This window comes from Populus nigra, chromosome 15, assembly GCF_951802175.1.
Source record: "Populus nigra chromosome 15, ddPopNigr1.1, whole genome shotgun sequence".
NCBI classification, from domain to species: domain Eukaryota; kingdom Viridiplantae; phylum Streptophyta; class Magnoliopsida; order Malpighiales; family Salicaceae; genus Populus; species Populus nigra.
Window position 1 is genome coordinate 7,664,142 of NC_084866.1, and position 72,089 is coordinate 7,736,230.

The 72,089-nt window shown below is 30.6% G+C and overlaps 4 protein-coding genes and 1 pseudogene across 6 annotated transcripts; 1 reads left to right on the forward strand and 4 right to left on the reverse strand.

The window, feature by feature from the left end:
* The first annotated feature begins 6,121 nt into the window (after positions 1-6,121).
* Positions 6,122-7,452, forward strand: LOC133673905 (cytidine deaminase 1-like). Its single transcript, XM_062094837.1, has one exon. The coding sequence runs from the start codon at positions 6,272-6,274 to the stop codon at positions 7,214-7,216; it is 945 nt and encodes a 314-aa protein (XP_061950821.1). The 5' UTR covers positions 6,122-6,271; the 3' UTR covers positions 7,217-7,452.
* An 11,609-nt stretch (positions 7,453-19,061) lies between these two features.
* On the reverse strand, positions 19,062-21,970 carry LOC133673934 (thioredoxin-like 2, chloroplastic). The gene is made up of 4 exons (XM_062094873.1): positions 21,468-21,970; positions 20,859-21,041; positions 20,024-20,188; positions 19,062-19,462 (listed from the first exon to the last, which is right to left on the reverse strand). The coding sequence occupies exons 1-4, from the start codon at positions 21,687-21,689 to the stop codon at positions 19,331-19,333; spliced, it is 702 nt and encodes a 233-aa protein (XP_061950857.1). The 5' UTR covers positions 21,690-21,970; the 3' UTR covers positions 19,062-19,330.
* A 9,368-nt stretch (positions 21,971-31,338) lies between these two features.
* On the reverse strand, positions 31,339-33,306 carry LOC133674488 (uncharacterized). The gene has a single exon (XM_062095611.1). The coding sequence runs from the start codon at positions 33,090-33,092 to the stop codon at positions 31,623-31,625; it is 1,470 nt and encodes a 489-aa protein (XP_061951595.1). The 5' UTR covers positions 33,093-33,306; the 3' UTR covers positions 31,339-31,622.
* Positions 33,307-44,858: 11,552 nt separating this feature from the next.
* On the reverse strand, positions 44,859-51,844 carry LOC133673826 (uncharacterized). Of its 3 annotated transcripts, none has more exons than XM_062094729.1 (4): positions 51,044-51,844; positions 45,588-45,668; positions 45,444-45,495; positions 44,859-45,346 (listed from the first exon to the last, which is right to left on the reverse strand). In XM_062094729.1, exons 1-4 carry the CDS (start codon positions 51,301-51,303, stop codon positions 45,257-45,259), a joined length of 483 nt encoding a protein of 160 aa, XP_061950713.1. In that variant the 5' UTR covers positions 51,304-51,844; the 3' UTR covers positions 44,859-45,256. The 3 variants fall into 3 exon arrangements, with proteins under 3 accessions (XP_061950713.1, XP_061950712.1, XP_061950714.1); XM_062094728.1 differs by having other exon boundaries at positions 45,588-45,752; positions 51,044-51,839; XM_062094730.1 differs by lacking the exon at positions 45,444-45,495 and having other exon boundaries at positions 45,588-45,752; positions 51,044-51,842.
* Positions 51,845-70,471: 18,627 nt separating this feature from the next.
* On the reverse strand, positions 70,472-70,833 carry LOC133674428 (uncharacterized; annotated as a pseudogene).
* Between the last annotated feature and the right edge of the window lie 1,256 nt (positions 70,834-72,089).

Genomic DNA, 72,089 nt, shown 5'->3' on the forward strand with positions numbered 1-72,089 from the left:
TACTAATTTTAAGTAAAATAAATTAAAAATACAAGTTGGATCAAGTTCTCAAACAGTCTCCTCGTTTATTTCATCCCAGAGATATCAAAAGATATGCAAGTAAAACCATAATAATTGCAATATACTGCATTAGGGGCTAGATGACTTGCTGTATCCAAACAAGAGTATCAAAAGGCTTTTTATCTATCACCAAAAACGATTTTGGCTTGGGACACATTCTCTACCGTAATAGGGTGGTTTTTTACTTGTAATATTGGCTATCATGTCTACGTGGATAGCATGTTTTTAAGGTAATGAAAAAAAAACTTAATTTAAATAAACACTGTGGTGTGTTTGTTTTCTATAAATTTATTTTCAGGAAATCATTTTCTAAACTTTCTTGTATTTATTTGTCATTAAAAAAATTAGTCAATGGAAAACACTTTCCTATCAAAGAAAAATTTGGCTTGATTTTCAGAAAAGTGTTTTTCTTTTATTTTAGGTGGAAAACACTTTCCAGAAGTTGTGAAAAATTTAGAAATATCATACTATCTGTTGATTATGTCAAATTGGTCTTCAAACTTTTGATTGCTATTTATTTTGTTTAAATTTTTTTTTATAATTTCATCCCTTAAAATTTGATTTAATTTGATTTTTATATTAACTTTGATCCTTATTTTTATAATTGTTATTTACTTTTCTCTTATCATTTTTTTAATTGAAATTTTTTATCTATCAAATTTGATCTTTATTCTTTCGATTGTTAATTATTTTATTTAAAATAATTTATGAAATTGTAATTATTATTATTATTTTAATTTTATCATTTTTTAATTTTTTTATCTGTTAGATTTGGTCTCTATTATTTTGGTTATTATTTATTTTATTCGAGATAATTTATGAAATTAGATTTTTTTCAATTGCATTCTTATTCAACTTTTTAATTTGTAAGATTTGTTTCTTATTATTTTAATAAACTTGAAAAAAATAAAACATTAATAAGCTATTTTCTAGCTCATTTTTCATAACATAACCAAACACTGAAAAATATTTTCCAACTTATTTTCCATGAAACTACCAAACATTGAAAAATAATTTACTTTCCCGGAATTCACTTTCGAATAAATTCATTTTCCATGAAGAAACTACTTTCTTATAAACAAACGGGACTTAGATTGCCTCCCCACTGTCATAAAATTAGCAAATGCAAATGAAAATACCAACCAAAACAATTTTGTTAGTAAATATTTCGTTTATAAATTGCAATGATATTTACTGACGGAATATGTCATCGCTTTGTCTCTCGGTATATACCGATGGAGATTGTTCGTCAGTGTATACTGAGGGAATTACACTGGATAATGAAGGAATAAAAAAGAAAAAAAATGACTTGTCATTTGACAATTAGTATTACCGATGAAATAAATTTGTTGCTAATATTTGTTGGTAAAATTTAAGTTATAACCTAATGAGCGACCACCGTCTCCCATTTCATTTCTTCTTGTTGTTCTTTTTCTCTACAAATAACAACAAACCCACTATCTTATCACAAATTAAACTACTATCACCACAAATCCAGCTACCCTAACACTTGTGTTTAGCATTGCGTTTCGGAAGCACTTTTGAAAAAAATTGAAAATTTTTTATTTTTTATTTTTGCTTCAAATTAATACTTTTTGATGTTTTTAGATCATTTTGATGTGATGATGTCAAAAATGATTTTTTCAAAATAAAAAAACATTATTTTGATACATTTATGAATGAAAAACACTTTGAAAAGTAAATTATAGTAAATTATCAATTGTTGAACATGTCTTCACCATTAAGTCAGATTATGGGCTAAATAAGATCGATTATAAAAAAATCATCAAATATGCAAGAAGCATTTTACTAAAAGAGAATAGGCTAAAATAGAACTTTTATGCTATTAAATCCATGATGAAACCTCTTGGCCTGGGATACCAGAAAAGAAAATCATATATAAGGAAGTTATTGGACAAGTATGTTGAGAAGGGGGAAAATACAAGGATGATTCTAGTTAGTGTTGTTGAGAAGAATGGAATATGAGGATGATTTCAGCTAGTATTTTTTAAAAGAGGGGAATATGAGGATGATTTCAGCTAGTATTGCTGAGTATCAAGTATTTAATGGTCAAACAAGGTTATATCAAGTATTCTTATGGTGAATGAATGATAACTGGAATACTATAAATGCATATGGCACCTTGTATAAAACATAAAAGAATTGAAATTAAAGATTTTTATCATACATATTACATTGTGAAATCATTTAGGAAGACATACTTTGAGGTTGTTCATCCATTGCGAGAGGTTGTATTAGATCCTAAAGATAAAAATATAATTATATTACCCCCAAACCTGAATAAGTGTATGGGTTGACCAAAGAAGAAGAGGGACATAATAATGTTAGAAAAAAGAGCTCCCACACTAAGGTGTAATAATTGTAAAAATATGGTCATAATTCCAAGATATGCCAAAGAGATGGTGTTTCCCAACTTAATGGTCGTAATGGTGGTAGAGTATTTAGAGGTGTATTTAAAGGATTCAGGGCATCTAAGACTGCTATGAGAGGAACCAGTGGTGATATGAGGGGATCTATTAGTGCCACCAGGGGATCAATAAGATTAACCAATATATACAGAATTGGCATATCAAGTAGAGCTAGAAGAAATGGTGCTAGTACATCATAATCACTATCCTTAAAGGGTATACATGTAATTCTCTAGCATATTATTCATGTTATTTCTATTAGTTTAATAATTTACATATAGCCAATCAATATTTTTCTTTTAAATTATAGACTGCTCAATTTACATCCTCTTAGTATTCAACACAAAAAAGATGCATTGAGTGAAGAATATGGAGATCTTTTGTTGTCAATATTGAACTGTTATGTATGTTTATGATATGGTTTATAAACATTTAGGATGTTAATGTTGCCTTAATGAATGCAACTTTTAAAACATATTTTAATATCAGTGTTGCCTTGATATTAATGTTACCTTAATGTATACAACTTTTGAAACGTATTGCATTGTTTATATATTAATGTTAATGCTAACTTGATGTTAATGCTACATTGGTGTTAATACAATATTGTTATCTGAATTTATTTAATGCATTAATATCATTTGTTCAACATGAACATAATAATAGTTATAATGCACATACTAAATTAGCTTTCACCATCAACTTCATACTTCCAATGTTAGCCTCCATATTATGATTCTTAATCCAAACTTGACATAACTTGTCTTTCATTCTCTTCACTTTATCTAGTATAAGCTCAATATCATTAATACATGTAGACCTTTCATAGTTAATTCGATTTCATTTATAGGTTTGCACCAATCAATGAAGGAGTTGTCATATGATCTATCATAACTTTGTATGATATTATTGTTTGATGTATATGAATTCATATTATGAACTTGTGTTCTTGTTTTGTAAAAAATTTAGGTGCTGAAAATTTGGCAACCAATGTTAAGAAGAGATTTTAAGAGTTTGGGAAGTTATATTGGGAGTTTGGGTCAGTTGTGTTTATAAAGTTTTTTAATGATGAGAAAAATGGGTTGATGAAAAGAATGGATATTATTTTGATGAGAATATTTATGTGTTTTGATGAGAAGAAGGGGTGTTGTTTTCATATGAAGAAATTTACAAGTTTCGATGAGCTAAAATTTATGTTTTGATATGGATGAATTTACATGTTTTGATGAGCTTAAATGTGTGTTAATGCTTTATTTAAGGGTATATATAAAGCTGGGCATTAATGATAATTTTTTCAAAAACAATTCCAATAATGGCTTTTCATTATTTTTATGCACCAGGGGTTCTTTAGTTTTTAATTGAAAAATAATAACAAACCTATATATAATTAGAATATTTTTGTCGATGTCATTTAAAGTGTTATGAAGATACAAAGTTCAAGATTTGTTTTTGTAATTTATGAAATAATAGAGGCAAAATGTAATTTGGAGTAAACTATATGGTGCCAGGGGTAATTTTCTCTTAAATAATAGAGGCAAATAAATGACACATCACTTGATAGGGTAAATGACACCTCACTTGATAGGGTAGTTGAAGTGTCGCTTTTTCCAACCTTTTCTTCTTTTTTGGTATTTTGTATATTTTTTATATTTATGTAGGGTATAAAAAATGGGTAACAATAAGTTGAGCCAAAAATTTTCCAATGTAAAAAAGCATATCCAGACTCATAACTTTCCAATGATAACCTACAAACTTAGAATAATTTGATTAACACACGACTCGTTATATGAGATCGAAATAACCCTGCAAAAAAAAAAAGCAAAAAAATACATCATAAAGCTCAAGGCCTAATAACCTAATGTCAAATGATAAAATAAAAAAGAATTATTTTTTTAAAATGTCAAAGAAAAAAAACTTGAGTCAACTCAAGTTCATTTTACTAACCCGCTACACGTGAAATGAGATTGGAAAACATTACAAAAAAAAATAGAAAAAAAACTAAAGTCAAATCAATAAAAAAAACACTAAAAAAATAAGTCTACCTAGGTTAACTTGACTAACCCGAATTCAGGATAACCCTACATAAAAGAAACAAAAAAATCATAAAGCTTAAGGGCTAATAATTTAATGTGATATGATAAAATTAAAAAAAATTAATTATTTAAAAAAGGGTCGAGAGAAGAAAACCACGAGTCAACACGAGTTAACCTGATTAACCAGCTGCCCAGGATATAAGATAGGATAACCCTATAATAGAAAGGAAAATAAATCACAAAACTCAAGGCCCAATAATCAAATGTCGAATGATAATATTAAAAAAAATTTATAAAAAAGGATCTCAAAGAAGATTGAACTTAAATCAGGTTGATATTCGAAACTAGTGACTTGAGTCAAAAGACTGTGATTAACCAAGAAAAGGTAGACACGAGAAAATAATAAAGTGAAATTCCTAATCATAAAAAAATAAAAATGAAATAAATAGTAATCAAAATAATATAGGCTAAATTTAGCACAAAATTAAATGAAAGAAAATAATTAGGTATAAAATTGAGCAATCAAAAGAATAAGCACCAAAATTGAATATAAAAATTGAATGAAAAAAAATTTGAGGGACAAAATTGAAATAAATACAAATTAAAGGAAACAATTGAATTTTGGATAAAAAAATAAACTAGAAAAAGGATAAATACAACAACAATAAAAAAATGAGGACTAAATGGTATATAAATAAGTTAAATGAAATAAAATATTGAGAGATGAAATTGAAAATAAATAATTTAAAAAACATAAAAATCAACACAAAAACAATCAAAACAATAAGGGTTAAATATAAAATAAATACAAATTGAAGGATACAATTGGATTTTGAAAGGTTAGGCATGAATCAATATGGCAGGAGAGAGAAAAAACATAAAAGAAAAATAGCTTACCACAACCACACCACCGCAAACTTCATTACATGCTCTGCCCCATTGATCATGCTGCCACATGACTCTTCAAGATACACGGTGTGTGGTTATTTTTTGTCGTTAGATGTCGTTGCACGAATCGTCTAAAGGGCGCAGACACTGTCCACTTGATAACTCGTGTTAATAATTTTTTCTATTTTTATAATATTTATTATTTATTAAAAGATTAATTTAATTCTAATGCAAACTGAGAATAATAATAATAAAAAAAAACCTACTAGAAAAAACGAAAAAACCTTTGATAGCATGTTTTGTGTTTTTTAGTGATGTTGAAGTCTTTTAACTGTTTTGAGAAACACAAAAAGATAATTGAGCCTGACGGGTAGATATTTTATTATTATTATAAGGGTAAATTAATAGTTTTATTATGTAATAAAGATTTAAAAAGACTGATATGTCCCTAACTATTTTAAAAATACTTATTTAACCTCATTTTATTACTAGATTTGCTCTTCCTTGACTATCATTGCGAAGAGTAAAAAATCATTATATTATAGCAATCTAACAGTGCAATTAATGCATCCTTAATTTTTCTTATGATGGCGTGACACTGTATCGTCATAAAACTCATCTGCCTCTACATTAGCATTACCAATGTTTATTTATTTATTTATTATTATTATTAGTTTGGTAATTGGCACTATTGGTTTCCTAAAGCAATAATTATAATAATTTATAAAACGTCCCCATGAGTCGCCTGCCCTGCCCTGCCCTGCCTGCCTCTCTCACTCGTAATTTCTCAAATCTCTGATCCCGAACACCACCACCGCCGTCACCGAGAAAACAAAACAAGACAAAATAAAACCAAACAAAATGGATGGACCCATCTTCGTAATTGAAGCATCCGAAGCCGAATCGATGGCGAAACAATCAGGCCTCACAGTCCTCCAGCTCCTCCCTACCCTAGTCAAATCAGCGCAGGCCTTGGCTCGCCCGCCAATCTCCAAGTACCACGTGGGCGCCGTCGGTCTCGGATCCTCCGGCCGCATCTTCTTGGGTGGCAACATCGAATTCCCTGGCCTCCCTCTCCATCATTCTGTCCACGCCGAACAATTCCTCATTACCAATCTCACTCTCAATGCGGAGCCCTCCCTAAAATACGTTGCTGTATCCGCCGCCCCTTGTGGCCACTGCCGTCAATTCTTTCAGGAAATCCGCCACGCCCCTGATATACATATCCTCATCACGGGTGATAGTAATAGCAACCACAATTACAAGAATGGTTTAGCAAATGAAGAACAATTTGAGCCCATGTCTTGTCTTTTACCGCACAGGTTCGGACCTGATGATCTTTTGGGTAAGGATGTTCCCTTGCTTTTGGAGCCCCATCATAATAACTTGTCGTTTCTAGGTGATGACAAGTTACCAAATGGAGTTAGTGCTGCTTTTGAAGATCTGAAAAATGAGGCTTTAGAAGCTGCCAAAAAGTCTCATGCACCCTATACTAATTGCCCATCAGGGTTAGCCTTGATGGATTGTGAAGGGAAGGTGTTTAGAGGATCATATATGGAGTCTGCCGCCTATAATCCCAGCATGGGCCCGGTGCAGGCGGCTTTGGTGGCATATGTGATGGGAGGGAGGGGTGGTGGCTTTGACAGGATTGTTGCTGCTGCGTTGGTGGAGAAGCAAGGGGCTCAGGCGAGACAGGAGCAGACGGCGAGATTGCTTTTGAAGGAAATATCGCCGAAGTGTGAGTTTATGGTGTTTCATTGCGTTTCCAATTCCGGTTCCAGTCCCAGTTTCAACAATTTGAAATGAACATTGCTGCTACATAAAGCTACCTGATTTATTGGTCAATAAGAGATGCAAATGATTTGGATTGAATTAATAATGTTTTCTTTCTCTTGCTAGCAAGCTTTAGATTTTTCCATGACAAAATCTGATGATGCTTGACGTTTTCTTCAATTGAATGCGAAAAATTTGCAAAATTTAGCAGTCAATTCTTTCTTCTTGGTGACTGGCAATACAAATTTCTTTCTTTTCTTGTTGGTTGAGACATGGTGCTTCAATCCCTCTTCGGCTATCAATATTCAAGTATCGTTTTGACGTGCAAAACTCTCATGAATCCCCTAATTCTAGTCTGAGGGAAATTTGTTTTTTATTTGATGGGAGACATGGATGTGCATCCAGTACTCTTGCTGTATGTGACCTTTTGATTGGGAAAAAAAAATAAAAATCTTTTGGAAGAAAATTTAACCCGAACTAGCCCGAATGATTAGTGCTTTTTTGATAATTATCTTGCTTAATAAATAATAGATAAATATGAACATCATTAAACTTGATTCCAGTTGCTCTAGCTCTAAATGTTGCGGGTAAAACATTGTACACACACTGTTCATCATTGCAGATTTTATTGTGGATTCGTTTGATGTTTTATTTTTGGTTTTTTTTTTTACGTGATTGCATTTTTTTTAAAATTAAAAAATAGATAAATCAAATTTATTAACTAAATATAAATAAGACGCTACAAATGAATTATGATTTCGACATTTTTACATAAATTTTACTTTAGTGCTCAAATTTTACAGATTATATCTATTAGGTTCTTCAATATTTTTACAATTTAATTTTGATATAAAAATTTATTTTTATAATTTTTATTCTCTAGTTTGAGAGAAAAGAGAGAAATTGTTGAATTTTAACGGTAAATAGAGAAAATTGACATTGACACCAATCCTGACTATCAAAATAGTCATTTTTTGTGTCAACGAATTTTATTTGGTGAGAAGAGCTCCACTTAGGTGTTTTCATCATGAAATTATCTAAAAACACAGATCAAAGCTCAAAAAGATTTTTTATTTTTGAGTTTTTTGTGTATATTATTTTTAGATTTTTAATGTCATTTATGAGTTTGTCAAGGTGTTTAAGCTCTTTTCTAGGTGTTTTTGGTATAAAAAATGGGTTGAAAAATGAGTTTTTGTATTAAAAAAAGACCTTGTTATCTGGGGAAAACTAGACGAAATTTTTTTTTCCAAAAAATAATAGGGTGAACAACATGTTGTCCATCCCAATTTCATTTTTTAAAAAATAACACATGGCCTCTTTATTTGTTTTTGTAATTTTGCCTTTTTAAAAAAACATGTTTCTTTTATATCTTGTTTTTTTAATATTTTTTAATTTATATTTAAATTAATACCATTTCACCTTGATTTCTTGTTTTTTTGTATTTGACCTTTTTTAAATAGTGCTTGTTTTTTAATTATCTTGAATGTATTTAATTTTTGAAGAGATTATTTTAATTCATCTATAATTTTTTTTTTGTTTTATATAATTAAAATTTAATTTTTTTAAAAATACTTATATTTGGATAGTAAGTATTTTGTATTGGTGTTGGAATAAATATGTTTAGGATTGATAGTTAGAACAATTTTAGATATTGATTAAATGGATTAAAAGGTTGGTGGTAAGATTAAAAAGGGTTTTAAATAAATTTAAACACTTATTGAATATATGTTACTCCAAGTGTTGTGGGTTGATAAATATGATAAATAAATGTGTGAAGTGAGATGTTTAATGTAGAAAATTTTGAAAGAGACAAAGCTTACTTGACTGTAATTTATGAATATGGAAAAAAAATGGGAGGATTAGCTTGAAAATAATAACATGAATTATGTTGAAATTTTCTTGAATTGTTGTGTAGAATTGTGTATAAAAATTGCATAAATAAGGTGTATAAATGAGATATTGATTTAGAACAATATGTAGAAAGTTATATCGACATTCTTAGTAAATTAAAGAGAATGGACTTTGAATGTGATGTTATGTTATATTGTAGTTGAACTTGAACTAAAATATTTTGGAATGATCCTTGAACAAGAAATTGAAAGAAATGCCATGAAAAACAGAAGGAAGGTAGGTCGAAAAAGATAGCATGTTTCATTTTTTTGTTGGAAAAAAAAATATCCAACATATGACGGAGTGTAAGTCAAATAGCTGGTTTTTTTTATTAGATGGGGTAATTTACTTATACTTGTCTCCACTTCTGTAGTATCATTTTCATTACTTCGGAATAACTAGTGATATTTTATTAGTTACTCAATAAAATTTATTTTAATTAAAGAGACAAACATAAAAAGAATTAAAAAAATATAAAATCTATGACCCACTAAAAATATCATAAAAATAAAAAATATCTCATAATTTCTTTCTCTTAATTATAACTCCCTATTTCTTCAAAGTACACCATAAAAAAGAAATACTTGAGCTAACATAAAATCACTCCGATTTTGAAGCACTGAAAACAGGGCAGCGGTTAGAGCCGCCTTCTAGAAGAAGATTGTTCCAATTACTTGGAGTGGCTGAATTTTTGTAATACGAATAAATGTAGAATACTTTTTTCTTTTAATTAAATCCAGAATCATGATAATTTTCAACCATGGAAGAAAAAGCCTAAAAGAAGCACATGAATTATATTTGACTTGTTGGTAATTGGGTATCGAAAAGGAAAGAATGGTGGCTTTCTGCGTTTGACTTCCAATAATTATGAGCTGTGGATTACAATCAGAGAGTAAAAGGAGTAAGTTTCATGTCTTAAAATACCAGAAGGTGACAAAAACAGATCGATAAAAAGTGCTTTTTTTCTGACGTGTATTCGGAAAAACAGACGGCAGATTCAGTGCACAGAGGCTGGTTTTATCATGCTGGTAGGCTTATGGAAAAGATTAAGCGGCCCTGGTTGGCCGTAGCACACTCATTTTCCACTGATGCAAAAAGCACAAGTTCATTATTGAAGTGAAAATCAGAGACAAATCAAAAGTAAGCTCCCACCAGTATTCTTTATCATCGATGACCAAAACATTGAATTCCACTTCAATACGTGCATGGAGCTAGAAAACCTAGTTAAATCCAGAACTAGAGCCCTCAATAATTGATCAAAAGGTAAGGAGATCAGCTTTGGATTTATCCGATAAAAAGAAGTAGTTTGGTTTGTATTAGAACTACTCATTTAGGATTTAAAGTCTATACAATCACATAGTCAATATGAGTGATGGTTAGCCACACATGCAATCTCAATACAATCTTATTTATTATTTCTCCTATATGGTCTTCTTTTTTTTTGCTTTATTTACGACCTTTCATTCATTTTTCTTGCATTTTAACTCTTACAATTTCTCTCTCCGTGTCTTCTTGGTAACCCTATTCTTTTCTTTGCATGGTGTTGCTTCAGAGCATATCATATTTTCTAAAGGTTCAAGTTCTTAAACCTTCATGCTTGGCTTGATTTTACACGGTTACTACCTGTCTCCTCTCAAGTTAAGTTCCTATTATGTAAAAATGGTTAATTGGTAGCAAATTAATCAAAAGAATATCTAAGTGATCAATAGATTAACATGCCTGATGAGAAAAGATTCAATATATGTTCTAGAATGCATTAAACATGCCTCCAAAGAAAACCACAAGTAAACCCATCATCATTGCACTAGATGAATAATCAATATTAGCAATAGAGAAAGGCTAACTTCTAAGGTATAAGAGTCAAAAATCCACCACCTCCTTAGATTATGGTAGATCATTTAGTGTTAGATGTACCTGGTGGAGATGGGTCTTTATCATCTAATTCACCACTACAATATAAAACTATATTTGGGCACAACTTTAGTGTCCTTATACAGTATCTCCCAATGATTCCAATGGGGGTTGTCATCATTAATCACAAATGAGTGCATTGGTGTATTGGTGCCTCATACGTAGCCATGTGTGTATTATTTATATGGATTTTATGGCATCATATGATGATCACAACTATTTATGACAAATTCTAGTCAACCAACCATGGTTACTTTTGCAAGAATATCTTATTATCAACATGTAATTCTCTCTAACACTAACTTGAGGACTCTTTAGATGGACATGGAGAACACAACAAACATAACCTATCATAACAACATCGTGGTGGTCAATTGAACCATGTAAGGCATATCTAATAAATTAAATTAGATACAATATAAGTTGTCACAATAGTCTGGGTGATGCATAGGCTTATACATTTGTGAGGCATATCCCAAGGAGTTCTACAACCACAAACACTCCAATAGTGATGTTTGGAACAACACTATTTATATAACACAATATTTGCTAATGTATCAAACACAATAATAGACACAACTTAATTTAGATGTGATAGCCTTTGACATATTAGTCGTTCCCTAGGCATATAGACAACACATGCTAATTACGTGTTTGCATATACCGTCCATCCCTTTTCAAAACTTTTTATTTGGAAATTCTATGCACCACAAGTTGTCTTATGACAAGAAAATCTCAATCCCTTTACATAACAAACCCTTACTATCAATTAGAATACAAAAAAAAAAAAAAGATAAACAAAGATAAAATAGCCTAACACTTAGAGATGAGGACATAAGTAGGATACATAACAAGGCCAACTTACAATTAGTCATCCTCTAAATAGGATAAAAAGTTATACACAATCCCTAAAGGAATAAAGATAACAAATTTCAAGCAATTCTCTAAGAAAGATAACCAATCAATGAGAGAACAAATTTGTAACATTCTGAATTTTTGGATTGTTTTCTTATTCAATATTCTAGCATCGCTCAAGGAAAAAAAAATTTATCTACTGTTAGTTTAATGGTTGACCAAATTAATTGAGTCCAACTATTCAGTCAATCCATTCCTTCAATAATCCTTAAATTTCCTTTACCAGATCATTAAATGGTCGACCGGTTGAGACAATAGCGATTTTAAACAACTCATTTTATCAAGCGGTTGACCGGATCAGTTGGTAAATACAGTTGATTGACTGGTGGAGGGGGAATAATCACACATTTTAATTATTTTTCCTTTTGTTCATTTATATATTAACTTTTAGTATAAGAGTCAGAAATCCACCACCTCTTTAGATTCTAGTAAATCGTCTAGTGTTAGATGTGCCTGGTGGAGATGAGTCTTTATCATCTAATTCACCACTACAATATAAAACTATATTTGGGCACACCTTTAGTGTCCTTATACAATACCTCCCAATGATTCCAATAGGGTTATCATCATTAATCACAAATGAGTGCATTGGTGTATTGGTGCCTCATACGTAGCCATATGTGTATTCTTTATATGGATTTTATGGCATCGTATGATGATCACAACTATTTATGACAAATTCTAGTCAACCAACCATGGTTACTTTTGCAAGAAAATCTTATTATCAACATGTAATTCTCTCTAACACTGACTTGAGGACTCTTTAGATGGACATGGAGAACACAACAAACATAACCTATCATAACAACATTGTGGTGGTCAATCGAACCATGTAAGGCATATCTAATAAATTAAATTAGATACAAAATAAGTTGTCACAATAGTCTGGGTGATGCAGAGGCTTATACATTTGTCATAACCTATTTTTGGGTTATTCTCCAATTCATATTTTTTTTTCTCTCTCTTCAAAAGAATACAAAAAAATAAAAAATATTATAAAAAATATAACAGTGAAAAGAGGATGCTAGAACGCTCAGAAAATGGTCAAAATTGGTTGGGGAGGTTCAAAAATACAAAGATTAAAATTTGACGGTATATCGTTGACCGATGAGAGCCCTGTTGATGAAGAAAATTTGATTTGAGGAAGAAAAGTCCAAAATCAGATGTTTATGGACTCAATTAAATTTTATTGATGGTTTAATTGGATTTATGAAGGGTTTGATTGCAAAAAAAATTGATTTTTAAGTCAATTTAGGCTTTAATAGGAAGAAATTAAAGTTCCAAGGTCAAATTATAATTTTTGAGAGTTTATTTGGTCAAATCAGAGGCTTAATTGCATTAATATTAAAGTTTGATGGCCAATTAAGGGTTTAAATCTGAAACTAAGAACCAAACTGGAAAAGGCGCATAAATAGGAGGGTTAACATTGACTAAATTAGGGACTAAATTGAAGAAAATTGAAAGTTGTTGATCAATTGATGGTCAAATTATATAAATCAGAAACCAAGGACCAAAGTGGAAAAGAGAACCAACTTCAAGACTGACTATTAATCTTGGCAAGGATGTGATTGAATTGATGAAAATTTTCAATTAAGGACTTGATTGAAAAAATCACAAATTGAGGACTAATTTGTACTTTGACATAAATTTGGCGCCATTTTCATTTAAATGAAACGGCATGTTTTGGCCAAAAAGACACCGTTTCATACACTATTAAAAAAAAGCCCAAAACGGTACCATTTTGAATCTCACTATAGCCTTTCTTCTTCTCCTAGACGCGTAGAAAATAACGAAAGAAGAAAGTTTTGTTCCCCTGTTTCTCACCGCCTTCTCTTCCCTCGAGGACCCAAAAAGACACCAAAAAAATAGCCTATTTGCCTGAATACTGACCAGTGGCCTACCATGGACGCAAAAAAACAGAGGGGACAAGCCCCCAGGCGGCGCTGGGGCAGCTGCACAGAGGCCACCCCAACCGCCTTGCCCTGTCCCCTGACCGGACAAAGGCAGGCCATTTCACTGCCCTTTTCTGCCTATAAATACAAAGGTAGAGAAGAGGCAAAAAAAAAAGGAAAAAGGAGGGAAAAAGGCAGAAGAGGAGAACCAAAAAAGAAAAAGAATAAAAAAAAAGAAAAAAATAAGGAGAAGGTAGAGGCAGAGGGGGACAACGACCACCTTCGGCCCAGCAGCGCCACCGTTGCGCCTCCTCTCCATTGCCACCAGCATCAGCAGCTGGTCGAGCAGTTGAAGAAAAGAAAAGAAAAGAAAAGAAAAAACAGAGGCTCTCGCCTCTGCACAGCGAAGAAGAAGAAGCCAGCAGTGCGCCATCGTGCCCCCAGCCACCACTAGCAGAGCCGTTGCAACCCCCACCACCAACAGCACTGCCTCGACACCACCGCAAGTCGACCTTCTCTGCAACCATCTCCATCCCTGCCATGCCTCCACTCCACTGTTCACGTAGCATGTGAACAATTGAGAGCACTGTTCACACGGGCTGGGCTGAGCCCAACCTATGTAGTTGGGTCGGGTTCGGCCCAGCATATATGTATTTAGACCGGGTCCGGCCCATTTAAAAAAATTAAAGAAAAAATATTTTTCAATATTTGTGATTTCCCTATTTTTTGATTTATGCCTTTTTTTGCTTAATATTGGTCTGTATTTTACGTCTTAAAAATACAAATCCGGTATTAAAATACCCGATTTTCATCAAATTTTGAAAAATACAAAAAACAAATTTAAAAAAGAAAGAGAAGAAAAAATGTTTTTGTGCATACGGCCATCTCAAAGCTAAAAAATCATATTGTGTTTTCCATACACCAAAAAAGAGATATATTTTAGCATGTATTTTGGCTTTAATAATCAGTTTATTAAAGTCACGAGAACGTTGACCAAAATTTCAAAAACAACAAAAAAAATTTTTGTCTTTTAATATCCGGGGTACGACCTTACACGTAAGGCGCATTCCAGATATCAGTTTCTTTTTGTGGATACTTGAACGATTAGGCTTTTACCTATAAGATAAAGAACCTTCTTATTGAGGAGGGTTTTTTCTTGAACCTTTAGAATCAACCAACAACTAGAAAACACAACAAAACCTTAAATTTTATCAGACATTAAAAAAATGCAGCCTATCTTAAATAGGACGTATTTGGGGTGCTGATATCTTCTCTTTACGCAACCAGTCTCCTTATCCGATCTCTGAGACCAGTTAGGGTTCCTAGTGACCAAAATACTAAGTGGCGACTCCTATTCAAATTTTCCACTGATACGAGACAAGAATGCCTTGTCTCCCCATATTTTCCATATAGATAAAAAAAAAAGTAGAATCCAACCTGAGGGTGGACGATTGCCGCGACGCCGCACACGTGCGACAACATTTGTGAGGCATATCCTAAGGAGTTCTACAACCACAAACACTCCAACAGTGATGTTCAGAACAACGCTCTTTATATAACACAATATTTCCTAATGTATCAAACACAATAATAGACATAACTTAATTTAGATGTGATAGCCCTTGACATTAGTCGTTCCCTAGGCATATAGACAACCACATGCTAATTACGTGGTTGCACATACCGTCCATCCCTTTTCAAAACTTTTTATCAGGCAATTCGATGCACCACAAGTTGTGTTATGACAAGAAAATCTCAATCCCTTTGCACAACAAACCCTTACTGTCAATTAGAAATAGAAAAAAAAAAGATAAACAAAGATAAAATAGCCTAACACTTAGAGATGGGGATATAAGTAGGATACATAAGAAAGCCTATTTACAATTAGTCATACTCTAAATGGGATGAAAATTATACACAATCCCTAAAGGAATAAAGATAGCAAATTTCAAGCAATTCTCTAAGAAAGATAACCAATCAATGAGAGAACAAATTTGTAACATTTTGAATTTTTGGATTGTTTTCTTATTCAGTATTCTAGCATCGCTCAAGGAATTTTTTTGTCTACTATTAGTTTAATAGTTAATCGAATTAATTGAGTCCAACTATTCGGTCAATCAACTCCTTCAATAATCCTTAAATTTCCTTTACCAGTTGACACAATAACGATTTTAAACTACTCATTTTATCAAGCGGTTGATCGGATCAGTTGGTAAATACAGTTGATTGACTGGTTGAAGGGCCATAATCACACATTTTAATTATTTTTCCTTTTGTTCATTTATATATTAACTTTTAGTATAAGAGTTGAATGTTGTTCTGTGCTTTAACGGACAAGAATATGTCGATGATGATGATGATATCTACATTGAAGATTGCGATAAAGCTGATGACAATTTAATTGATGAATAAGAAAAAAAATTCTAACTAACTATCAGAACACGAAAGTGTAAAGAATTTTTTATAATGTAATATTATGGATGAAATTTTGTACCATGAAATATTTATTTTATAAATGTTCACTGTTGTTATTGTGTTGTGCGGACAGTTTACAATTCAAGTGCTTGTAGGGAGGATAAATAGGCAATACAAACACAATTTGTCATGCATTGTGCACATCATTGACGGATCTACAAACAGACTAAGTCCTTTGGTATTTTATAGAGAGTTGTAAAATATTTACTGCATATGTCACAATCATCGACCTCTCTACAGACGAAATTAGTCCATCGATATTTTCCATAGGATGGGAACTGCTCACCTTCTATGTCGGTGAAGTCCTCTAAATCACCGACGGAATGTGAATTCCAAAGCGCGGGTAATTAATGCATCTCTGATTGTGTGTACTTATTTCACATAACTAGTGGACTATGAAAATTCTGGAGGTCTATTTATAGAAGGTAATTAACACATTTTTTTTATACAAGCTATACAACAATATTTAAAGTATATGAATATGGTGTTTGGTGATATCAGGGATTGGATGGATAAACAACAACAACAACAACAACAACAACAATAATAATAATTAAAAACAAAACAAAAAAATCCAAAAAATTTCAAGGGGCATTTTAAAATATTTGTGATTTTCTCAAATGTTTTTCTACCAATTTTGCATAATATTGGGTTGTATAATTATACTGTAAAATACAAATCCAGTATTAAAATACCTGGTTTTCTTCGAAATGTTTTCAAAAAAAAATTCAAAACATCATAAATATTTTGAATAAATTGCCCTTTTAAAAAAATATATTTTGTTTTTGTGCATATGGCCAAATCCTAAAAATTTCCCAAGCATATTTTCATTAAAAAATTGCATCTTTCTCATGTTTTAAAAATAAAAATAAAAAATTTGGATATCACAACTAGTTTATGATCATTCATTAGGGTTTGGCCAAAATATTAAAAATATTTTTCCAATGTTTTTTGTAGAGTCCAGATGTAGATTTTAATATATGTAAGGTGTAAAATTACACGATAAATTACACTCTCAAGTATTAAGATACAAGGTGTAAAAATACGATGCTAAAATTCAAACTTTAGAGCGGTTAGAATTTAACCCGATAAGGTATAGATTTTCTCATGAAGAGAGATCTACTTTGAACCTTTGAAAAGACCAACGAATAGAAACCCGACTTAAAAAAAAACAATCAAACAACAATGCAGCTTACCTTAGATATGGTGCACTTGAGGTGATGCGTCTTCTCCTTGTACAACCAATCTCTTGCCTAGACTCTCGCAGACCATAGATTCCTAGTGATCATAATAATAGGTGGCGACTCCTAAATATTAATCATAATTTTATAATTAAATCCAAAAACTATTCCCATCACACCACATCTCATCAAGAGGCACGATATAAAGCCTCCGCCGTCGCCAGACGACGTCGCGGCTCGACCCCGCGACATCCATAGTAACTCATCTAGATAAGTGAGAAAATGATTGTTTTTTCGTATGATTTATGGATTTTTACAAAGCAAAGACTTAATTACATTTGGAATTCTTACTTTACAAGGATTTTTTCACTTTCCAAGAAAATCAATTAGACAACAATCCTTATTTTGCAAGGATTCCTTATGCCATAACAATCCTTGTTATTCAAGGACATTAGAGGCAATTTTTGGCTTATTTTTTCTAATATATAGTTATTCTCTAACAAGCATAACTCTTGATCTAATCATTGGATTAGGCTGAATATTTTTCAAAAGATTGTAAAGGTCTTGTTTTCTATAGAGAAAAGTTTGTAGCAATCAGAGTTTAGAAAGACCTTCAAAAAAATCCAAGAAGTTATTGCGTGGCAATTGTATTATTTTCCTAGTTTGTTTAGGATTTTTTTTGTCTATTTTGATTAATACTCTTTCATTATTTTTCAATCTTATTTAGGACATTTTACCTAGTATAAATAGGGATATTTAGCTTATATTTAGGTTTTTTCAAATTGCTTATTATTAAAAAATAATATTTTATGTGTGGAGAGGTTACTCATTCTTTTGGTTCTTTATTGAACTCTTTAAAACTTAATAAAGATTAATTTTCTTTAAGGTATTCTTCCTTATATAATTATTAATTCATTCAGACTTTTGGCTTCTCCACTAAATTATTTAAATATGCTTTTGTAAGGATTTGTTTGTTTATTATATAGACCTACAATTCAGTAAGGACCCAACAAAAATTCATCTTATTTTAAAAGGAGCCAACTTTTCAAAACTTGAACCTCCTACCAATTAGTCAAAAAATCATCTTATTCATCTTATATTTAGGTTTTTTTTTAATAAAAAATCCTATTTTTAGCCAAATAAATACTAATATGGTTATTACAATACACAATGATCAACACTTGTGACAAACCAAAATTACCAACCTTTTAGTTGTAAAGATTTCTTCTTGTCTTATTTAATGTGGTATACTTAGCGTTTATTATAAAATTGCTTTCCAGCTAATGACACAACTGAAAAAAAATAAAAACACAACTTGTTGAAACACCTTCTAAAATCCAAATCACATTGAAAATTTGAATGTACATGGTCTATAACACTACCAGTAGTGCTATTACCTTTATCACAAACCAAACCAACATATCTAGTATTTTTCAATAATACCACTATATGTGTTTTTAGTATTTTTCAATAATTTTAAAATGTTAATAATAATAAAAAAATTTATCATATTTAAAAAGAAAAACTTATGAAAACACCTGCAACACAATTCCAGTCGCACCTTGAAAATCGCTTGAGCTCTCATGAGTTCGTTTCGTAGTTCACGCTATAAGATTAGTTCATCATCAATAATATTTCTGGTATCCGGATTGAATTTTGCACAAGAGTTTGCTGTCATTCACAAGTTTACCTAAGGCAAACATGCACGAATATTTCATAAACAAAATATGACATTCACAAGAATGGAATGCAAGAACGATGGCAACTTCCTCCTGCTATTCTCTTACAAAGAGCAGTCTGAATATGCACAATAACAGCGGATTGCTCACCATGAAGCACCTTGGCAAATATACAGACAGATCCTTGGCTTACGAGTTTTATGTTTATGTGGATCCTGCTGTCTTGTCCTGTGGAGCTGATATAGATTCAAGAGTAAGCTCTCCAACTGCCTTTGGTGGACCAATGCTGCAACGGGCTGTGTTGTGCATTTCAATAGCATCTTTTATTTTTTGAAACTGCCGATGGTTTTGAGAACAACGTTTAACAAACAATCAATATCAGTAGAACAAGAAAATTAATCATTTACACTAACTGCATTTCAACTCAAGTTATTTAGTATGGGTGGTTATCTACTAAATGATCCGTAATGTAACAAATGAACTGAATCTCAAGCAGTCAGAGAATTCCTTATTGATTAGTCCCTCCATATGAGGTTATACTACGCTCTTCCACACCAGCTTCGAGCTTTCGCTCTCTGTAAAGTTGTTCAATACAATAAATGAATCAGATTTTATATTGCACCCAACTCTTCAAAATGCACACTCTAATCATGTGCCTAGACAAGATAAAAGGACGAACTTCATAGTTTCTCTATTGGTTCTTCTCTTCACCTCCCACAACATCGATATGAAAAACCTTGTCACTAGCTTCATATTTTATTACATACAAGTCAACTCATTGGGAACTGTTGCTTCAACAGTTGAGCATTAGTGTTGGTGAATAAAGACATACATCCAGTGTTCAAAAAATCCAAAAATATAAAGTAATAATAAAAAGGAAAGAGATGAAGTGCTAACCTTAGCTAGTGAACATGAAAAGGATTCAAGTTGTCCATGAGCTCCACGATAGAAGTGGAAATAAGGAAGCACCTTAACATTCAAACTTCTGCACATAGGCTTGTTTTCATTAAAATTGACTTTCAGGAATAGAATTTCAGGATGTTCTTCAGCTGTTCTGCAGAGCTGTGGATCCATCACAAGAAAAAAATCATTAGGCTACACCAAAAAAAATTCTACCAACAGTTCAGAAACCAATTCCTCCATTCTTCATGATGAATAGGCTTTGTGAAACAGTGTTTCATGCATCCATGTTCATTTAGAAAATAAAAAAATAAAAAGTACTGATCTTTCCATATAAATCAATAATTTACATACAGACTACCAACGTTAGCAATACATATATGTTAAAGAAGAGTCGATGGTATCAAGAACTACTATGATTCTGTTTTAAAATTAATATATGAACTATCAAACTCTAACATTAACTTTTGCAGCATCATAATTGATGGAGATAACCAAGACATGATTCACATGTCCGTATGATCTATGATGATAGAGGATAGCTCAACCCTAGTGTTATTGAATTTTATTTAGGTTTATTTAATGGATTTGATTTAGTTATTATTGGATATTTTGTTTAGTGGGCTATAATCCCAATTGTTTATTCTAAATTTGTTTATTTTTGGAAACCGAAATAAAATTTTTTAATGGGATATCATCATGAAACTCTACACTTTGAAGTTTGCTCAACAGTACAGCTCTGAATCCTCAAAACTTTAAGAGGTTGGTATCCAGGCCACTCTTAACGACAAGCAAGTTTAGGAATCAATTGTCAAATAAAGAGAAGAATTACCTTGGGAAATAACGCTCGACAAGAAGCACACCAAGTTCCATAAAATTCAACAATTACTAATCTATCTCCAGCTTCACTTAAGGCACGCAAAAATTCTTCTGTAGAATGAATGTCAATCATATTTGGTCCCGCATTCTTCTCCCACCATTTCGGTTGGTCAGTTTCAGCAACAGTTGCATGTATCTGAAACAAATTATTGAAACAAAATGAATAATTGAATTGCCTGATGGGGAAATCAACCAGATTCAAATGAAATAAAAAAGAAAAATATTTTCGGTCGCACACAATTCTTGATGAACTTCTTTTGGAAGATAAACCCCACACCATGATGTGTTCTGAGGACCCAGAAGGCAGGTGATTTGGCAATCCCGGGATTAAATTTATCACGGGCAAAGTCAATTAAAACACAAATTCCCAACAAACCCACCATTCAGAACTTCAAATAGAAACACCTAATAAATACAGTTTAATTTGCATAAATTCTCTCTTTAATTAGCATGAATGCTAACCAATGTAGAATTTTTTTTAAAAAAAAGTTCCTCGTAAATTGACTTAAATTCTACGGAAAACACAAGAAGAAGAATAGAGAACTGGGATAAAAGTTTGTACCTTAAAAGAGAGCAATTGTTTCCTGCGAGAAAAAGAAAAGCGAGAAGCAGTGGCAGCAGAGGAATATAAGAGAGGATAAATTCTTATATCTGAAAAACTAATGTGCTTATGAGAGAGGAGTGGCTGGAGAGAGATGGAGTTGGAGGAGGCAAAGGAGGTTAGCAGAGAAGATGGGAAGCCAAGTGAGCGGAAGGATGGAAGCAACCCAACAACAACTGCCATCTACAGCACTGACTGATTGATTGACAGACAGACAGATGAAGTAATCCAACAAACAAAAAGAAAATAATAATAGAGGATGATTTATTCAACTGCTACTGCTACATGCCATAAGGGAAAGAACTTTCCTCCTCTCTCCCCTGCGAACACTCTAGTTTGTATAAAAAATCTCTCTCCGTTGCTCTTCTCTTTCGTGCTGCCTGACCCTCCCTTGTCTGGCCGTGTTCGTACCAAGAAGATACTTCCACAGGAATCAGGTTGAGGTATCCATCTATCTCCGTGTCTTTAGAATATGGTTTTAATTGTTTTTAATTTAAAAATATATTAAAATAATATTTTTTATTTATAAAAAATTATTTTTAATATTAATATCCAAATAATTAAAAACATAAAAATTTATTAATTTAAATATATATTTATATATATATATATATATATTTAATTTTTTAAAAATATTTTTAAAATACAAAAACAAACCCCCATATCAATAATAATAATAATAATAATATATAATCTCATGATTTTTTTTATAAATTTTAATTTATGTTGTTGTTTATGTAATGTCTCATTTTCACCTACAACTTTTGGTTTCTTTTGATCCCACCCCATATTTTTCTCTTGTATTCCAATGTCCTTGATAATAATAGAAAATCTGTATGAATTTCAATTTTATTGGTGAAGTTTATGGAGTTTCTTGATATAACCTAAAATATCATTAAAAAAATATATTTTTTAATGATTTTTATTTTTTCAAATGATTTTTGTTTTTTCAACACTATTTATTAATCCTTTTAATAAAAATAAGAATAAAATTACAAAAATATAATTATTTTTTTCATTAGCATTTAACATCATTGTTGCTATTTTTTTTACACTCTCACACAAATATATTATATATACTCATTTTATTTATTTCTCCGTTAAAAATTGAAATTACATCATAAATAAAAATTCTAAAATAAAAAGGTTAAAGTCTTGTACAGTTGGTATGATAACTTAAAAGTAGAAGGATAAGTTCAACAACACCTAGAGTTTGATTATTTGCATATATTCAAATTCTATGAATCGTGTGCTAGAGATGTTATTTGGTGACAACATAAAAAGAAGAGGAAGAAGTAGAATCAAAAGAGAAGGATTAAAATGTTGAAGGTATTAGTGAAAAAATGAAGAGATAGTAAAATATTTTGAATTTTTATTTTTATTTTTATTTTATTTCAGTATTGAAAAGGAAAAGATAATTTTGTTATTACTAAATGAGAGTTTTAAGTTGGTAGAGTTTAGGGATTTATTGAGAAACTGATGCCGATTAATTTTTATACTTAGAATTGAATATGTGATGAGGTAACAACTACTTTTGCATAATAAGAAGTGGAATTCTAAATATCTAACCCTCAAAAAGAGTTATTTATTCTATGAAGCACCATCACGAAGAAAAGGATAGGAGTTTGGAAGAAGACTTTACATGAATCTAAAGTGTAGGAAATAAAGAAATGTTGTAAATAAAATCAATAAAACCCTTTGGAGAAAAGATGGATAAATTACATGAATTGAATACATAGGGATGACCATTATTTATAATAGTATCTAATCTTATTTATATTATTATGGAGTTTGAATTCTATTTACATAGACAATTATAATCTTATATAAATATCAGTATAATAATGATGTTTATTAACTCTTAATACAAACTAAACTCTCTCTTTTTTTATACACACATAAATTTTGGGCTAATATGTGACTTCTAATTAGTGATTATATTGATTATTCACCCTTTAAATATAATTATATTTTCTAGTTATCAACATGCGTTCAAAATTTATAGGTCAATTTTTACTTTTGGTCACTTGGTTGAGTGATCGACTATTCCTTCAACTTTCCTGATTGATTAAAAACTCTTTCAACTGTGTTAATTCTTCTAATTCATGATTAATTGTAGCCTTTCTTCCTTGTAATGTGATGAACAATTATTGTTCTTTATGATTGACACATCTGTATTTATTTTAAATATTAACAATGGCACTCACATTGCTTTATTTCTCAAATGAATGAATATTAAAGCCATCAAACTTGTACTAAAATCAATTGATCAAATCAACCAAGTATGATATGAAAAATAACATTATTCACTTAAAATTAGTCAATCATGTTTTATTAACATGTCAAATATTTTACCCAATCATTTTAATTTAAAAAAATGACATGTGCTCTAGCTAGCTTTTAGACATGACATTTAGGTTTTTGAAATTACTCCTAATTCCTTATCTTTTGCGCAAAAAAAAAAAACTTAATTCTCGTTTCACGAACATAGATATTTTCTTGTAAAGGCTCTATAAAGAACTCTAAACGAGCATTTTCTTCAAAAAATAACACCTTCAAGCGTTGCTCCTCAAAACTCACTCATATCTTTCTATGAATTCTATGTAAATTATTTATTTGATGTGTTTTAGACTACTATTAGTGTAAGTAAGAAGAATACAAGTTAAAGTATGAGTATATTCTTCAATAAAACACCTTTGGAAGAAATAAATGATCATTTCACTTTCGATATTGAGAAAGGATTATTTTTTAGGACAATTATATAAACAAGAACATCTAGAAGAAAGTTATCTTTATATGGAATAGAATTGTCATAATAAATTAGTGTTTGGGAAGAATGTAACACCACTTTGATGAACAATAGAAATTCTAAAAGATATTTAAAGAAATTTAGATTTCTAAAATCCTAACAAAACATAACAAAGAGCTATTGGTTACTCTCTAGTTGTTCTGGTATAAGTCCAATAATGTCTTCTTATTCAAGTATGGCTTATATATTGTAGCTCTTTGTAATTTAGCCATAAAAAGGTAGCCTATGTCTAGCTAGCAAGAAATTATGTCTATATATATATATATATATATATATATATATATATATATATATATATATCAGTTCTTTAAAGGACTTAGTAAAAGTTTCCTTGGAATTCGGTAGGTTAATAAAAAGCAAGAAAAAAAATAATGACCTCCCTATTTTTAAGAAACATGTAACACTTATATTATATCGAATATGAAAATGCCTCAAACTATTCCAAGTCATAGAAGCATACAAAATCTTACTTAAAAATCACCATAGTTTTGGTTAAAGGTAGGACTATGACTCTAAGTCCTTTTGTTCTTAGCCATATTTATAGGATTTTGAAAGAAAGTTAGTCCAAGTGCAATAAAGTCCCTCACTTGATGAAAAGTTATATTTATGGAGTGTTATGTGGGTCAAAACATGGGCTACCATATATTTCTCAAACTTTATTGATGTGAGGATGCATATTGACCCAAATTTGATCTTTTTAAGGAAAAATCTCTTATGTTTTTCCTTTCAAAACTTGTATTTCAAAGATCAAGTAAATATTTTCCTTTGCTTAACAAATAGGAGTGACATAACAATTACTCATAAAACATCATTAATGACAAGGCCTTAATAGATATTATCATCATAAAATCAAATAAAAGAAGATGAACCATTATTCTTGAAGGTGTATCCTTACCTAGAAGGACTTGCACTATAAGTTGTCACTACCTATTACTACTGAATCTACTACTAAACCTTCTTCTCAAGCTAAACTTCTTAAGCCTTCAATGATAAAACCTCTTAGGTTATTTATCTTTTACATTGAAGGTGAATATGTTTCACTAAATATTGTGTTTATTAAGATAGATTTTGTACTATGAAAATATCCTTTTAGTTTAGAAAAGAGTAATAGTGGAGAAAAAAAAAGATTAAAGATAATAACATAATTGCTCTTAATATCATATAAGCCTTATCAATAACTAATGGTATTAGCAATCATATTCTTCTACATCAATGGTATGAGGTGAATGTGAAGGGTAACCATATTAAGAATAGTTAAGGTGAAGGATATATTAGTAATTGATCCTTTTTTATTGAACTAATAGTTGATTTTCTTAAGAAATCTTTAAGGCTTAAAGCTCTCTCTTCTTCCATAACACTAGAAGACCACTACACTAATGCTTATACATCTCCTCTTAAAAAATGAAAAGCCATGGTTCTAGATCAACCATCTATGGTAACTCCTTAAAATTAGCATAAATATTTTTGTTATCATTTTAAGATGCCTTTGATTTTTATAGTTTTAATATTAGTAAAAACTTTTCTTTTTTATATTATAGAATTTTTTATGATCTACTTTCTTAATTTTCTACTCTCTTACTAGTAGACATTTCATCTTCTAATATTGAGCTTAAGGAGAACAACCAACTGAGAGAGCTTTTGATAGCCAATATCAAGAAGATTATGACCATTATTAACCTTGAGTATAGTATTTTAAGTATTAAAGCATTTACTAATCATTTAAAAGAGATTTTAAAAAGTCTTTAAAGATTCATTGGATCATGGTGCAAGGGGAACCTTGGTATAATGGTAAAAAGATGTTGATCTCCTTATTAGTATTAGGAAAAAACAATAAAGGTGTTGTGAGAATATAAAATTGTCTAAGAATCTTTTAGAAACCAAAAAGAATCTTGAAAAGTTAAATACTCACTTGTCTAGAAGGCTAATCAGTCTATTAAAGATGCCTCTTTATAAGTCAAGTCTTGAGAAGTTAAATAGTTTGTATGAAGGAAGAACTAATACAGGCCAAGAAAAAGCTTGCTAAGGCTAAGGTTGATACCTTAGAGATATTAAAGTGAGGAACCATATGTAAAAAAAAAATATCTCTATAAAAATCAACAAATATCACCTCATATCTTCTCAAATAGTAGAAAGCCATCGAGAGAAAAAAAGTTATGGATGATCGTGGTGGTGTTCACTTGTCTTAAATTTTTTTTTCTAGGATTAATAGCTTTTTTTCCAACTAAATAATCATTATGCACTAATACAACTTTAATTTATTCTTTGCATTATTTGAACAACATTTTTATTTTAATATTGACCAATTGTATAATAGTTTAAATTCATGTTATAAGTAGAGAAGCATGAATTCAAAGCAAAACATGTACAAATTCATCCTATAAGTTCATGTTATACTAAAAAATTATTTATTTATTACCCTTGATTAGAACGATGTGTAGCTATGATCAAAGTATAACATTCATTATAAAGATAACTTAGTTATATTAATTCAAATCACTTACACAACTATCATATGAGTTTTTTAAACATGAATAAAAGGTGGGGTTTGAATTGTCAATTTAATTGACATGAAAATGGTGTTCAATTATGTTAAATATTGAACTGTGAGATGAATGAATAAGTGTTAAATAGCATTAAAAAATTAAAGAAAATATATACCTTTATTTTGTAGAAGATACGACCAAGACTAAGAAAATGGGTTTGGAATGGTTGGTTTAAATTGCCATGAAACTTATATTTAAACATGTTATATTATAAAGTTAATAAATAGGAGTGAAGTTAGTTACATGAAAAAAGGAAGAAAAAAAAGTTTGAGTTCTTTAAGGAGATAGTTTCGGCCAATATGAATTAAAAAAAAGATTGAATTATGTCTTAAAATTATTATGGTATTTATGTTCAATTGTGTAATATAATGTGTTTTAAAAATTAAGTATGAGGTTGGTTGTATGAAATCCTGGAGGAAAATGTATATTCCTCTTGTTATAAGTGTGGCCTAAAGTAAATAAAAGAGTACTTTAAATCTTATGGATTTAATTATTATAATGATTAAGTTAAAGGGGCTACGTGATATTATGTGTGTTGTACTAAGCAATGTTTTTATGAATATGGTTTTGGAAAATGTGCATGCATAAGAAAATTGAAATGAAGGTCCAATGATGATTAAATTGAGTATGATGTTGTATTCCTGCTAATACAAAAAAGACTATGGGATTTGGTTAGCCGCTAGAAATTACATCATGATCTTAGGTACTAAGTAAGTGCCTTGCACCCATCTCTATTTGTAGAAATTTCATAAATTTAATTCACTGTAAAATTCTTTAAATGTGTTTGCATATAAATATATGATTGTGAGTAACCAATAAGAACTTGATTGACTAGTTGCCTTGAATAAGGCTAATAGCGTTAGTGTAACCAACTATAGAGCTGATGATGATATATTTGAGGTGAAATGCGATGGTTTCTATCAGGAAATAGGATTGGGCATTATAAAAAGGTGTTAATTCTTGATCAAAAAAATAATTCTTAAATGTATATGTAATTAATGTGTATTGCAAAATAAATATGTTTTGGAATGTATGATTTGATTAACTGCTCGGAGTGGAGCTAGTGGCATCAGTTACGTTGATGACCGGGATATATGATTTAACTAGCTTTCCGAAGTGGAGCTAGTGGCATTAGTAGCATTGATGATTGGGATATGTGATTTGATTAATCGCCTTGTACGAAGCTAATAATTTTTGTATGATCGTCTTATTAGATTATTGTTGAAAATGTGTTTGGGTGAAATCAAATTGTTGATATGAAATAAAGAATTTGTAATTAAATTCATGGTGATGGTTGTTGGATTAATGAAATTGAATTTAATCAATGTTTAATCCTTGTGATGGATATGAAAATTATATCACTTGAGAAGAATGATTGGAAGGATAGATGACTAAACAAATCCAAATGGTGATAAATTAAAAAAATAAAGGATGATATCTATGGTGATGAAGGTGATATTATAACATAAAGGTTGATTTGGAGGTAAAAAGAGATCAAATGTAAAGCTGATTTGTGATAGCCAAAAGTAGTATAATGTAGGGATGTTTTGGGACAATCGATTGTAATGTAGTAAAGAAATATTATAGATAATCAATTGTAAAATAGGAAAGGTCTAGATTGGCAATGGTCTTGCTTGATGTCTTGTTGGGTTGAGTTAAGGAAGTATTGAAAGCTTACTTGGTTAACTAAATTGTAGATGAAGAATAGAAGTTGCTTGATAGTAGGTGTATTATTTATCTGAAGATTTTTAACAATGCGTGTAAAATGTGCATTGAGTTACTTTCATAAGTGTACATGTAAAGTGGTATAAAACTTGTTTTAAATAACATGTTTGTAATGTAATAAAGAGAAGTAAGATTATCAGTGTGATATATGATTTGTAGTTGTATTAGCAGTGAAATGCCATACTAATAATAATAGTGGTGGCTACGTGTTGGCACATGTCTACCAATTGTTTGGTTTAACATAAACGGGTGAGGAAAATTCATTATGATTGTAAATGTAGAAGAAAAGGAAAAATCTAATAGTACCTCCATTCCCTATTATAATGGATTACCAATGCCAAAATTTGAGTGTAACTTGTGTATGATATACCTAGTGATATACAAGTATATAAATGTTCAAGTAATCATGTAAATATAAAATATGATAAAGATGTCCATGGTGATAAAAATGATATTATAACATAAAGGTCAATTTGGAGGTAAAAAAGGATCAAGTGTAAGACTGATTTGGGATAGCCAAAAGTAGTATAATGTAGGGATGTTTTGGGACAACCGATTGTAACGTAGTAAATGAATATTATAGACAATCAATTATAATATAAGGAAGGTCTAGTTTGGTGATGGTCTTGCTCGATGTTTTGTTGGGTTGAGTTAAGGAAGTATTGAAAGCCTACTTAAACAACTAAATTGTAGATGAATAGAAATTGCTTGATAGCAGGTGTATTATTTATCTGAAGATTTTTAACAATGTATGTAAAATGTATATTGAGTTATTTTTATAAGTGCACATGTAAAGTGATATAAAACTTGTTTTAAATAATATGTTTGTAATGTAATAAAGAGGAGTAAGATTATCAATGTAATATGTGATTTATAGTTGCATTAATAGTGAAATGGCCTACTAATAATAATGGTGGTGGTTACGTGTTGGCACATGTGCACCAATTGCTTGGTTTAACATAAACGGCGAGGAAAATTCATTATGATTGTAAATGTACATGAAAAGGAAAAATAATAGTACCTGCCAAAATTTGTATGTACATGATATACCTAGTGGTATACAAGTATATAAATGTTCAAGTACTCATGTAAATATAAAATATGATTGAAATGAAATGGATTAACATTGGTGTAAGTTGTCCTGGTAAATAATTGCATTGTCACTTAAAAAGAGGTAATGATCCCACAAGGAAACTCCATGTGTAGAAGAAATGGTTGTAAATTCTACTGGGAGGTTGAACGGATTCAGACCATTACCAAAAAAAATAAATAAATAAATAAAATACACCAGCTCGAGGAAGTATATAACACTAAGAAATTATGGGGCATTACAATCAAGTCGTTTTATGATCAGTAGTTGTTGTCTATAATTTCTTTAGTTATGAAAAATGGGGAAAAAAATCAGAATTCATCTCCTATTGAGTTGGTGTGTCGAGTTCTGAAACTTTCTAAAATCATGCCTATGCATCAGAGTCTTGATTATTTTTTTCTCCACTTTAAATGCTTCTCTGTAGCGTTACGTTACAGTACACTAGGGTGGTTTGGTTTGATCATCTTGAAACTCACGAGGCATAAAATGCAAACAAAAAAATTACATACATTTTTTTTGCTTTGCATGATATTGGTAACACAATCCACACCTGTGCATCAAGCTGGTGAGGTAATGAGCACGATAATATTATTGCTCGTTTCTGGCCTTTGTTAACTAGAGTCTTATTGGTTGCATGACTTTTAATGTTTTAGATCGTACAGCGACTCCATCTATCTTCTAATAGCTGGAACACTGGTAAGATCTTCTAATAGCAGTCCCGATTTTGAGACTGGAATTTTCTATGACAAAGAAATGGGTTGCTTAAAGTTGCTGTAAGAGAATTAATGACAATGCAACCACTGGTTCCTCCATAGACTTACAGTAAAGCATGTTTACTTAACATGTGCGTGCGAGATCTTAAACTAGACCTCAAGTCTGCACATACATTTTGCTGATATGGATATAAGCACAAAATTACACAGAAACAGCACAGAACTCAAAGAAACAAAGAACTACTGATCCTGGGTGAATACATCTTTAGCAGTTGAAGCACTTGCTATAATTAGAGTGTAAAAAGTAAAGTATAGACCTCTTGCTCGTCATGATACAAACATCTAAGTAATAGTCACAAGGCCAATGCAATCCTGATTTTGAGGCAGTAATGTTCTACCACTGTCAAAGAAACTGGTTTGCTTAAGGTTTAGGAAGAGCATCAATAACCAGGCAATCATCTAGTGCTTTTATAATATATGACCACAACCAACATCTGCCAACATATTTCAAGACTTTAGATTCATAAACTAATTATTCGGTGAAGCAAATTGAACAACTTTACCATTCCATTTTTAAGAAGTTCCAAAAGAATAAGAGTTCACCATCTTCTTTCAATAGCTGTTAATGTGATTTATTAGAAGTCAATTATGCCAACAAAAAGCATTTGTACTAAGAACTCAAAAGCTCTCAAACCTGAAGCCTGAATATGTGATCTTCTGAGATGAAAATAAGCACATGTAACAAAAATGGCATAGGAGTTGTGGAAGCAAAGAACAGCTAAGCTTGTGATTTGGGTTTCCACGAAAAACAAAGCATCTTTCTGTTGACAAGCAGTCAAAGTTAAATCAGTCAAGGTAGTGGCCACAATTAGAAAACATTTGAGGTAAAACATAAACTAGATCCCTATTGCGCATCAGATAGGCAAGTCATAGAATAAGAAAGGCAGACAGCTACGCCACAAAAATACAGATTCATTAATATTTTAAGCTAGAATCCTCTCTTAAATTTGCAGCTCATAATAATGAAAAGTAGGAGCCAAGTGATCATGTAACCAAACATGAAACAACAATCACAACATCAACAACTAATACAGTTACCTTCTCCGCCACCACATCATGCAAAATAACTCACAACCATGCATCCATAAGAAATAGTTGATATGGTCTTGCAATATAATCACCCAGCCCACTTCAACTAGATCCTTGAATAGCTGAGACCACTCATGAGATAAGACCTTAGAATTTATGAGGATTGGGCAAAAGAACAGTTGATGGAAAAGACACAGACCCATTATTGGGAGCACCCTGGATATTGAGAATCGAAGTAACCAAGTTGTATATCTGGACATTCTCAAAAGATGGCACTTTTCGCCCCCTTGCAAACTGAGGACCATGGCCAACGAAAATTGTCCTCATGGAGAAAAGTGCATTGTCATAACCATGTGCTCCTCCACACTCTTGCCCCTCAGTTCTCTTCTGCTCCACCTTAAAACCCTCATCAAGCATCCCTATTATTGGTGGAATCCTGGCACTTGCTGCATAATGAAGCCTAGAAGGCAGCTTCTCCTTGAGATACATCTTCAAATTCTTTCCATTTTGAACCTTCCCCGACTGCAACCCTTCATTCATCTTTGCAACAACATCAGACGGTGCAAAACCAGGAGGTGGACGAATTGCAAGCAAAGGAGTATAGGACCGAACCCAGTCAGCTGGGATATCGATCCAAGGCGCCAAATCATCCAAAAATATCAACTTTTTATCACATGTACCAACCATTCCATGATCACCAACCATAATTATAGTGACATCCTCAAAAACCCCTCTTTTCTCTAATCCATCAATCAGCTTGCCAATCATCCTATCAATCCCAGCAACAGCCTCAGTAATCTCCGGACCATCAGGTCCCACATTATGGCCCTGATGATCAGGATCCTCAAAATACAACGTCATAAACACAGGAATCTCACTAGCTGGCAAATCAAAATAACTCAAAACAGTATCTACACGTTCATCAAAAGGAACAGAACCATTATAAAACATACAAAAACCAGGAGGGCAAGTCCAAGATCCTTTATGCACCTCAGAACCAGGCCAAAAATAAGTGGCTGCCTTCAAACCATGATTAGCCACTGTCTCCCAAAGTGGTTCACCAAGCCACCACTTAGGCTCATGACTTGCCATTGTGAAAACCTCTCCAGTTTTTGGATCATCAAAATAATTGTTAATAATACCATGATGAGCAGGGTAAAGGCCAGTAACAATAGAGTAGTGATTAGGGAAAGTAAGAGTAGGGAAAACAGGAATCAAACCAGTTTCAGCTTCAGTCCCGTTAACAATCAGACGATGAATATTTGGAGTATGGGTCTTGAACTGGTAACCAAACCTGAACCCGTCAGATGAAATCAAGAGAACGACAGGGTGGTTGAGCTTGGTCAAAGAACGAGACGTCGTCTGTAGAGAAGCGGACGAGGTATCCGTAAGAGGAACAGAAGAAGAGGAAAAAAAGAGAAAGGCAAAAGCAGAAGCAGCAGAGAGAGCGATGCAAGTGACAAGGATAAGAGAGGTGAAAATGACGGAGTTGGCAGTGTTCTTTTGGTGTGGATTTGAAGGATAAGAGAGGGAGCCTGCGTTGAAAGAAAGAAGAGAAGCAGATGGGTCTCCTTCTTGTGGTGGCTTCGTTGATGTTGAAACTGAATCAGAACCCATTTTTAATTTTCACTTCCTGTTTCTTTCTATCTGGAAAAATAAACGAGAGGCCGTGGGATGCAATTTATAGTACAGACAAGGGTTGGATCGCAACTTGGATGGTCAGCAGTCCAGTCACTGGAATTGGGACTGGTGGCAGTGGTGGCTTGATCGTAGGAGGAGCTGGCTGAGCCTGAAAAACTATATATTCTTTTTTAATGGAGTTTGGTCGGGTTTTGTCTTTCTATTCAATTAATTTTTTTTTTCTTCAATTTAGGCACCGTCTATGAACTTGAACTTGATGTAAATCGCATTTAAAAAAATATATATATTCTCTCTTAATGGAGTTTGGTCGGGTTTTGTCTTTCTATTTAATTATTTTTTCTTTCTTTCAATTTAAGCACCGGCTATGAACTTGAACTTGATGTAAATTGTATTTTTAAAAAATTTAAATTTTTTTTATGTATTTTAGATTATTTTGATATGTTGATCTTAAAAATAATTTAAAAAAAATAAAAAAAACATTATTTTGATACATTTTAGCATGAAAAATACTTTAAAAAATAATTGTAACCACACTTCCAAACAAGCGATCAATACAGGTTTTGAATCCTAATTAATATGTGCGTCTAGATGGATTTTATAACTATAATTATTATAATATTATTAATTTAATATAATTAAAAATTAAAAAATAAGATATAATTATATTTTTTAAATAAATAAATTTGTCAATAATTTTTTCTTCATCTCTTATTCTATACTGTCTTATCTATTTCATTTGTCTTCATCTTTTCTACTTTAAAATAATTACCAAACACTACTAGTTTGGGCTAACATCCTCAAAAATAAAATATTACTCTCCAAATAAATAACATTAATTATTTTATAAATCCATATTAAAAAAAATAAACATAAAAAATTAACGATAAAAAGCATGACATGCTTATGGTACATATACTTATATAACACTCTAAACACGATAATGTTTTATTTTTTTTCTTTTAGATTTTTTTTACTCGGTAAACTTTTTTTAATTTTATCTTAAATAATTTGATGCTTTGAATTTGAACCTAATAAATTATTTTGATTGGCTTAATGTAAGGTGGTCGGGGTGGTGATAACATGCCCCTAACATTTTTTTATGCTTGATTTTGGAAAAGAAAGCATTTTTGTTGTTTGAAATTATTTGAGGAGACACCGGCCTAATTTAAAATTATGTCTAAAACAAGAGTTTTATTCGATCATTGTTTTCCCCCTGTTTTTCATGTTTTTTCCCTTCAAAATTGCTCCATGTCCAATTTTGATCCTTTTTGTTTTTGTAATTTGCACTTAAGTACAAAACTTCATTTAGTTTATTTTCGGTCTTGGTTTGAAAACAGAGAGAGAGCCTTTAAAAAATGATGAAGAAGATAGAAAGTCAGTGGTTGGTCAAAATACTAGACGATAATTCATCTGAAAACCCAGATTCTAACTACCGAATAGGTAGTCAGAAAAGCAGGTTGGGTATTGTTTGGACCGAAAAATCCACTCTTCAACCTATTTTTATAAAAAAATAAAAATAAAAATTGATAACCTCAAAATTGGTAAAAACAAAAAATACAATCAAGTTGAAAAACGAAACACCATGTCAACCCTATTATATTTTTCCTGGAAAGATAAGGGAAAAAAATCTAGATGGAACTCCTCTCCTTAAATAAAAATCCTTTTAGGTCGTAGGAATTTGAGTTTTACACAAATGTCATCTAATATTTATTTTTTTAAATAGACATATGACATATCATTCGTTTTATTTAGTTAAGAAAAAGGCAAGGTGCAGAGCCTATTCTTTATATACATCCCTACTTAATATTTTTTTTTTCTTGGTAATTAAAGCAATTGCTTCTCTCTGCAGTTTACTTTTGTTATCATGTAATTAGATCAGAAACATGTTTAAAAATAGTTGTTAAATCAATCATGACCATGATCCATGTGGCATGTTTTAAGAGTTAACCCGGGTCAATAAAAGACAATGTTATCTCAAACATTTTTAAAATAAATAAATAAATAAAATGGTGGCAACTTGAAAATTTTTTGGAGCCAAATTAGGTTTTGAATTGGAAAACTAGGTTACACTGGGGAGCACTAGGTTGAATGGGCCACGTTGAACCAACACTAACTCGATTGGATTTAGAACTTAAGCCATGTAAAGGACCATATCATGGACCGAATTCAAATCAATAAAAAGCAAAGGAATTAGCTAGCAAGTTATTTTGTCTCGGTTCAATTTTTCCCTTTCCTTTTATTTTCTAAAACCATATTGACACATAATTAAAAACAAAATATTAAATAGCATAATGCGGCACAAAATCATATTTCTTTATAAGTTTCTATCGCTTAGCATCTTAATTCAAAATTTAGTTATTCTTAATAGTTTTTTTTATCATTTATTAACATATATAATGATCAATTAATTTTATTGAACATAAAAGTCAAGTTTTAAAATTGCATTTCATGTTTTTCATAATCTACGAAAGAAATTAATGATGCCCATATGTTTTTTTTTTTTAACACTCAATTGTCTTTTGATCTGGCTTGTAGATAATAAGCATAGGCTTTGGATCTATTTAACAAAAACTAAAAAGGATACGAAATATTTAGTTATTGTTCCCTTCATCACTGGTGTTTTTAAACCCGGTTTGGTGATCAACCCAACTCAAGGCCCGAGTCACGAGTTTTGACTGGGTTACCAAGTCACCCGGTTCAACCTTATTTTTTTATAAATCAAAACGACATCGTTTTGGTAAAGAATAAAAAAATAGTCAATAGGTTGCAACCCAGTTTTTGACTAGATCAACCGGGTTTTTAACTACCCCTATTTTTTCATAAACTTGTCCTGGTTCCAGTCTCGGATCAGACGGGTCCCGAGTCAACCCGTCAAGCCGGGCCTAATTTTAAAACTATGCTTATCACATATCACTATGCATGGGAATAGTGTTTTCTTTTTTTTTATTTAGTGATTGTAAAATATTTTTAGATACACTCGAAATAAATTTATGTATTGTCTCACTTTCAATTAAAAACTTTTGTTGTGTTTCAATTAATAATCATAAGTTTTAAATTTTCTACATCATTAATCTCTATCAAGTAAATTAATATAAGCCTAATAAACAATACTTATGCATTTTCTACAAGAAATGACTAAATATTTATTAAATGATGTAAATGGGTATAACTATATGAACATAAGGAAACACATCAGCATATAAAGCCGGACCATTATAATCTCTTAACAAAAACAAAATAATTCAATGGTAAAGAAGAGATGATATATTGAAAGAAGAAATCTTGGATTATTAATATGAATTCCTAACTTAATAAACAAAAAATAGAATTCTTAATTATTAATAATTTTAAATTTAAGAACAAAGTCACTAAGATTAAAAGCAAAACTACCATATATCTAGGTAAACCTTATTTCAATTCTCAATGTTTATTTTTTCATGTCCTCTACATGCTATCTACTTTACTCTTTTTGAAATCAAAATTTTTTAATTGCTAGTTTGACTAAATCATGCAATCATGTTTCTTTCTTTATTTCTTTCTTTGTCATATTATTTTTTTTATTCATCCATTCAAATTCTATCAAAAGATTTCAAATTATCACGGTATCATATAAATAAGTTAAAAGAAATTATGCATGAGAATATATGCAAACTTTGGACGTGAAAATGGATAAGGATAAATTAAGAAAAGATTTTAAAAAAAAAGAGGAATCGCCTTCTATTTTTAAGATAACTACAAACCTTTATCTAATTTTCATAGTTATATGGTTATGGTTGGTTATGCTATAGAAAGCTAACAACCACTCTAAGATATCTTACCTAAAATAAATTATACTATGGTTATTTTAATATGAATAATATTGATTATGTGCTATGCTATATGTTTTCCTAACATGAGATATATATGCTTGTTATTTAAAGATAAAAGCTAATTAATCCTAAGACGATAATTTAGAACATATGTTAAGCAACATAATGTAATCCTCACTTTTAAAATAAGAATGTTAGAAGGATGGTGATGATCAATTAGGTTTAGACTTGTTCAATTTGACTATGTCTAAAATAGGCTCAAAGGCTATCACTCTCTCTCTCTCAACATGTCAATGTAGAGTTGCATTGATCTAATCCAGGTCCACTCTTTGCGATATGAGAAGATATATACCTCAAATATTGAAAATATCTATTGAGCATTCATACATATTTGAAAATTTATATATATAATCATTATATAATGTTTACAAACTAGAGTTCAAAGGAATATTTACACATTGTTTATTACATATTTTTTAATAAAAGTCAAATATGACTCCGTCAGTAAGACGATGATTGATTGGATAGACAAAGAAATAGATAGGAAGGGTATTGTCTAGAATACCTTATATAATCATTATACATATTTGAAAATTTATATACATAATCATTATATAATGTTTACAAATTAGAGTTCAAAGGAATATTTACACACTATTTATTACATATTTTTTAATAAAAGTCAAATATGACTCCACTAGTAAGATGATGGTTGATTGGATAGACAAAGAAAAAGATAGGAAGGGTATTGTCTAAAATATCTTCAAACCTATAGGTTAGATCCATATATAAAACCAAAAACCAATATTATTTTGAAAATAAAGTCATACATTGACCACTTTCATTATCTTTCAACTTTCATTATTACTATCCCTGGGTTGATTCTTAGATAAAAATATGATTAATACATAATATTAGACAAATAACCCATGTTCTAGGAATATGGTAGCCTTACAACTCGATAACGCAAAAAAATATCAACAAACTTCAGTCAATAAGCAAACACATTTGATTGTCATCATTTGCCATCACTCTAGGGGCTTGCTCATTACCACTACACACACACACCAACATTTAAACAAGGCAAACAAAAAATAAACCTGTTTTTTATATGAAAATAGACTCATTTTATTTTTCAAACTAAAGTCAAATGTTAGAAAAATGTTTTTGGACATTTATTTGGCATGAGGTCATAAAACAAGCAGGCATATTCATTCACATACAAAGTTTCAAATCAAGAACGAATCATTAAGTATAAGATAAACTAAAATAAAAATTATTCTCTCAACCCTATCATTGGGTATTGATTCTCAATTTTATTCTACCTTGAAAAATAATTTCTCAGTGTCTTCATACCCCTAGAGTTGCCACACAATGATATGGATCTCAACATTTCAAATATTCTGCAAAAAACATGCGAAAATGTATTTAGATAATAAAATAGGAAGGGAAAAGATGTTTTTTTTCTTTTTTTTTCAGTTGATTTTTTTTACTTTTCTTTTTGTTTATTTTTTTTTGTTTATGAAAGCTTGGCCCTAAATAAAATATGCAAAAGTACTAAAATCATGAAATGTTTGTAATTTTTGAAAAAATGATTGAATTGCACTAAAAATACAAGTTTAGATTGATTAGCAGATTCATTAGGACTCCTAGAAAAATATTAAATTTATATTTTATGATGTGTCTAAGAGTTTTAGGAAACCCAACAATTGTAGTGAAACATTGTTAGAGAATCAGGGTTTATTGATTGCATGTTTTGATTGTTATAGGCATTACTTGTGAATTAATTTTATGTTCAAAATTATTTTCCCTAACAAAAATAATTTTTCTCATTTTTTTTAAATAAAAGGTTTCCTGTTACTGTTATGGTCATATCTAACTGTATTTTTCTAGATCTAGCCAAAATTTACAGAACAAAATAAAAAATGGTAGGGGGTGGCCACTAATGCCACTAGCGCCATTACCAATGTTATTGGTGGGCTTGGTTGTGATGCATGCACAAATAGATAGTCATTGGGGTTGTCCAAAATAGCCAAGGAAGAGGTTTTTGCCTCGACACAGTAATGTCTAAAACTGTTGGTAACCATTGGCGAGGCTACTGCCTCGCGCTAGTGACTACACAATAGTAGTCTTGATTGTTGCTGCTAGCAATGCTACCGATGATGGGTAGTGTGCGTAATACCAAAAATAAAAGGTAGATTTACGATTCTCCTCATGATGCTAGTACACTATTACAATAGGGTACTTTTAGACAAAATTGTGATTTTATCCCTATACATATAAAATACTGACTTTATATCAAATTGAAACCCTAAATTAAATTAATTTTAGAATTATTTTTTCTAATTAGATTAGGACTGAATTAAAGTATTTAAAAAATTGATTTTTTAAATATTCTAATTGGATTATTTTAGAAAAAAAAACATTTTAAAATAAAGAGAGTTTTAAGTCGGAAAATTTTATTTAATTGATAGTTTAGGATGTTTATAAGTATTTTAATATGATTACTTTTCTTATTAAATCTTGAAAAATAGTTTTTGAATAAAATATATATTATATAAAAATTTATAAATTTTGAAAAATTATCAAATTGAGTTTGATTTAATATTTTTAAATGTTATAAATATTATTTTAAAACTACACGTAAAGCCAATAATTAGAACTAAAGCATGAAATATATGTAGGTATGTATATTAATGTGTTTTTATACATGATTTATGATTATGGACATCTAAAGGCCAATTTGATTGTATTTGTTTTTATTGTTGAATGGTTGTAATATTAAATAGGGTGTGTTTTTCTTGTCTTTTCTCTATTTTTTTTTTGGATTGTAAAATTATTTTTTCATCCAATTCCCTTCGAACGTAACCCAAGGTTTCTTATATAATTATATAAATATTATGTAATTTAGAAATGTAAGAATTTTGATAAAAATATTAATTTTTAATTAAAGACAAAGAAACAATGACAAAAAAGGATACAATGATGTTGCTCGCAAGGACTTGAACACCTAATTTCCTTTAATAGCTCGAGGAAATTAGTTAGATATATCTATGGCCATCTAATTACAATGACATGCTAGGTGTAATAGGCCCAAATCTTATAAAGCACTTTTATCTTTCCAATAATTTTATTGTTGTAAAATAGACTCTCTTTTTTAAAAAATATTTTTGGTAGAATTTCCCCTATACGAAAACCTACCTAAAATGGCTCAAGTCACAATTTACACTAAGATGACACCAGGTTCACTATCCATCAATTTCATCAAAAATATGATTACACACAACACACACACAAAATAACAAAATTACAACATTTCCTTATATATATATATATATATATATATATCCTAAAACAAGAAAAATTGTCCTAACTTTTTGTTTTTCTTACAACCCTTTGGTATTACTAGCTTAAATACATATGGTAAGTTTATTTACACAACATTAACTAGTTTATAAAATTCTACATAGAATGAAATAACTGAGAGAACTCTTCAGTATGATATCAATGTAAAGGTGATGGATGAGATATACCTATAAAATACTTAGAAACATAGAATATAGAATAATTATATGAGTATCCATTTCAACTAATGGCTTTATCAAACTCTAAAAATAACACAATTTAATCTAAAAAGCTAGAAGTTGTTATCAATACCATCAACTAATAGTCTTTTCATGAGCATATTTAATCTATACCATGTTTCCAATTTATTTCATTTTGTTTATCAAATGATAATCCTCCTATCATTTCATTATATTATACCACCACTTTCATGTGTAAAGTAATATTTTATTAACGAAGCATTCATTGATCCATTTTAATAATCATAGATAATGTCTTAAGATAATTTTTAGCCCCCGCCATTACGGCTAGCTTAGTTTCCATATCTTAGCCCCTATCATTGCAACTAGCTTAATTTTTACAGCATAGTCCCTAGTTTGCAGTTGACTTATTTTTTACATGATATACACATTTCCATAACATACTTCATTTACAATCATAGTCTTTACCGTTCCAACCAATTTAGCTTTCACATTAAACATACATTTCCATAACACACCTCATTACACACCACATAAGAGGTCCATGCATGATAAACACATATATGGACCTCTTATGGAGTGTGTTCCTTTTACTGCAGGTTCCATTTTCAATGTCCTCCCTAAATTCTAAAAGAATAATTCAAATTTGTACAAAATTTTTTTTTGTCCTTTTATTAGTTCTCCTTAATTACAAACAATAATTTGATTTCAAATATTATTAGACTTTACAAAGACCTTTCTACCATGGAAAACTAAGTAGCTCGATAACATTTTGTTTAGGACGAGGTTCTTTTTTCAGAAAGATACATGAAAACATAAAATACCATGAAATAATTATAACAAATGCATGTATCAACATAGCTACTAATATTTAATAAAGATATAAGAAATATTTAACATCTTTATTCTCATCTATGAGTATATTGAATCTATGTTAAATTTTCAACATGATGCATTCTTCTTAATAATTTATGAACTATCTCCTTTTATTTCTTATACAATGAATTACAGTCGTCATACTTATAATAATTTCCCCATTCTCAATCCTATTTCTTAGTTAAAATCATCACTTAAAGTTTTAACTTAATTATATTCATGACAGAGTCATATTCAATTCTTATTCATGATTTAACTTAATCACCTTTATAATATCTTATGGGTGTTGAAGTCGAGTAAGTTTAAACCCTTAAAATTAATAAAGAATCTTAAATCCTTTGTTTTCCTATACAAAAACATATATATAAAAAATAAGGACACATAACAAACATATGATAAGAGATGTTTTATACATTTATCCTCGTCATGAATGTAAAGTGACCCATAAGAATTCAATGATTAAACAAGTGAGTGAAACCTCATGAATAGGATTATGGTAGTCTAAAAAGTCGATCCAAAGTAAATATAAGTAGTTAAGAGGTAAATAAGTATCAAGTAGTGCAAATATCACATAGGATCCTAATTATCAAAGTGGAGTAAGTTTTAGAATCATATCACAATCCTTTAAACACAACTTTATAACCATACAAGTAGGTAAGAACAATAATTATCATCATTAAAAACTCACATTTGATGGTTATTTATTCTAAATAGAGATATACTCTTACAAGCATAACAAACAACAAGAAAGAAATAACATACAAGCATAGATTAAATATATCAAAGAATAAACAACCATGAATGAGTAACAATCGAATTACATAATTGATGAATAAGAATACAACAACGATAACAAGAATATAAGCATAATGTTGAATATGATAAAAACTTTAAAAAACAACATGATATGTAAAAAGCCTGAGATAAAAAGATTGTCTTATTTCATATAAAAAACTTAGCTTGTTTCAATCCTCAAAGGCATTATAGTTGAACCACACCTCATGGCTTCTAAAAAATCTCAAAACAATAACTAGAAAACAAAAATTTAATATGAAACTATTGTAAAAGAGGTGAAAGCATACTTGAAAAATTATGAAAACTAAACAAAAAATAGTGGTGGTGTGTGAAGATAAGGCGATGCATGCGATAGTGCATGGATTCCTAAATTGACAAAGCTAGAAGTTGGCAAACCATAATGTAATCTAACTATTGACGGGACAATATTTTTCACTATTAGCCAATGATGGCAAATCAAATGTCAAGTTGACTTAGCTTTCTTTTCTTTTAGAAGAGCTACACCGACAAATGGTAACATATGGTTGATCTTTTGTTTTCCCTATTTTAATATTGTTGTGATTTAGATTAAATTGTGATTCCTATGGTGATTGAAGCTTTGATTGTAGAGCAATGATTTTGACTTGATGGAGAAGGGTCTGATTCGATCGTATGGTGATTTAGTTTGATCTGGAGGTGTAGAAGTAGTGTTTTGTGTTTTTAAGGTGGTTATAGGTAGGTCTGTTCACGTTTCAGTTCGTTTCGGTTTGAACTACAAAAACCAACCGAACCAAGTGACTCAAATTTTTGAAAATTCAAACCAAACCAAACCAAATTCCGATTCAAATCGAACCAGTTCGGTTTGGTTAAATTTGATTTTTTGGCTTTAAAACCGAGAAACCTAATCCATAATGCCAAACATGAAAACTATCCAATAGATATCCTTCACGAAAGGATATTTTGCATCACATGATACCTAATAGCTCCATTTCAATTCTCAATATATAATAATAAACAAAAAACCAAACCTAAGAAAATCCCAACGTAATTTTATACAATTTCTCAGCAACATGAACATAATTAATAAAAAAAGTCAATCCTCCAATGAAATTCTAGTTGCAGAAAAAAGTTCAATGAAATCAATCAGTCAAAATCAGACAGATCTAACAACTCGATCAAAATGGAAAGGAGAAAGACAATGAATGGACTTTGTACTGAGAATTGAGCTCTTCTTTGAGCTCAAGGATTTCACCCTTCCTGGTCGTCGAGAAATACTTTGAATCGTGACCGCTCATGCCTACCTACTTGTTTGGCTCTGCAAATTTGCAAATGGTGAAAGACAGACGTGCGAGCGAGAGATAGAACAGAAACCGAAACGTGAAGTGAAGAGAGAAGCCAAGGAGATGGAGATGTGGGTTTTTGTTCTGCTAGAAAAGAGACAGATGAAAAGGGGCAGAGATGCAGGGTGGATGAAAGTTAAAAGGGAAATGAAGAAGGGAAAACTAGTCCCTGGTCTGGGCGGCAATGAATGTAATGTTATTAGGGTTAGGTTAACTGTAAACTAATATTTATAGGTCTTTTATTTTATGGTTGGTGACTTGGTTTGATTCGGTTCACCGGTTTCTGTTGTAAAACCAAAACCAAACCGAACCAGCAAGATTTTATGGTTTTAAAAATTGGTTTTCAATCTCGGTTCAGTTTTCTCGGTTAATTAGTTTTTTTGAACACCCCTAGTTATATGTGATGGTGAAAGGGGAGGAAAGAAAAATAAAAAAGAGAAGAAAAGGAAGTAAGGAAGAGAGAAGAAAAAAAAAAGAAAAGAGAGGAAAAGAAAAAAGTCTCCTAAATTCCTTCAAATAAGGTTAAGAGATAAATTGGGAGGATGCTTTTTTATTCTCCAAACATATTTCAAAATATATTCTTTAAGGTATTTTTCATCTACTTGTAATATTTGATGGAAAGATTGAAATGTTTTTTCATGATATTTGATAATACAGTAATAATTGTTTTTTAAAGTAATTTTTGCTTGTAAATACATAAAAATAATATATTTTTTATTTTTTAAAAATTAATTTTTTACATTAATATATCAAAACAATTTAAAAATAAAAAAATTTTAAATAAAAAAATTTTAAAAATTATAAAATACAGTTTTAAACGCAAATATTCAGCCCAAGAAATATTTCGAATATTATCTGCATGAACAAAAGAAGAATACAAGATTCTCTTGTCTTTTAAGCATATATTATAATGAATAGTTCTTGAGATATGTTTTTTGATTGGGTCTTGTGCTTAGATCTTCCGTAACTAATGCAGGATATTTTTGTGCACAATCTATAATGGTTCTCACTTCCCTGTCTCCTCATCAGTTTTTTTATACATGAAAAATGCATTTTTTTTTTAAAAAAATAAAGTCTTGAGAAATTAAGGAAAAAAACATGAGTGTTATGACGATCTCTTTAGTTTTACAATATAGAAATACCATAATACTGCCCATGCAAATACATCCAAAAGCCTATGACTAAATTAAACAAGTTAGAACAAACCTTGTCAATTTTACAACAAAAATATTCTTTGAATCTTCTTCTCAAACAAGATCTTTTGTTAGAATCACTTCACAAAAAAATGCTAAATTTCCTACAAAAATAATCTTTTTCTTGTAGAAGAAAAGGTGTGCAATTCAGATGAAAAACATGTATGAAAACCTTGAAAAAGTTGATGGAGGTACTGAAGGAAAGTGAAACAAGAACTGAGAGTATGGGAATTCAAATTATCACTTTGACTACAATAACAGAACCATGCCCTCTCCCATTCCGAAGATGGAGGTACTGAAGGCTAACATCATATGACTGCAGATTGTCACATCTATGACACATTACCAAATGGATCCACATCTCTGAACTCATGATTGATGGTTAAAAGACAATCAGTTCTAGTTATCATAAGGTAAGGATCACATTGAATATGAAACTGGCTGATTAAATGACAATCAGTTCTGGCAGCGCACACCATTGAGGCAAAACTGTGCGGGAGATTCATCGCATCGGGGCCTCAGTCCATAGCCAATGCAACCACAATGTGTGAGTAAAAGAATCTTCATCCAAATCAATATCTCCTTTCTTGAAACTCTGGAAACTCAATCTATGCGGAATGCATCATTTTGTGTCCTGAATGTTCCAATCATAATGTTGGGAAAGATAACCATACAAGCCATAAACAGTGTGAACTGCAATAACACAAGAGTGATCAGGCAGTCTCCACATGTAAATTACTGTGTACATCCATAAGCAGGAAGAGAAAAAAATGAACAATCTAAGATGTACCAGAAGAGGAAGGGTCAAAAAACTCCAAATTGGCCACAAAGAAAAGGAAAACCTAAGTGAGTTCAGAAACAGAATAAGTGGTCTAAACATAAGTGATAGAACTCAATTAATTGAAAAACTGAAATGCACAATAGTTACTCTTACAAGCAAAAGGAGACAAGCCCCAATAGGGTAACTAATGGCAGAGTGGATATACTTGAGAGCTCCCATTTTTCATCGAACCTCCTGACACTCCAGGCAAACATAATTGTATATAAGAAGATAAGAATGTTCAAACCAACACCCACCATCCCAAGGTATAAAGGCAATCTGCAAGGGAATTTCTTGAAAGATTAGACACCAGAGAAATTGAATAATATGGGTAGCTAATATTTTGCAATATAATATACAAGGAAAAAAAAGAGTTGCAGTCACTTCACTGCAAAAACAGAGATCTTTTTAGTCACATGCATTATCCATATGTTGAATTTGAAAAATACGCGGTCACTTAACTGCAAATACAGAGATCTTTTTAGTCACATGCATTATTCACATGTTGAATTAGTCTTTGGTTACTAAAATGATCAGAAACTATCACATATTTGCAAGTTACTGTGAGAATTCAATTAAAGTGGCTTCTAAAAATACCAAGCGCAGACAAAGTTAAGGCTGGTTCTTAAGAAAGATCAGCTGGTAGGCAAATAAGTTCCATACAGAGGCAGCAATACATATATCTATAGGAATTGAGTGTTCTACACACATGCAAGCAGAAAATCATAATAAGAAGAATACGTATTTTATTTATTAAATTTATTTTCTTTCAGAGAATTCCATGTTTAGATTTATTTAGTACTCAATATCAAAAATAACTATTTTCCTATTTCCTTTATTTCGGTATAAAAGAGCCTATGCAGGAGAGTAATCAGTTAGTGGAGAGTTTGAGAGCCATTGAAATTCTAAACTATTGTTTGCTTTCACTATTTTTTCTTGAGAAATTTCAGTGTCAAGCTTTCATCTAAAATATATTTTTATTGCTGCTGGTTTGTTCTTAGTGTTTGCTGCACCATTTTGCCCTGAAGAATATAGTTAAAATTCATTCATATTCAAAAGGAAATAGGACCGCCACTGTCACTAAGTGAATTGTGCCATAACCCCTTGGAACAAATTCACAAAGCAGATACAAAAAAAAAGTTAAAAACTAGTGGCTTCTGTGACATTAACCCATAGTGGTACGTACAACAAAGTTATAAGAAAACTCATTTGAAAACCTAATAATCTGAAGGCTGTTTCCAGGTTTACTCCAAGAAATTCAGTTCACATTCCGGGCACACCCAAGAACTGATCCTCAACAAATTATTATTTCATGCCAATTGAGTTCTCTGTAGCAGTACATAAAGCTAGTGAAGCTTCTCCATATTAAGCAGATTCATTCTATTGTTTATTGGTGAAACTGAACCTGGTTGACATCCACAAAACAGCCATAGTCTAAACCCACGAGTCAACTAAAAACATATTTCCCTTTATTTGACTCTAACCAAGAACATTCTCTTACCACAAGCATTGTCAAAAAATAAATTCTTTCCATGACTGAATTTAGGAATTTTCAGCATATGGTCACTCCATTTCATACAAGATTACTGATCTTATCATTCAGGTATTAATTTGTCATGCTATGTATGAAAGTTCAACACACAACATCTTGATGGGAAATGATGAAAGCCAACAATGGGAATTATATTTAATCATCAGGTAAATCACCCCAATCATCCTGTAGTTTGAGTTGCATCCTATGTTTTATAATTACAATTCACAGCCTCATTAGAAGGGTAACTGATTCTGATAAGTTTAAAGCAAAATGACCAAAGTAACCCCATATAAAGATAACTTCCAAACTGATTTCTTTCCAATCTGCAAAAAGTTGTCTTTTTCTTTGATTTCTCATCATTTCCAGCTTTTCCTAACCATTCACTCTCTCTTTCTTTTGTCCTCTCTTTTCATTCTCCTCAACAGATTTGGCCTTTCTTATTTACTAGAGATCAGATCAGATCTCTACATTTCTTAAGCTTTTGGGTTTTGATCTTGTATAAGATTATTTTCTTGCTTGAATGCTGTGTAGCTGCTGTTTTGTGATGGTGGAAGATACAGTAGAAGTGGCTGGTGTATTGCAGTGGAGGAAGGAGCAGAGGGGATGGTGAGGTGATTCCTGAATCATTAGATTGAAAAGTTTCTAATAGGCCCTTATTTTCCAAGACCCTCAATTCGATCTCTGTCCCATATTTGAAAAAAATGCTGTGTAGCTGCTGTTTTGAGATGGTGGAAGATACAGTAGAGGTGGCTGGTGAATTGCAGTGGCGGAAGGAGCAGAGGGGATGGTGAGGTGATATGTTGGTTCTGTGTACTGTAGAGGCTATCAAACCGTTTTTGTTGAGTACTTCTCACTCAGGTGGCAAGTCTTTGATGCAAAATTAATTAGGAATGGAGAGGCCACTGGTCATTTTGTCTAATGTTTAAATGTAAGAGAGATTTTGGTTGTAATTTTTTTTCACTTTTTAATATCAAATACAGCTTGGAATCAATTTTTTTTTTCCAGAGAATCAATGAGAATTGTAAAGGCATGAATTCAATGGTTCAACTATGAAATTTCTCTCTGAAAATAATTAAAACAAGCAGGTGTTTGCAGTGGTTACAATCAAAATAGAAATGATTATTACTGTCGGGAATTTTTCGTTGAGCAGCCAATTGCTTTTCTCTTTTCCACAACATGAGATGATTGACTGTTCGGATTATAGTAGCTGCTGCTAAGCAGCAAATCTAGGCAGACTCTATTTCTGGTGTGGTTATTTTACTTTAGGTCACATTTTGTTCATGAGATTCTTGGATTTGATTTTTTATGTTCTCCGTGAAAGTATAAAAATACATTTTAAGCACAGGGTAACTTGGTCATGAAATACTCTTAAGCATGTGATTAGTGGCATTTTTGTAATATTTGTTTTTTGGACAGAGATTAACATCAATTGCAATGTGTAAATGTGAAAGCATAGGGTGTTAAGTGTCATTCCAATATGGATACACAGTAGCTTATGAAATATGGAGATGCTAAATGTTGTTGCCATCAAACTAAAGGGTGATTGAGGTGATTTACCCTTTATTATTGAGGGAGTTTATGTTGGATGATTATTCTAGATTTTAAAAAATATGGGGATCCTATTGTATTTGGTGCATGTAAATAAAGAATATTACCTAGAGATTTAATAAACATTTAATATTGCTATTAGAACAAAATTGAGATGAGAATTGGTTCTCTAGTTTCATGATCTTATTGGTGGTTCTCCACTAGTTTGGTATCAAGGTGTAAAATCATGGTGGTTCAATTGGGCATGGCCTTTTGACCATTGGATTCACCCACGATCTCTATTGCCACTTTTCTTGAAGAACCTAGTCATCTCTCCCCATACAGTATCTGTGTTAGCATCTAGGTTCCCATACAGTATCTGTGTTAGCATCTAGGTTCCAAACCTCCACTCCCAATAGTTTTTCTTAAAATCTACTTGGTTTGCACCCTTCATGCATCACCACCAAACCCTTGGAAGCATGTTTCTCTAATCCTTTCCCACTCCATCCTTTCTAATCACATCTAAAAGTGCCAGCCTAAGTTGAGAGGCTATGGCTTCCATAGGGATGAATTTGGAATTCTTACATATAGGTGTGTGCCCCTTTATTGTGAGGAAGAAGTCCATTTGGGTACAATTACCCCCTTTTTAAAAGTAGTGAAATGTGGTTCCCTCTTTTCAAATAGATGTTAGATAATACCAAATCATAGGACAAAGCAAACTCTAGTATAACCTAACCATCCCCATTTCTACTACCATACCCATATCCTTCACACACCCCTTTTAAAACAGTAATTGTTGCTACTCACATGTCCATTCAAGTCTTCCCCAAGGAAAATCTTTTCTTCATTACAGATCCCTTAAAGCAAAGCATATGCATCCAGTCCTAGTTGGGAGCATAGGCATTGATGACATGGATCCTCTCCTTCCCTATTACTAGCTTCATCAAGATAATACTATCCCTAAATCACTTCACTTCCACAACCTGATTGAGTTTAGGGATACTAGTGGACATTGTAGAACAAGATGATGAATGCAATGAAGATGACATCAAAGAAAACTTGTTAAAGGAAACAGAAATTATGAAGATACGAGATTGGCATAATTGCAAGGATGAAGAATTTCAAGCAAAGGATCTTGTGCAAAATAAAAAAATAAATGAAATTGAAGATTCTATCATTGAAGTTTTCAAAGAAAAAAGGCTGATCACATTTAGTTCATCATTCCTCTTAAATTCAATATTGTAGCTGACAAGACTATCTTATTGCTAAAATTATTGTCACCATTAAACAAGAAAGAAAGGAATCAAGTGCAAGAATTTTACTTTGGGAAATGAAATGCATGTGAGATTATGGAGTTCTTGCTGCTATGACACTTCAAAACTAGAGACTGAGATTTTCCATCAAATGATGAATGAATGGGGCATGGAGAAGGATAACAGTGAAAATTAAGATTTGATTATTTAGGAACCTTAACTTTAAATGATTATTTAAGAATAGAAGTACTTATTAATTAGTAGTCATCTAAGAATTTAGTTTATTTTAGTTTCCCGTAAAAATTAACACTAATTAATAGGTTTCACATTTTATTTGGTTTGGCGCCTATGCCTAGACATTCAAAGACACTGAATGTTGATATCAGAATAGAGTTGAGATTTACTTGCAGAGAGTTCATTCTCTAATTTTGTTCTCTTAGTTTTGTGATCTTGCTATAGGTTTTAAACATCTGCTATTGACTATTCTTTTAATACAAGTGGTACTACAACCCCATTGAATGAGGATACAATTAAATTCAAATGAAGCCATTACTGCCATACATGTCTTACAATATCATTTTCTTCCCTTCTTAATTCTGGACTCAACAGACTAGAAAAAATAACCAAAAGAGTGAAGCACTCTAGCAAGCTTAGTTGCACAAGTTTCTAGTGCAAATTCTCAAAAAAAGAAAAAGAAAAAAAAAAGGACATGCAATGATTTATCACATTAGAGCCTTATCTCCAAGTTCAAGTATAAGATGATTCTGATACCTAACATACACATCTGAAATATCTAACTTTGTATGAATGTCTCCCCATTATGTGAGAAAATAAACCCCAAACACACCCCCAGAAGCACTACTTTACAAGGCTCGTTTTTATATCTGCGAGGATATCCTGCAATGCTTCAACCTTTTTCCAATGCATGAATATCCGCATACACTTGAGTAATCTGAATCAAGTTTTTCACCATTTTCATCTTGAAATAGACCAAGCAACATGTTGAAAGAGAAAGAGATTGAATAAACATCTAAATGCTGCCTAGCTTAAACCATGTGGAAGCCTCTTTAGAAATATTAAGAAATGCAATACAGATGATCAAGAACGCTTCCAATATTGATAGTTTTTCCCCTCAAGAATCGGGATTTAAGCAGATGACATTGAATAAGCATCTAAAAAGTGCAAAACATATTAGACAAACAAATGAAGGATAATAGTAGTAGAAGAAGAAGATTACAGAAAATGAATTTGATTACCTTCTAATCCGTTCGTCATGCCACAAAAGATAAATCAAATTGGAGCGTCTGTCGCCGAAGTAGATGATGAAAATTGCAGAAGCAATCCAAATTACATTTTCGACAATCTCAAGCCAAGGCCTAACTCGCTGATTAGGGGGCGAAAAGGGCTGTGCTCTTGAACAAGCATCATCCTCAAGATCATCACCACTTGAGGCATACCCTTGGCTATGTCTCTGCCTGATGTATCCACCGCCGCCAACTGGTGTCCCACCAGACATTTCAAAGGATAAATCAAATATGATAATAATCCTAAAAACCCAGAAAGAAGGAATGTGCCGGGTGGGTCACCCAATACCCATACCCAAGTAAGGAATTTTTACTTACCGAATCTATCTATCTATCTATCTATCAAATCCAGTTCGTAATCTAAGAGAATAAAGACATGTGGGTTATTTGTTATGATGATTAAAAGAAATACTGTATGAAATTGTTTTCTTTATAGAAATAAAAAAGAAACAAGGACAGAAAACAGGCCGTGAATATAAAAGGGGAAATCGATTAGACCCATGTTATTTAGGAAAGCTTAAAACATAAAATCTAAATGGAAAGTACATATATATATAGATAGAATATGAAAATAGATTCGAATTCTCAAGAATCTCTTCAAACAAGAGAGAGCAATGACTGAGAGAAGGCCGGAAAGAAAAAAAATAGGTGTAATAGAAGAAAAAGGGCAAGTTTGTGTAGTGTTTGCCAGAATTGATAGCGCGTCCGCTTTCGTGTGGGTGCAGCATATTAGGTTGGCATGGCAGGAGGAATGTTCAAATGTTTAATAATTATTTTCCTCAATTAATAACCAAAACAAAAAAACTATTTTATAAATCTAAAGAAATATTTATATAATAAGTTGCAAAAATACATTAATTCTCTCAAAATAACCTAATAATAAATGAAATAAAATTTGAAATATATTGGCGATTAAAAATATTGATATTTCCTTTCCAATAAATCATATTACTATTGCTATTAATATTATTACTTTATTACTAAATATACTAAAGACAATGGGTTTTGTTGTTAATGTGAATTTTTTTTTCATTTTAATTGGTCAAATATTTTTAATGCAATTCTATCATTCTAAATTATATTAGCATGATTTATATATCTTTCTATTTCTATTTTCTTATAATTTTTTTTTCATTTCAGTCATTAAATTTTTGTAATAACAATTTTATTATTCTAAATTATATTATAACAATTTATATGTTGAGATATGTTTTTATTTTTATTTTTTCATATACATAATTTATATATTTCATTGTAATTAAAAATTAAAATTGAAAGATGAAGGACCAAATTTAAGAAAAAAAACCCATTTGAATAATGGCATGTGAAACCTGAATTTTCTCCCTATAGTAAAGTTTATATATTATTTGGTCATAATTATTTTAGCAATTCACATTTTAATCCAAAACTTTATTTTTTTATGATTCAAGCCTTAGATGTTGAGAGAATTGAGAGAAAAGTATAAGAAAATATTAAGGAGAGAAGGTAATTAAATGAAGACATTCCAGCCACAAAAAAGTTGATTTTAGTGTTAATAGGTTTTTTTTTAATGGTGTTCAATGGAGGTGTTGTTGCCTTTTAGCCATGCCAAAAAAATAGATGAGCATAGTTAAAGTTTTTTAATTCCTTTAATTTTTATTTTAGAGTAATTAAAGCCTTTTTTGGGATTGAAAATGAATTTGTAAAAGTTTCTACGGTGTTTTATAGTTGTTTTGAGGTGAAAAAAATAGTTGAAAATGAGTTTTTAAGTTCCAAAAAACTTAGACCATGAATTTTTGGTCATTAAAGGTGAAAATATGCCATTTACCACAACAGTCAACCTATCATCCATAAAGAAGAAAAAAGAAAAAGAAAAACTAGATTAAATAATGTGTCGTCTATTCCATCAAAAAACAAATAAAAAATAAAATCAGCGAGGTATGTGGGATTAGGCATATAGGCTTGACATTGTTTTCCCCCTAAGTTTTGATATATTTTATATTTAAAATTTCATTAATACACTCTTTGATTTTTTTTATTCTTCTGACTTCGTATTAATTTTTTAATTTAAATTTTAATTAATACCCACTCTTTTATTTTTTAAGTTGTTTTATTCATCTTTTTTAAGAATAGTTATTCATGTTTTTAATTGTTTTTTCACCTAATAATTATGAAGTGTGGTACCTTCTTATGAAATTTAAATAAGTTAAAATTGTTAGGTGACTAAGCTCAACATAAAATGAGTGTTCTCAATGAATTGTGCGAACTTCTCCACGTCATCTTAAATGTTTGTTTCATATCACATAATTGACCATTATTTAAGACTCATTTATTTGATTGAATTCAATTTCTAAGCAAGAAATCAAGTTTTGAGACCTTTATACTTGAAGTTGCATCAGATAGTGATTTTCGTATTTGAAGCTTTATAATTTCCCCCCTACAATTGAACCCTAGTACTGCAACATAAAGATATTTGCTCATCTTTGCTCACTTTTACATCACGAAGAAATTGTTTCCTCTACCACTTATAATTTATGGAGTTCTCCAAATCATTAGTTATTGTCATTGTCATCATGTATTCAAACAAATAGAATTGTTCTTGGTTGATCTAGCTATGTTCATCTTTTATAGTAGTCATCACAATACACGTATGCATCATCATCATCATCATTTTTATTAAAAACTTTACAAACTTCGTTAAACGAAAAAATTTTGTTGTAAAACATCTTATTTCATGAAGTTTGTATTTTTCTTGTTATGGGACCAAATCACAAATCTTAATGCTTGTGTTTGCATAGGTCTAATAAATGAAAAAAGATCATTGAGATATAAACTTGAAAGTGTTTTTACCGAGTGGAAAAAATAATTTCTCAATCAAAAGCTAGAAAGATAACATTCCAATTCTAAGATGTGATTTTAGATATTTGTTGGCATATGACAAAATAGGTGTTAAGTGTTATTGAGAAGACAATTGTTATCCTCAAAGTTTGGCTATAAATGGCTATAATGGATTCTTTAACAAATTAAGGGATATTTTAAAAAGAAAATGTTATATCCTAAAAGAGAGTTTTAGCTTTAAAAAATGAAAGATGCCTTACTTCACATTATATTAATGCTTATTCATTGGTGAAAATATGTGATTTAATATCTTAAAGAATGATATACAACAAAAAATCTAGTATGATTCTTTTTAAAAAAACATATCTTTTTTTTTCTCTTTTTAAAAGCTAACACCTATCAACATAAACAAATTATTTTTTTATATAAGAAATAGCTTTTAAAAGCATGTTATGTAGACTAAGGTTTAGGTCTATAATATATATATATATATATATATATATATATATATATAGAGGATCACTTATTCATCTAGGAAAACCTTTCGGGCTTATTACTTTGATTTTGATATTTTAATGATAGATCTCATCTCAATTCTCCAACTTATATCTCATTATTTGATGTTGACATTTGGTCTTTAATTTTGGACTTTATGCCATCATTAGAGACACTCCAGAGACAGTTTTTATTCATTTTCTTTTGTTAGCTCTTTTATGTATCGTATTTATCCCTTTTCCATTTTTCTTTTATTTGGAGAATTTTCAAAACATGCCTCCGATGTAAAGGGTGATCCTAGTTTGAGTTATTATTCAAAACATATTTGAGGCTTAAAATGGGATATATATATATATATTTATGAGAGAAATAACAAAGATGACATTTCTTCATCTCAAACCTAATATGCTTGGTAAATATTAGTCTTATTTGAAATTATTGTTAATCAGGAAAACCATGAGGTTAACCTTAGAGAAGAAGTGGTGGGATCATAACTTGAACGTACACTATTTATTTGCTAGAAAAAATAATAATTATTGAGCCTCCTTTCCTTAAAATAGGCTGATGAGCTTTTTCACCTATATACAACATGAAAGTTTGTCAGTCTTTACATGAGTAAAATTAGGCTGAGTCACTTTTCCATCTATGCGAAAGGCTAAAGTGAAAGTTTTGAATTGATAATTCAATTCGATAGTATGAACATGATACCAAGACAAAACCATCAAATCATTTGGTTTTTTTTTTATCTTGGGTATGTTTTAAGCAAGAATTTTCTCTTTAAAATTTATAAAAGGTATTACAAGAAAAAGAAAAGGGTTCAAAGCAATAATTCACCCTTTTAAGACTTACTAGGAATAAATTGCATTTTAGGATTACAAAAAGAGAGATGAGTAAGACTTGCATTTGCATGACATGTCTTAAAATTTGACCAATGAATTTCATAAACATCTCTTGATTTTGAATAACAATTAAAAAAAAAAACACATTTCATTATAAAACATATAGTAGTTCCAAAACATATGAAAAATAAATCCTAGAAACACAAGATTTTAATGACCTTGCTCATAAAGCTTAATAACAAAAATGTTTTGACCACGTAACACTCATTCCATCTTTATGTCAACTTTTCCCACCAAACATTTACAATTTGGTGACATACATTAGGTGTCTCTTTTATCATCTTAGCTTATCACAACTTACTTTGCTTACTTAGGGATTCAAAAGCTATCATGTCACAATTTTCTCATCATAAGCCATGTCTTTAATAGTCAATCCATTCACACCCTTAACATTAGCATTGGTATTGTCATAACTTTTCTTATCAAATTGATGTTAATATTGTTTTTTGAAAAAAAAATGAGAAAATCAAAAAACAAAATAGGGAGCAAAATGGACAAAGAGGTAAAATGCAAATCAAGAAAAATGAGGGATCAAGATAAAATAAGTTGTTTGAGGACCAAGTAATAAAAAAATAAAATGAAAAAAATCAAGTGGGATAAAGTGTAAAGCAAGAGAAATAAGAGACCCAAACAAAATTGATTTATTTGGGGTTCAAGTAATTAAAGAGAAGATGATAAAATTTATGGGCTATAAATAAATGAGTGAATTGTAGAGAAAGGAGGGGAGAGCCACCACACAAAAAAGCTAACCTTATCTCTCCCATATAAAATCTCTAACCACATCTTCTACTAAAAACCCTAGCCATAAAGAGATGAAGAGAGAAATGATTTTTTTATATATAAAAAAAGAGAAGAAGTGCTTAAATTTAAGAGAGAAATTTTAGCCATAAAAAAAAGGAAGTGAAAACAACCTGGTTTCCACTCTTACCAAGGTGACGACCCATCTCCCTCTTTCTCATTTTCTAACACCACTTCATCTATTTTTCTAACTCCCTCCTCCATTTTCCAACCCTGAAACTAGCCTCTAAACATCATCATATAACTTAGAAAAATCCAACTGCAACCCTCATAAAACAACCTTGAAAACTTTATCCAAACCAGAACATTACTTGGTTTTATGGTCATAACTAAAGATACACACCTCGATTTCCCAACATTCTTTATCTTGATAGAAATATAAGAAATAGGCCTAAAACTTTATGAAGAGTCACCATTTTGAAGCTCAAGCATAATTGAAACAAATAATTTAGAATCTATCCAAAAGTTCATTGTAACTCAAACCTTGTTTTGATTTTAGCCTCTATTTGGAGTTATAGAAGTAAAATAATAATAATAAAAAAACTTATATACATTGGAAAGCTTAGAAGAAAATCTAAAACTTTTGTAAAAAGTCGAACTCTAAACTTTTGATTCAAATAAAATATGAAAATGTTTCCACATTCATGCATTGATATTCATATCCGATGATTTTTATAAGTTTTGGTCTATATTAAAAGGCCTTTAAAAGGCTGGTATTCTAGTGTTTTCATAAATATCTCCTTTAATAAATCATGTTTGCTTAATCTCCTATAAAAAAAAATTCAATGTTATTCACCTACAATATTTTCTTAATAAGTCATACTTTGAATGTTGATTGGGAGTAGCAATTTCAACTTTTAATTTGGTTTTTAAAAATTAAAAGTCTTCTTTTAAATTGCATCAAACCTTTTCAACTAGTTATCCTTCAATGATTTCTAATGTAAATAAACTTTTAAAGGTCATTATTCTTAGGTATCGATTAGAGATGATGAGGTGATTCATTTATGCATGATGTGAATATCTTGGCTTTGAATAAGTTGTCCACTTGTTGTGGTTCATAACACTATTGTGTATAAACATTAATGAGGGGAAACCAACTAAAATTAAAATGAAAAGAAATGATTTTTAAATAGCATACAAGGGACCTTCATGTCACTAGATCTCACTTCCAAGTAGATGAATCCATATAAGTCATTGTCTAGATAGAATTGAGGTATACAATCTTTATTCATAAAACATTACTAGTGAAACTTAAGTACTACATGATAGATGAACATCTTCCCTTTCCTTAAAGGTCAATTTCGAACTCTAAACATATCTTGAATGATTTTTTTATGGTTGATTTTGATGTGTGTCAATGAGATTTTATATTGAATAATTTTTATTATTGGATTGATATTTTTGTTTGCATTTTAGTCGAATCCCTCAAGTTGTATCTTTCTAATTTATGAGTTCTTATTCATGTTATAATCATCTTAAACATTATAATATCATTTCCTTTATGTGAGAAGCATATTTAGATTTCTATTCAATTCAAATAACATATGAAAATGTTTCCTAATCCATGCATGCATATATCCAATAGGTTTTGTATCTTGGTTACAAAATTCGTTAAGGGTTATGACCCATATTAAAAGGCCTTTAAAAAACCAATATTCCAATATTTTTATAAAACCTCCTTTACTAAATCATATTTGCTTAATCTCTAATAAAAAAAATTCAATGTTATTCAGTTACAATGTTTAAGGAGCGTTGATTGAGAGTAACACCTTTAACTTGTAATTTGAATTTCAAAAATTAAAGTCTTCTTTTAAAATGCATCAAACATTTTCAATTAGTTATCCATCAAAAATTCCTAATATAAATGAACCCTTAAAGGTCATTACTCTTAGGTGTCAATTAAGGCTAATAAGATGATTCATTTATATGAGATTTGAATATTTTAACTTTGAATAAGTTGTCTACTTGTTAGGGGTAATACATACACAAGTCATAGTACCAATATGTATAAACATTGATGAGGGGCAACTAACTAAAATTAAAATGAAAATAGGTGATTTTTAAATAGCACACAAGGGACCTTTAAATCTACATCTTATTTCCAAGTAGATAAACCCATAGAGGTCATTGCCTGGATAGAACTGGGGCATACAATCTTTGTTCAACAAAAATCACTAGTGAAACTTGGTTACAATAGGATAGATGAATCATAATGAGACATTATCCAAGGACCCTTCCTAGGATTTAGGGTAGGTTCAATGAGCCCAACATAAGCCCAATGATTATTTATTGGCATGAATTGATGATAGACTATTTGTAAACCTCCACATAAACTTATGACTAAAGGTAGTAAGACCCCAATGAGTAATGAAAACTTAGGATGGAGAGAAATGAATAAAGGATAATAATAATAATAATAATAATAATAAATATGTTGTGTAATGGAGAGGATTACCTTCATGAATAAATTTAAAGATATTGTTAAAGTGTAAATTAGGATTATAAATTTTAGTTTAAAACTCGTAATGTCGACGAAAACGATAACAAGTTTCGACAAATAAAAGAATAATAAAGATTTAAAATAAATGTATTTTTAGAATAAGAAGATGATTCCGATGAATTATAATGGTAATGAGGAATCAAAGTTAAGAAAAAATTGCTTGAAAAAGTGTTGGTATAAACCTCAGTTAAGAATTAGTAACGTTACCATGAAATGATGATAAGTTTGAAAAAGAAATAAATGATGAAAAAATCAAATAAATATGTTTTGAAATAAGAAAATGATCCCAAGTAGTAGTGGGACGATGAGGAAGGAATTTAGTAAAAAGATTGTGCAAAAAAGTATTAGTGACTAGGTAAGTTCCATGAAAATTACCTATGGTCAATTAAGGAGGGAGGAAACTATAAATAAGTGAAATATATCATCTCTTGCACCCCTTAAAATAACCAGTCAACTGAAATAAACAAAGGAAGCGTTGATCCTGATTTCTTCCACCAAATTGAGAGAGATTACATTATTTATAAAGAAATTTAGGTAGTCTTTTGGAGAGAAAAATCAAATCAAGAGAGGTTTGAAGGGGTGAAAATCAAGGATAAAAGATGAGAACTAGTGAGAGAAAGTATGTATCTTAGAGGGATAAGTGAAGATTTTTGAAGGAATTGTCTTAGAAACCATTTTATGTTCTTCGTAAAAGCTTAGGTAAGTGTTTTTACATGTGATTACTTTGTTTTTGTTGATAATTTTTGACAAGTATGGTTTGATGTAAAAGAAAGCTAGGGTTTTGCTTGAGAACCTTTGATGAGATAAAATTGTGTTGAATTAGCTGTTAAACTATGCAATACATGTTGTTTAGAGTAAAACCATGGTAGAAATTAAAGGAAAAGTCTATAGGTTTGTGTTGATAGGTTCGATCATTAATGGGTAAGAGGTTGTTTGAGACTTTTTGAATCAAAGTGAATGATTTTGTTGAAGAACATGTGAAAAAAAATGGTTTTGAATGATGTTTTAATGTATGAAAACACTAGGAAAATGGAGAAAATTTTAAAAGAGGTAAAAGCTTACTTGGCTGAAATTTATGAATATGGTAAAGAGAAGGATTGACTTGAAAAGAATAACATGAATTATGTGAAGATTTACTTGAATTATTATGTAGAATTATGCATCAAAATTGTATGAATGATATATATATATATATATATATATATATATATATATATATATATATATATATATATATATGATATTGATTTAGAACGAAACATTTAATGCTAAATCCAACCTTTGTTAGGAAATGAAAGAGAAGAGATTTTGAATGTAATGTTGTGTTATATCATGGTTGGACTTGACCAAAAAACATGTTATAATGACCCTTAAATTGGAAAAATCTGAAAGGAATTCCATGAAAATTAAAAGTCTACTTTCAGCCTATAAGAGAAGGAAATGAACTTGGATTGAGATAAATTAACTAATGCTAATATCAACATTGATTAGTGAACCACAAGATAAAGACTAATGATATTAGTTACTATAAATACTAAGAATGATTTATTAGTCTACCACGAGTTGGAGGCTAATGATATTAATTGATATTGATATCAGTTTTGGGTGATTAGTCTATTATGAGATAGTAACTAATGATATTAGTCTAAACTAATATTGAGATTGTTTGATTTGTCAACCATGATAGTGGTGACTAATGATATTAAGTCTACTAATATCAAGATTGTATAGTGGAGCGGAAGAGCAGAGAAGGGCTATTAAGGATGAGAAGCCCATAATAGGTTGTGAAGACGGTGAATTAAGGGTTGATAACATTGAAGTAAATGCAAAATAGATATTGTGAAACCAAAGAAAAGGAATTGATTTTTATGGAAAATGATGGAAGGAGACTAAGATATGATATCGAGTTGGAATTTGGATGTTTAGGGAAAAAAGGTGTGACCAATTCTTATAATAGTGAAGAAAAAAAAGGGACTAGATTAAAACTGACAAATTTTATAATTGAGGTAACAAATGATGTTTGATGCAACAGTCTATTAATAACACGAGAAATGATTGTTAGTTGACCATTTATAAAGTGAATGACAACTAGTTTTACATTCCATTGATGATGGAATAGTGAGTATTTGATAATAAACTGTGATGGTAAATGATTTAACAAGCTAAGAGTAGATTGAATTGTAACAATAAGAAAAACCTTATAACAATGAGAAGAGAGATTTTTTTGACAACCCATTCATGAAAGGAATGGTGGCTGTAATGGTATCTCTTTATAAGGTAAAATAAAAGTTGTTTAATAACCCATTGTAAGTAAACATAGTAACAAATTTGGTGACTCATTTCAAGTGAAAATGGTGGCTATTTGGCAACCTATGTTAGGTGTAAATGGGGGTTGCTATGACAACCCATTATAATGTGAACAATAATTGGTTAAACCACCAAATGCGATGTGAATGGTGGCTAATTAATGGTTCGATAGTTCATGAAACAAAGGTTATTTCAATAGTTAAATGTGATATACTAAAGGCTATTTATGTACCCTGAACATAAGGCAATGAAGGTTATATACGGTGGCCAAACATGAAGCAAAATGTGGGCCATATATAAGTGAAGAAATGTGTGGGAAATAGAAGATAAGTTGAATTGTATATTTGCGTTGTGATGTTGGATGGTCACAGAACATTACTTAGATGTATAAAGTAAAATGGATCTTATATATACTATGTATATCAAAGTGACCTGAAATCATTATGAATAAATAAATATGAGTGGATGATCAACTTGAATGTTATACAATATCAACAAAACAAGTAAATCTATTTCCCAACAAATGCTTTATATAATAAACTCTTGAAGGTATTCATAAAGAAAGAGACCAATTCTTTTTTCAAGAGAGGTTTTTGGATACGATAACCATTTCTCTCCAACACCAGATATATGCTTTCACCGATTATTTGGCCTTCCTTTTCCATTGTATACAAGCTTGACCAGTCAAGTGTTGCTTCCATGTTGAATTTATACTAGTGCATGAATGTAATAGCCAGACCCTTTCATTTCTTAATCTTGTTCCCATCTAAGTTCATATGCTAAGAAAAGGCTGCAATGCTTAAACTTTCATGGAAGAAATGGATGGGAAGCATATCATCCTTGATTAATTATACCATCATACTACAATATATCCAAAAAATAGAAAAAATCCCAAAATATATATTTTCAATAAATTTAGTGAATTTTAATCATGTTACAATCCAAATTTGAGCACATAATTGACATATAGGTCAAGACACTCTTAAGATTGCCTTGCTTATGCTAAGCTTCAAACCCAGACATAATTTTATTAAAACTAAATATCAAAATAATAATATAAAGATTAATCATCACTTTGAATAACTGTATTAATGCCTTGTTTGTTTCCAGGAAAATGAATTCCTGGAAACTATTTTCCCCACTTTCCCATGTTTGGTGCACCCAAAGAAAAATGGTCAAAGGAAACTTAATTCTGGTCAAAGGAAAACAAAAGCCTTTATGCCAGGAAAGTGTTTTCCTTTCCTTATTCTAAGGAAAACACTTTCCTTTCTCTTTAACAAAACGTGCACTCTCCTAAAATATAACAAATCCCTAAACTCTCATTCTCTCCCAAATAATTTACCCAGATCGATTGGAAGCATCTCTCACAGCTTTCTTCCAGGTAAATTTTTTTCGTTCAAATGTCTATTTATTATCTTATGTCTTTCATCTTTTTTATTTTTCTGTTGTTATAATGGCATGTCTTGTGATATATTTGCTGTGTTTTTTTCCTTGTTTATCTTGTTAATTTTACTGCAACCCATGCTCTGTGTAAATTCAAACCCGTGGGAAGCAACCCATACAACAAACAGAGAATTGTTGCCAGAAACCAAACAGAGGACCCATACACAGAAAACCAAACCATTCCTTCGTTTCGCCCAAAACATTCCTTCGTTTCGCCCAAGCCATTCCTGCGTTTTCGCCACTGTTTCTAGCACAGCAAACGCAAAAAAACCCAGCCACAGCAAACCCAGAATTGTTGCCAGAAACCAAACAGAGGACCCATACACAGAAAACCAAACCATTCCTTCGTTTCGCCCAAAACATTCCTTCGTTTCGCCCAAGCCATTCCTGCGTTTTCGCCACTGTTTCTAGCACAGCAAACGCAAAAAAACCCAGCCACAGCAAACCCAGAATTGTTGCCAGAAACCAAACAGAGGACCCATACACAAAAAACCAAACCATTCCTTCCTTTCGCCCAAACCATTCCTTCGTTTCGCCCAAACCATTCCTGCGTTTTCGCCACTGTTGCTAGCACAGCAAACGCAAAAAAACCCATTATTTTGTTAAGCCAAAGGCGCCCTTCAGCCCCGTTTCCTTCCCTGCCGATCCACCTCTTCGCCGGGCAACCCATACACAGAAAATCAAAACCCCTGCATTTTTAACAGAAACCAAACATAGCAAACCCATACACAGCAACCCATACCCAGCAAACCCAAACCCAGCAAACCCAAACCCATTTTTCCCATTCTATGCTATTTTCACAGAATCGGGTTTGCTGTGTTTTTTTCACAGAAACCAAACAAAACATTGTGTTTGGTTTCTGTGAAAAAAACACAGCAAACCCATGCTCTGTTTCTCCTTTTGTGTAATCGAACACATATGCTTTTAATTCCCCTCCATCTCTTCATCTCCTTTTCTTCAATTGCTTCTCTTCCAGTAGAACCCGACCCACCCGATGTGATTTTCCTTCTCTGTTGATGAATTGATGATATGTGTTTCCTCTGCGTTGTGCATTTCCTGTGCTTTCTAGGCGTGATGTGTGTGTGTGTGATGATGCTGATGATGAAATGGGAATTGGTTTGGCTAAATCTTGACTGTGAAATATTATACCCGTTGTTAGGAGGTTGAAATATTTGACAGTGGTTAAGCCGGGTGGAGATATGGGTTATAAGCTTGATAAGTGAAGAGTATATGGTTTGACTATATTTATCAACGGTTGATGATGCTGCACAGTAGTGAAATGGGAATTGTTTTGGGTAGAAATATTTTAGACAGTGAAATATTACATGCGTTGATGTTGGGTAGGAATATTACACAGTTATAAAAAACTGATTTGGCTTGGATAGAAAACTTGAGGCTATTAAATATTTATATACAGTATTTATTAATAAATTATTATATTGTTTGTTTTAGGATACAGAATTCATTATATAATTATTTCTTTTAAGGTATTGTTTGTGTTGGGAATCAGCTTTTTTGAGCATAATTTATTATATTGATTATGTAAGTATTTTATATGCTTTTTTAATGTTTATTTCCCCAAATTTTTAGGTTTTGTTAGCAGAAAACTTCACTTTTTTGTTATGGATAGTAAGATTATTCATGCAGCATGTATGGGAGCAGCTGTAACTGTGATAGCGACAGGGGTAGCTATTATTGAACAAGAAAGAAATAGAAATTATATACCAAGAGAACCACGTATAAATGCCATTGCTCAACGAGAATTCTATATGGATAGCATTTTGAATCGAGGTGATAGACATTGCGTTGAACAAATTCGTATGAAACCAGTTGTCTTATATAAATTGTGTGATGTTCTCACAAGTCATGACTTATTAAGATCGACTCAAAATGTGTCTATTAGGGAGCAAGTAATTGTGTTCTTACAAATTGTAGGTCAAAACCAAAGATTTCGTTTTATTAGTGGTATATACTATAGGTCTGTTGAAACTATCCATCGTTACTTTAGAATTGTTTTAAAAGCAGTTCTTAAGTTATACAAACACCTAATTAAAGACCCAGGCGATACAGTTCCCGCAGAGATATTGAATAATCGAAGATTTTATCCTTATTTTAAGGTATGAGAACAATACCAATATTTTTATACATTAATTAATTACATCTAGAAGAAAAGGTTATAAATTATTTTTTCATATTTATATAGGATTGCGTGGGAGCAATTGATGGTACCCATGTTCCTGCAAATGTTCCTGTTGAGATTCAAGGAAAGTTTCGAGGTCGAAAAGAAGGAACAACACAAAATGTTTTAGCAGCTATAACTTTTGATTTGAAGTTTATATATGTTTTAGCTGGCTGGGAAGGAAGTGCACATGATTCACGGGTTTTAGGCGATGCATTATCAAGACCTAGTGGTCTAAAAATTCCAGAAGGTATATAATAAAGTATTTATTATATGCAATAAACATATAAAATATTTAATTAGCTAAAGATAGTAATAGGTTTTTTTTTCTAATTTGTAGGGAAATATTATCTTGGTGATGCTGGTTACGGTATTCGAAAAGGAATCATTTCTCCTTTTCGTGGAGTTCGATATCACTTGAACGAGTTTACTGAACATTCACCAGAAAATGAAAAGGAGCTATTTAATCTTCGACACTCTTCTTTGAGAACTGCTATTGAGCGAGGGTTTGGTATTTTGAAGAGTCGTTTTAGATCAATTGATGGAAAGTCTTTTTGGTCTTATGAAACACAAGTAGATGTTGTGCTTGCATGTTGTATTATTCATAATCACATTATGGGAGTTGATCCAAATGACTTTCTTATGGAAGAAATATGTTCGGAAAGTGAACCAATTAGACGAACAATCAACTTAAGTCAACGGGAGGAGAGGGAAGAGAATAGGGAGTGGATAACAAAAAGAGAAATGATTGCATCAACCATGTGGAATGATTATAACACTCAAAGAAACTAGTAATTGAGTGTTAATTATATATGTTTGTTTTTATTATGTCTTGCTTGAGTTTGTATTATCTTTGTTATGTATTTGGATTGTTTGTTGACTTTATTATAATTTCTTATGTATTTTATGTATTCTCTTTTAAATATTAATTGTAGTTTTTATATTTAATTTATTAAATCTAAATATTGAATGATTATATTTTGTATAAATTTGTAACCTTTTTTTTTGTAGAAATGAGTACCACACAGAATGAAAAATGCAAGGGCAAACACTTTACATGGTCTAAGCCTATGTCTCACATGCTACTTGAGATATTAGCTGAGGAGGCACTTAAAGGAAACAAACCTTCTTCCACCTTTAGAGCAGAATCTTTTGTTAAGGTGGCTACCGAAATTAGTCAAAAGTTCAACGTTCAATGCGAGCCTAAACATGTTGACAATCATCTCAAAACTGTGAAAAAAGAATGGGGAATAATAACCAAGCTTAAAAATAAAAGTGGCTTTGGTTGGGATGATTGTTTGAAGATGATTACAGTTTCGAAAGATGTTTATGATGAAGAAGTGAAGGTATGATAAATATTATACTCTTTGTAATTTTTATATTTACTTTTGTTTCCAAAATGTTATACAAGGAACTAAAAAATTTCGTATTCTAAACTTTATGAACAGGCACATCCCAATCATGACAAGTATCTCAACAAAAAACTTGACATGTACAAGGCAATGACAATTGTTGTTGGAAAAGATATGGCAACCGGAAATTATGCCAAATCATATGCTGATGTCAACTTGGAAGAGAACACTGAAGAGCAATCAATTTCAATTGAAAATGAAGGGGAATATGAAGAAACTTCTAAGGGAAAAGAGACATCTTCCTCTAGTACGCAAAAGAGGCAACATAGGAAGAGAAATCGCATATATGAAGATGATGGTGTTGAAAAGTTGTCTAAACAGATTGGAGATGTAGCACTTGCAATTCAAAGCCTCAGCAAAAATCAACTTGATGTTAATGCGTTATATGCGGAAGTCATGAAAATTGAAGGCTTTGATGAGATCACTCTTGGGGAGGCATTTGATCATTTGGTCCAAAATGAAATGTTGGCAAAAGCATTTATGGCAAAAAATGCTAATTTGAGGAAAATTTGGGTTCAGAATTTTGTGAACCAACACTACTACAGGCCTGCTTGCTAAGATGGTTTGACTATGTTTAAAATTTGGGTTCAGACTATGTTTGTTATTTGACAAGTATGTTTACTTGTTTAATTCGGTCTAGCATATTTATGTTTGTAATTTGAACTAATATGTATGTATATGACATCGAAACTTAATATTTATGCATGATTTTGTTTGATGTTAGATATTTATATTTATTTCTTGATGCTTATTCGATATATATTAAAGGGATATTAAAGGGATAATTGCCTTTACTCGTAAAAAAAAATATTTATCCAAAAAACCCATCAAAATATTTTTTGAATCTATTTATCTTTTTAAAAAAACTTCATACCAAAAAAAAAATACCCCAAATATATAACTCTTACCATAAACTAATTTGGCTTTCTTCATATGAAAAAAAAAAAACCTATTTTAAGCTTTTAAAATTGAAAAAAATATAGTAATAGGTTTTACTTAAAAAATATTTCACAAGCTTATTTCTATATAATATGATATGATATATTTAGTTATATTTTATAAAATAAGCTATGTATGAATATTTATTATAATAAAAAAAATTCATCATTGTACTTTTTAGATTTCATTCTTTTATTGTAAGTGATTAAATATTTATATTAAATATTTTATATATATTAGATAAACTTGAAAAAAAATTTAATTTATTAATAAATTATTTTCCAGTTTCTTTTCCATAACATAACCAAACACTGGAAAGTGTTTTCCAGTTCATTTTCCATAACACTACCAAACATCGGAATTCACTTTCCCGGAATTCACTTTCCAGGAATTCACTTTCCCCGGAATTCACTTTCCAAAAGGAAACAACTTTCCTGCAAACAAACGGAGCCTAAATACACTCATATACATAGTATATACGTTATTAACATATCTTGGTAAGGCATGTTAATCTTGTATATACATGTTATTTGTTCACATCAGATTGTTTTAATGATTTCCTTTGTGTGTGTGTGTGTGTACAATTCGTTAAAAGAAAAAATATAAGTAAAATGTAGATACAAGTTACTAGCTTGTCAAATTGGCCTCGACACGAATATTTCTTAATCAATGGTTGTTCCTTGATGCAGAAAAATGAGAAAAATTTAGAACTCCATTTATTTTGTTACGATAAAAGTGAAAGTTGATGCACTAGCATTCATCATGCATTTTAAAATATATTGATATATCAATATCAATTTAATATTTTCTCATGTTGAAAACAATTTTTTAAAAAATTATTATGCAAAAACAAACACTTATGTAAAAACTCACTGCTTTTTTATGATTATTTGTTTTATCACCTACTTTGCATCGCAGGTGTAATTTTATGTTAATTTTAAATATATTAAAAAATTTTTTTAATATCGTTTATGTGTTATAAAATGTTATGATTTTTTTTAATCATGTCTTGGGCCACTTTACTGGTATGTTTAACATCCAAACCTTATTTTCTTGGTAAGGCATATGGTTTTGCTTCACCTTTCCTTTTTAATATATTTATGTGTTGTATTCTCCTAAATTAAACTTTGAACAACTATCCTTGTTTCCATCTCCTTTTCGAATCTAGAAGATGATGGTTGCTGATAAGGTCATCATCCTTTTAATCATTGGGTTTCGATGGTTTCTATTATGGTTGGTGTTTATGCCAATAATTATTAGTTGGTCTTTTAGGCCTAAATGTTTTGTCCTATTTTTTAGACATCACTTGCTCAGTTTCCCCCCCAAGTCTTCACCTTTTGGAAGGATGGTATATTAGGCTAAACATTTGTATACCTCACGAGATGGTATGTCCTGTTTTTTTATCGTTGTCTTTATAATTTTTCTTGAAATTAGTATCCATGAAAAACTCCAATCTATATCATAGTTGATCAGGTATACCTTTGATAATTCTAATTTATTAAAGAGTTTTTCTATCTTATAGGTAGCTATTATTGATTTTGCTTTGAGAAATTGATTGTTATCAACATTCATCTTATTGTCCTAAAGGTGAATGCAATTAGATTTTAATAGCTTCTATATTTGATTCTTAAAGATAATGTAACAGTTACTATCATATGTACATAAATCATGCCATTTAGAGTACCTTTTCCCATTAATTTAATAAGTAAAAAAAAATACTTTATGGTTTCTAAGGAGCTTGATTTCCCCTTATTTATTAACTGGTTGAATATTTCTTTGGTTTTTTTTATATCAAAATATTATTCCTTGCTATCATAGATTACTTTGGTAGAGTTTGCTTCCATGATACTAGGTTTTCTAGCCTCTTTTTAAGCATTCTTAATGCATGGAGTTTAAATGGTCTTACTTTAAACTCCCCATTAGAGCCTAAGTTAGTCATTGAATGAGTTTTTAAATGTGATTCAAATTCTTAATTAGGTAAGTTCCCCTCAATATCTTATTTTCTACTACTTTTGCTAATATCTTCCTATAACAAGCAACATCATATATAAAATCGTAGATGACTTGATGCTTGGTTTCCAAGAACCCCTTCATAATATCCCACTTTATCTTTTCCAAACTGAGTTTAATTCTCTCTTGCTTTGTTATAATTGTTGTGCAATTGGTTTTAAGTCTAAGAAAAAAGTATTTATATCCTAAGAATACTAAAAGAAGAATAGATATGAAAGAACAATTAATTAAAAACTAGTAAATAAAGCAAGAAAGCAAGTAAACAAAATTTATGAATAAAGATGTAAATACTAGAAGAAAGATAACTTGAATAAATAAAAGGAATAAAATTGCATATATAGGGTTAACTTTATCTTTCAACTATTGAATGAGTCATTTACTCTAGTATTAGTATCTCAAAAACTTATTTTTCAACTTGATTTTTTTAAAAAATATAAACACCTTGAAAACAAATCCTAAAAACTAGAATAAACATATTTTGAAGCTTTAAACACCCTCTTATAAATTTAAAATCCCAAAATCAAGCCAAATCAAAAACAAATTAGAAGGGTCTTGATCTACACTTATATATAATCATTTTGAATATTTTAAAGAATATTTTTACTGGAAGGGCACCAATTTATGATTTTTTTATTAGTTTTAATATATAGTCAAAACCATTAAAAAATATAGAAAAAAGCATTCTTTTTTTTTTCCTGTTTAAATACACTTATATAAGAACTCATATATTACATTATCAAATATATACTTAGAAGAAATTATAACTTAATATCCTTCCTTTTGTTTTAAAAAAAGATCTCAATATCACTCACTCTTTTGTAATATATATATATATATATATATATATATATATATATATATATAAACAATTAGGGCTGGCATGATATATTTACCACCAAAGTGTAATATCAAGAGGCGGACGGTGCATGCTCAAATTTAATACAAGAAACCGGAGGCTTCTCCTTCTGTTGAGATTCACATTGCAAACGTGAATCTTAAAAGTGTTTTTGAAATCAAACGTAGACTTTGATTCATAACGTGTGTCCATGGTGTCCTTGTAACTAACATTATCTCGTGTTTCTTTTTTTATTTTGAAAATCAAGCCCTGGACATACTATAATTATTATTATAAATTTTTTTAAAAAAAACACATTCAAATACTTTCCGTATAGTTAGAATGGTTTTCTGTTTGAAGATATATTAAAATATTTTTTTTTATATTTTTTATATTATCACATCAAAAACATTAAAAAAACATTAATTTAATATTTTTTTCAAATTAAATGTATTTTTAAAACGCACACAAACATTATTGTAGACATAAAAATAATTGGGTTGTGATCACAATTATTTTTTATTTGTCAACCTATTAATCTTGCTTTAAACATACAACAAATACCATAAATAAATGCATCAATTTAAAAATCATATATATATATATATATAAAGGCAATCAAGAACAGCAATTAATACAATCAAGCAGAAGCACATATATAGCATGAATTTAAGGAAGCACACCACGCTTGGATCTCTCTATTGTGCATGTATATATACATGCCCGCTCGAACATGCAAATAATAACTAGTTAGCTCGAGGGACATCACCCCAACCTCCTTGCCAAACAAGATGATTTTTCTCTTTGCTTCAATCCTGAACTGTGACCCGAGGCGATGGTCATCCTCACGAAGAAGAACAGCCCTGTCACCAACTCTCAGTCCATAGTCGGCAACAAATTGAAGCCAGCCTATAAACAGCACTACTGGCTTGTCGTAATCTCCATTTCTCTTCCTGCAACGAATCACCCGAAGCTTGCCGCTGCTGTCTTTGACTTTCAAATCAACAAAAAATTCCCCTGCGAAATGAAGATAATGTAAAGAACGAGATGGGAATGAGAACTGAAATTGGATATCAGTATATTTTAGCTCTTTGTTAAACACCTCCATTTTGATTTCTTTGGGACGTGAAAAGAGAGAGAGACAGAGAGAGTATATATATATATATATATACGAGTATACTTAAGAATAGTCCAAACATCAGTCTAAGCTTGCTTATTGGAAGCTGTCGAAAATAATATAGTAATCTATATAGAATACAAACTAAAGTTGAATAAACAAATTAAATATAATAAAATGTTGTACGAAAAAATTGAAAAATAAATAAATAAATAAAATTATAAAAAAATATCAATATTCTTCGCCTTTCTATATTGGGTGATGGGGGTTCCTTGCAAAGGATTGAATATTAGCCTTCACAAAGATTTGTGAAAAGATGGGGTCGTTGCTAGACGTCTCAATATAATATTCTTCGCCTTTCCATAGAAAAATATATTAATATGACATTGTAATAGAAATTGGGTTTCTAGTGAAGCGAATTAAAAGCACCCATCAAATATTGGATTAAAAAGCACCAAATATAATATACTGTAAGGATGCTGTAATAGAATTAAATTGGGTTTCCAGTGAGTTAGCAACGAGGGTTCTACCCAAGGAGAGAGGCATCTGTCAGGAGGTGGAATCAGAAAATGATCCCCGCAAACCCCACAATGAAGGGGAGAGGCATCTTCACTATTAATCATCATATGTGTTCTGTTACTGATTTTAGTGCTTGACAAATAAACTTTCCCAAATATAAACTTTCAAAATGTTTACATGACAAACACTGGTACCACATAACCTTTCATTTAATTTGTTTTTATTAAATTTATTTTTTATTTTTTTGAATGTTTATTTTTGAATTCAATTTTAATTCTTATTCTTTTAATTGATATAAAATAACACATGTAATTGTAATTCTATACAAGTGTCTTATATTAGATAAAGAGGCATATTGTATCCTAGTATAAGCTAAAATTCTTCTTTATTAATTCCCTTAGGCTAATATATAACTCTAATTAGTTTTATCCTACTGAGAATTCTCAATCCAAATTGGATTCAAACTTCTGGTCATTCACTTGAATCCAAACTTAAGTAATTCATCATTTTTTTGTGATCATAACTCCTAGTTGACTAGCCAACACTTACTATTATCTTAGGTAGATTAGGATTCTTCCAGCTTAGTTGATTTTATTGTTCATCATTGATTTAATTTTTTTTCTTTATTTAAATATGAATAATTACTTTTCTTATTTTATTGATATATAGATGTTTATTTTTGATATAAACAAAAAAAAACTCCTAACTTTATATAGATCTACCAACAT

Coding starts and splice junctions, on each gene's coding strand:
- LOC133673905 (XM_062094837.1), top strand. CDS start 6,272: ATGGATGGACCCATCTTCGTAATTGAAGCATCCGAAGCCGAATCGATG.
- LOC133673934 (XM_062094873.1), bottom strand. CDS start 21,689: ATGGCAGTTGTTGTTGGGTTGCTTCCATCCTTCCGCTCACTTGGCTTC. Junction 20,189..20,858: donor GTCGAGCGTTATTTCCCAAG/GTAATTCTTCTC, acceptor ATGGATCCACAG/CTCTGCAGAACAGCTGAAGA. Junction 19,463..20,023: donor TTTCATGTTCACTAGCTAAG/GTTAGCACTTCA, acceptor AACCATCGGCAG/TTTCAAAAAATAAAAGATGC.
- LOC133674488 (XM_062095611.1), bottom strand. CDS start 33,092: ATGGGTTCTGATTCAGTTTCAACATCAACGAAGCCACCACAAGAAGGA.
- LOC133673826 (XM_062094728.1), bottom strand. CDS start 51,303: ATGTCTGGTGGGACACCAGTTGGCGGCGGTGGATACATCAGGCAGAGA. Junction 45,496..45,587: donor GGGCTTGTCTCCTTTTGCTT/GTAAGAGTAACT, acceptor GAACTCACTTAG/GTTTTCCTTTTCTTTGTGGC. Junction 45,347..45,443: donor TTTTGACCCTTCCTCTTCTG/GTACATCTTAGA, acceptor GTGTTATTGCAG/TTCACACTGTTTATGGCTTG.